Genomic DNA, 63,391 nt, shown 5'->3' on the forward strand with positions numbered 1-63,391 from the left:
GCACCACATGGCAAACATTAGAAAAGGTTTCACTCTGGTGGAAAATAGTCAAAAGTAAACATGTTCAAAGTAAAGACTCCAGATGTAAAGCCTGAGATATAAATATGTTATACTGTAATGGCCATTGGGATTAATAAGTGTGGTTTTGATTTGTCCTTAATAGTAAATGAATATATTTGGGTAATGCAGTTTAATATAGACTTATTATTAGAGCCGATTGAGAATTGAAATTGAAAAGAAAATACAAAAATATCACCGGTGAGTTACAAGTGTCATAACATTTCTTGTTGTGTTTATCCGGCAGCGCATGCAGACACAGCGATGTGTTCATGAAAATCTGATTTATATTAACCTGCAGCTTATTTGTGTGTGTGTGTGTGTGTGTGTGTGTGTGTGTGTGTGTGTGTGTGTGTGTGTGTGTGTGTGTGTGTGTGTGTGTGTGTGTGTGTGTGTGTGTGTGTGTGTGTGTGTGTGTGTGTGTGTGTGTGTGTGTAGTGGTCTGTGCAGGCGTCCTGTGCTGTCAGTGGGTCTGGTCTGGTGGAGGGTCTGGACTGGCTCTCAGACCAGATCCTGAAAAAGTAGACGCTGATGTGAACTCTCAAACAGGAAGTCTGGAATGAACCTGGAACGAGGCAGAAAATCCTGGAGCAAAATAAAAAATCCCTCACATAGCTTTTCAAAATCACCTATCTGAACTTTTTAAAGAGGCTCTATCATGCTATTTGGGGTTTTCCATTTCCTGTAGTGTGTTATAAAGGTTTGTGTGCATGTAAATGGTCTGCAGAGGCTCAAATCCCAAAGTTCCTGGGATTTTACTTCTGTAACATAGTGACATCACTACATAACACTCACGCTTCTATTGGCTAGCGCTCCAACACATTGTAGGTGAAAGGCTAATAGGTGGGACATTTCTAAGTGGTTGACCAATCACAACAGAGCCGGCCAGCTAACCAATCAGAGCAGACTGGGCTCTGGTTTCAGACAGAGGGTGAAAAGAGGTGCTGCAGCACAGGCAGTAGTAATGTAAAGTAATGCTTGTTGAACATTAAAGCATGGAGACATGTCCCAGGAGAGACACTAAATACTGATATGAACCTGAAGATGACAGAATATGGCCCTTTAAAAGCAGTGCACATTTTCAATTTCAATATCTCAATCTGCTTTCACACTACAATGGAGGTTATTATCTGTGCATGTTCAATCAACTCAGATTTATGATTTAAACGTTGTTTTTTCTATCACAAAAGTTAACTCATAGTTTGTGGCAATGAAAATACATTTCGGACGTAAAAACCAATAAAGCAACAAAAAAAAAAGTGCAATTCAATAGTGCATGATACATGATAGTGCAAGTAAAAGACAGCAATTCCAAAAATATATACATACAAATTGAATAAGATTGAACAATGTTAAATGAAATGCTCTTAAGTAGGATACATACTGTGTATACTGTAGTATTATATACAAATGTGGATATGTGAAATTAAGATGTGTGTATTATAAAATATTGTCCTGCATACTTTATCATTTTCCAAGGAAGGCGTTGACGTGTTATATTGTTGCTACTTGGATAATCAGCTCAGGAAGCCCTTTTCTATTTTCCACATGTTATGTTAGTAAATCTTATTGATAATGTATTCTTGTATATTTTTAAATGGTGATGTATTTTTTCTATAATAAAGTTGGTCTTATGACAGATTGTGTGTTTGTTTGATTTTAAATACAGACTGTATAGTAATCCTTTGAAAGGAATAGTTTTAATTTTAAATATTATGTAACTACATTCTCCCAATCCCATGAGATACATTAAGTAATAAATAAAACCCAAAGGTTGGTTTGATGTGAAAAACCTCATCAGATGACACAGGCGGGTGGAGTTAGTGCTTTTATTTGTCACTGAAAAGCCTTTTTTTTTTATTTTATTGTTCATTACACGGAACAATTTTCACTAAAACATATTTACAGTTTAACATCATCGTGTTTTCCCGCGTCAGCAAAGTAAATGCAGCTCCACTTCAGCTCGAGTTCTTCACCAGGTAATAGCAACAAAACACTCTGCCCAAAAGAAAAATAACTCAAATAAAATAAAATAATCATCAGTTTACTTAGGCTCCCCACAGGAGGCGGTGACCTCTAACTTTAACAACCCTGCATTTATTCTTCCTAAATGCTGATACATACAACATATCGCTCAATCATTCTGGATAAAAAGACAGATTCATGAAAAACACCCTGTGAAAAACAGGAAAGGCCCCAAACAAATGACACAAACATTTTGTAAAAGCACAGATAAATAATGTGACGTCAGGAGAAACTGACTCAGCTCAGGAATTAGCAGAAAGTTTGTGTTTAAATGTTAGATTTCCTTCAAAGTTTCTGAATGGGTCAAATGTACCAGCTTATCAGAAGACAAACAAATAAAAACGTGTGCTTTCAGTTCCCAGATCCATCTTTAGGAGAAAGAAAGAAGAGCGAGGCATCTGCGGCTCTCCTGTGATATGGTCATTATTCATCAGCACTACCGTCATGCAACTAGTCATTTGGTTAGAGGCAGATAGGGTACTTCTGGAGTCAAAACCTTCATATAAAGTGTTGAATATCAGATTTCCTTTGCAGTCTCCTGTGCCTCCAGACTCCAGTCCAACATGCTGATGCACATCCCATAAAAACAGCATGAGATAAAAACATGACTAATGATATAGTTAGTTTTCTAGATTAACCACAAACCAAACCTGAAACACTGAAAAGGAGGAATTGTGAAACATAACAGTTAATATTGACACTGAAGCCTGTTAAAAAGTGCTTTTTTTCTTATTTTCTCCTAAATAAAAAAGGGGTTTTGGCCAAAAACGTTCACTATGGATAAAGTCCATACAATTGCAAAAATAACTGCAAGCATGATCTGTGTTTCCATACAGAGACCTGATATGATGATTTCACGATCAATGAACTCAAACATCAGGCACAAACTGGCCTGAAAGTGTTGGTATTTATCCTATAATTAACTTATGAATGCCAGTTTGTGTGTATGTTTGACTTTAAATACAGACTGAACTGTAACAATTGTTAATAATCCTTTCAACGGAATCATTTTAATTATCATTTACCCAGGGACTTCCAACCGGGATGAATACAAAAAAAAAAAAAGGTTATATATATCGACAAAACCACATTGATATGTTAATATGAAATCTTCGAGACGCAACTTTAACCAAGATTTTTGTTTTGTATTCGTGTATTTTCCACCAAATTCAGGCCAATTCTGCAATAAAACCAACACATCGATGCTGAATGGATGATGATGTAGACCTCTGAATGTGTTTCTCTTTAAGAAAGGAGAAAAATAAGCTTGGAAGGATGCTTCAAAACAAACAGGAAGGACAAAATAAGACTTCCTCCCACACTATTTCACCACTGAGGTATTCAATGTCCTCAGAGAAACCTTGGATATCTGGCTTTTCTCTCTCACAGATCCCAAACCCCTTTGTCTTAGCCGTTAGCCCTTTCTTTAAAATAAAATAAAAATCAGAACCTGGCAGGTTAAATCTATATTTGCGTTTTTTTCTGGAAAGTGAAGCCAGTATAAAAAGCTGCGTTATTTTACACACAGAAGAATAAAACACATAAGTCTGTGACGAGACGTTTCCCCTCCACATCTTGTAGTGTGAGGGTGCGTTTAGTTTAGTCCAGCAGAGAGGGAGCGCTTGTTTTGCACTCCCAGGCAGCGTGGGAGGGCGGGTGGTGTTCCCCTCCTCTGATTCCTGAGCTGTTGCTTCGATATTACCACCTGGGAGTCAGCTTAAAACGCTCCGTTAGCTCTCGTTAGGCTTCAGACTCCCCCTTCTTCTTCCCCTCCTCTCCGGCGTCGCTGTCCTCTGATTGGCTGTTGCTGAGCACGAGGAACTGCTCGTCAGCGGCGGGTGGGTTGCCGGGGCGACTCGAGGCGGCGATCAAACGGCTCTGCTCCTCCAGATCCTGCAGGACAACAAACACAGCTCTCAGGTTAGAGATCATGACGATAGTGTTGTGAAAATACAATGCAATCACCGAGCTTACATTATTCATATCTTCATCTTCCATAGAAACAATTATTAGATCTGTCTATGAAACAATCTGCAGATTAAATGATGGTTAGTTCATTTGTGAAATAACCTGCAGAGGCCACATATAAATGAAACATAAATATAGTATACTTTATAATATTGTGTTAAAATGTTAGATTTCTTTTGAACGGATATCAGAGCAGAGGAAAGCATTTCAGAAGACTAAAGCTTTTTTCCTTCAGTTTCCAAAATGGAGAAAAGTCAACAAAACGATAAAAGTGTGATTTGTGTTTGTGTTTATAAAATCATATCCACAAATTAAATATCTAACACTTTTGTGAAATTACATAAAAAAGTTCAAGCTTACATTATAGTAGATTCCCATAGGATTTTCCATACCAAACAATTATCTGATTTATTTAGAAAATAACCAACAGAATAATTTCATGTCAAATGTATAGGGTATATCTATGTCTGCGCAGAAAAGGTGATCTCACGGGTTTTCCTATCCAGAATAACTTTTCAGTTTAGGCTACAGGTCACCTTCTCGATCTGCTTCTGTTTGCTGAGCTCCTCCTGCTGTTTCTCTTTGGCCTTGTCGGTCTCCTTCCTCTTCTCCACGGCCTTACGGTCCTGAACAACAAACACAGCGAATATTATTCCCCTCCACAACACCACCTGAAGACAGCAGCATCACAGTGTAGTGAGATAGATTATCTTCAGTGTATTGAAGTTTGAAAATCAGTCTCACCATCTCAGAGTGGAAGGCTATCTGTTTTGCCAAGCCAACGCTGTCGCAGATCTGAAAGAAGTGAAGAAGAAAGCGCGTCAGACAGACACAGTGTTGGACAATAACAGATGGATAGACGGACAGCGGACGACCTTCTCTCCGTCGTTGTTGGACTCGAAGATGTAGCAGACGGCTCGGCTGTCCCCCGGCTCGCCTGCAGGCAGCAGGACCAGACCAAACAGCCTCTTGTTGTCCTGATGGGATGAACACTGGAGCACCGTGCAGAGAGGGAACTGCAGCAGGAGAGAGGAGGAGGACAAATGAGTACAAATCATTGGAAATAACAATGTTGTAACCTAAACCTATCTGAACAGAGATCCTCTCACCCTGAGTCGAGTGACTTGCGTCTGAGGATCAATGAGTCTGAAACAAAAAACAAACACATGTTACTGCACAGAAAAAGTGTTTCTAAGTAAGAAATGAGACACATTCATATCCTCTCTTCAGGAAGTCATGCTTCCATTATCATTAGCACTTCTAAATGTTGGTATTCAGGAAAATAAAACATTTTGATGGAAACATTAGCAAAAGCATAAACGGTTCACAGAGAGAAAAGTCCACTCAGTGCAGACGCAGTTTATATGTTTTTGTTTTAAACATTAAATAAACAGATCTATTCATTTAGTAATCTTTTAATTAAATTATTTTATTTTTTATTTTGATCGCACATTTTGAGTTCCACCACAATCATTTTCGTAAAATATATATTTGTTAGATGATGAACTGAAATATGTTACAATAAAAATATGGTGGCTATTTCTTTCTTTTTATGAACAACACCGAATGTAGTTCTTGTGTGAATGGGTGTTGCGACATGATTATTCATTCCCAATCTTTTTTTATTTAAAGGTCCCATGTCATGCTTCTCCGGTTATTAACCATCCCCTTGTGTGTTATGAAGGTTTTTCTGCATGTAAACGGTCTGCAGAGTCACAAACCCTCAAAGCACACCCTGTAGTGAGTAAAACTCTGACACAGAAAAGACCTGTCTATGCTGCCCCAGAACGCCTCGTTGGAAATTTCATTTTTTCTTCCTGGTATCAAGTGACGTAACGACGACCACATGGACCAATTGGTCCAAATGGACCAATCCGTGGAGCTCCTCACACACACACACACACACACACACTCACTCAGCCTTATCTTTTCTCAGCCGCAGCTGCGTGGATCTCCACTCACAGTTTGCCACACACTCACGTGTGTGTGCTCAGGCTGAGTTCAGGCTGAGTTCAGGCTGAGTTTCGCCGTGTCTCGCAGACCCCACGCAGCAACCAGGAAACGACACCAGTAATCCAGCTCACACTGTCCGCTCCTCGCAGCAGCGAGCCCCGCAACGTCCCGCCAACACGGCACCCAGACCCCACGCAGCATTCTCATCTGTTTGTCATTACTGGTGTCCTTTTCTGGTTGCTAACGCCATTGTAACACATAAACACACATCAGAGCACAGTGGGCTCATAGGGAGGGGGGGGGCAGGAGCTCCAACAAGCCGTTTAGGACAGAGAGTGAATACAGAGATGCTGTATGAGAAACCAATGTGAGTTTGGAACATTGAACAATGTAAATCTATTCTAGTAGACCTCAACAATGGAATTATGATCAGTAGAAATGGCCATGACATGGGACCTTTAACACCATTTTCGGAGTAAAGGGAAAAAGTAATTCCCTTTTTTGTAAAAATATCAACATTTTGGAGTAGGCATATTGTGGCTGTAATGAACCCTGCAGCCTCTAGAGGGGGCTCCTTAGACTGAAAACACTAGAGCTCAGTCCTACTTGAGGCAGTCGCAGGTGACCAGCAGGTGGGACTCGGTCATCCTGAAGATGTTGTGGATGGCTCTCGCTGCCAGGATCTGCCTCATGGTCTCTGAGATGATGTCCACTGACTCGGGGGTCTTCACCTCCATGGAGCCCAGGAAGCGAACGATGAAGAGCTGGTGGAGGATCGAGTCTGGACAGCAGACAATAAGACTTCCATCACACACCAATCAATTTCACTGAAAAAAACTCAAGGAAGTGAGCTGCTTTTATCCAAAGTTAACCAGACAAACATGTACTTAAATAACCAAGTTGTTCTTATCTGAAGCATTTGTTTTATAAAACTAAAACATTGTGTTACAACAAATACCTTTCACTTTAGACCAAGATTATTACCGAGAATGGCCAATGGTGCCCTTTGAGGCCTACAAGGGAATAAAACCCTCTTCAACCACAAATCTTAGTTAAATTAGATGTTCTTTGTCTCTGGTCCACAAGGGGCAGTAGTGAGCCAATCAAAGTTTGTCTCACAAGTATAGCAGAGAAGACAACACTCTCTAACTTGCTTAAAAATTTACCAATAGATACAAAATAGAGGAAATTTTTTTTTTTATTTGAATAGTATGAAGTATAGACCGATGTTACCTTCACTGTCCTCTGAAGTGCTGTCACCTGACTCTCCAAACGGGTTACTCCTCCTGTGGACAAACACACAAAATCAAACACAACCCTTTTTTTGATCGATCTGGTGCTGAGCAGAATTTACGAGTCGATGTCCCATACCTGCCGGACTGTGCTGCCGTCTTGCTCTGTCCTGAGTTCTCCTCGGTGACGGGGGATATGATGTCAAACTGGATTGGTGTTTCCGGGGCGACCAGGGCGTCCAATGAGAGCACAGAGAGGGCCGGCGACAGCTCGGAGCCGACAGAGCTGATGCTGCTAGCTCGGCCCGCACGCCCTTTACTGGAATAATGACCAAGAGAGATTAATGAAGTTATTGGTGGAGGTCCAGAGGTCCTACCACACTACTTTATGATTTTGGAAGGTTAAATGTTATCACCTTAGGTGATAAACTAACTACAGCAAGGTTGCATGACTTCATATCACCACCGCTTAGCTAAAGGTGGGTCATGCTTGGTGTAATGATGATGAGCAGTCTCATTTAGACAGTTCTTAGCAACCGCCGTTTTTAGGACAAATGTATTTTATGTCATAGAAACATTTGTATTGGTAAAAGTGTATTAACAATAGGGATGGGAATTTGAAAGCAAATGTATATTCGAATATTCGACCCCCCAAAAAACGGTTAACCGAAATGTACATATCCTATAAAAAAGAAATTGGGTCAAAAAAAAAATTCTAAAAATTCTTTTTGAAAAAAAATGTTTCAATAACTTTTGGAAATAAATAAATACATATAAATATAAATAAGTATAGAAACCAAGTCGAATTTGTCAAATGTATTGAACTGGTGATCACAGTTTGACAGCTATAGGCCTACAGCTTTCATGTGCGGAGGCGATTCACAATCAGGCCAGCTGTAGAGAAGACCCTCTCAGCTGGAACGGAGGTTGCGGGTATAGCAAGGTATAGTATGTATATATATAAGTTTAATTTGGCATAGTTTGCACTCTACACTGCACTCACTAACCTGGTCGGAATATTTCCACACATTACTCCTTTTTGACGCCATGTCTGTTGTGTAGGACTCTTCTTAGAGTGTAAATAATTACCGGACTATGACTGGTAAAATATGTTGAATACCGGCAAAACTAAATCTCTCCTGTCAAAATGTCTATGTACTTTGCCGCCACACACGGTTGCCAAGCAGCGCTTATTGTTGTTTAGGCTGGCCACTCATGTGTCGCGAGTGTTGACGGGGCGGGGGAGCACGCTCATGAACTGTTAGCGCCGGAACCTCGCAACGGCTGCGGAGCGCATTTGCGGCGCATTTGGGCATAAGATGAGGTTTGAGTCTGCGTGATCTGCGTGTAGGGAGGGGCAGCAGCCATATCATTAGCTAGAACTAGCTAGATCTGATGGATTTGGACATAAACGCGAGTGAAGTACCGGACGCGAGAGAGAGAGAGATCAGCACCTGCAGCTCTGCCCGCTGTGAGGGACCGGTGAGCGGAGCAAAACACACCTTTAGACGTCACCTAACACATTTAGCTATGGCACTGTCGTATACATTGAATTATTCAATTTGGTAATATGTAATCAACTTAGGCACCCCTCCCAAAAAAAAAAAAATACAAATAATAATAATAAAAATATTCATAACTCATATTCGAATACCTGAATAATTTCGAATATTCGATTAATCGTTCCCATCCCTAATTAACAACAGACATTATTTGAGGCGTTTAACCAAAAACAGATTAAAAAAAATCATTGACTTTGAGACCTGATAAAGGAAAATGCTAACAAAAAACTAACTCCAAGTTTTAGCACTAATTTGTGCTGCACTCTATATCTGGAAGCGAACAGGTTCTGAGGTTGTTGATCAAACATTGTAGTTTTTGTAGGGATATGTGTCGACACTGGGGGCCTTTCTACATCATGTCAGACACACACACACACACACACCTGCTGGGTCTCATGCTCTCGTGCCTCTGCTGGAAGGACGGCGACGGCGTCACAGCTTCAAGAGCTGATTGGTTCACTCTGGCCGCAAGCTCCTGCCAATGGGAAGAAAGAACAGTCAGCATCAAGCATCAGGAACATATATTTTATGTTATTTTCATTTTCTATGTAATTATATTTTAAGTAATTATTTTGTCACAGTCCATACAACTAAATAAAATAATAAAAAGTTGTACATCTAATAAAAATGAACAAATGATCAATCCATCTATAAATGTGAATTTATATTTTGGTACTAGCTGCCAAAGTCTCCACCATGATCTGTGACTAGGTAAATGAGAGTAAATGAGGGACACACAGACCTCTGCGTTCTCACTCAGGTAGATCCTTTTGGAGATGTTGTTGATGGTGGAGATCCACTGCAGGAGGAAGCAGCAGGGAGACGAAGTGAGTACAAAAAACAGTCAACACAGAACAGGTCACATGACAGAAAAACGTTTTACCTCATCGCAGTCCCTCCTGCTCTCCGACTGCAGCGTCACCACCCTGACAGAACGGAGAAATCAGTTGAATACAGTGGCATTTATTCATGCTGGAGAAATGTAAGAAAAGGGAGCCCTCTCACTTCTTGCCATCAAAGGAAGTGACCTGGAAGCAGAAGCGGCGGTCGTCGCAGTCCACCGCCATGACGGAGCAGTTGTCCAGGTCGGTGACGAGCCCCCCCGCCACCTCGCCGCGGCCCTGCTGCATCAGGTTACCGCCCTGCGTGAAGAAGTACTGACGCTCCCAGGACGACGACACCAGCCCCGTCTTACTGAGAGACACACAGAGAAGAGCTGGTTTAAAACACAAACTACAAATTAGTCATTTCTTTTAGCTCCACATTGCCACAAAAGCACACTACGCAAACATGACAGAGGAACGAAACAGGTCAAACACTTTATGAAAACCAGTGAAGTATAAGTGATTCAATAGAACAAAAGGATAGCACAACACAGGGATCGTACAGCTTTTTAAGAGTGTCAAGCACTTTCATGGTAACCAAATTAAATATGTACAGACTCTTGAACCTTTATCATTACATCTAAATATTTACAGTAAATGCAACTGAGAAAATAAATGCTAAAATAATTCCCTCAAAGCCACACCAATAATGTGTATAGACACGTGTTTAAATTAAATGTGTAAAAACCTCATTTCTATTGGGATTCAAAAACCTTATACAACATTATTATTATTATATTCGGCAACAATTTCCCACTTATACAGAACTACTGGACGCACTTGATATCATGTTGTACAACTGACATCATATTATAAATAGTGTACTTCTTTATTTTTATTTTATTTTCTCTTACTTTTGATACAGTTATTAACATTATTATTGTTTATTTATTTTTCTGTCTCACATTTTTTGTCATATTGATTTTATTTACGTTTAAATGTTACTGTTTAAATAATTGATTATTTTTTATTTGTAAATCGTACAATATAACTATTGTAGTAATGGGTCTCTGTTGGAGCCAAAGCTTGGGGCGTAGGGGTGTATGGTGTCTATCCCACTGTATCTATGATTTATTGCATTTTATATGACTTTAAATACCAATAACAAGACCTTGAAAAAAAGATGTCCGGATGTTGTTAACACTGATTGAACTTATTGACAAAAGACAGAAAATAAATTGTAAAAAATTAGCAGTTTTGTGTTTCATGAAATGTTTCCACAAGGACTATTTACATTTTCTGTAAATAAAAACGTATGAAATGAAAATGATTTCAAAGATCAGATTATAATTATTCACAGAGGAGCTTTGATCAGAAAATGTAATAAAAAGAAAATGATATATATATATGCATGTGTCCTACTTGCGGATGTGCAGGTAGCCCTGTTTCCTGGTCAGGTTCCTGCAGACAGGTGAGTGGGCGGGGTCAGGGTCACATGGTACGTACAGAGGGTCACATGATCGCTCCATCTCCAGGATCGTCTCATGCATCTGCCCGACCTCCGTCTCCATCTCCCGACGCACACTGCAAACACACACACACATACAATTAAGTCACATGTTCACACTTATTTTTAACATCTTATCAGTACATTTCATTTAGCCGATGCTTTTATACAAAGCGACTTACAACAAGTGCATCAACCACTAAGCTTCTTATTCAGAACAGCAAGAATCCTGCAAGTTTCTTACTTCTGGACGCTGGTTCCTATTGTTCCCAGGAAGTCTTCCCACTGCTGGGTGAGATTTTCTGAACCCAGCTTAAAGAAACTGATCTGGACCGGGGGAAAAAAACAGTCAAAGATAAATCGGCAGGTTTGTTAACAGCTCTTAAAACATCTGAACAACATCAATTTGACACTTAGCTGGTTCATTTTAACACTTCAGCCTCATTTTGGAACAAAGACCAAAAATGTTGCCTCAGAGCTGCCAACCTTTGTTTGGATATATATCCAAACACACACAGTGTATGTGGAACGCATCATTCATTTGTTGTGTTTTGATCAAGCGATGTATCATGTGATGATCATGAGTTTTGTTTTGCTCAATCAAACATTTTCACTGTGTGTGTTGTAGGACCAAGGAATAGGTTTGGGTCCCTCTGTTAATGCTGGTAATTGTGGGCGTGTGGTGTGTGTGTACGTCACCGGTTCTTAAGGTGGAGTAATTCAAATCACCTGCTTACCGTATTTATTTGCTACAGTATTACGACATTATTAAAGAACATCGGGATGTTTTGTTTATTTTCAATGTGCGACACAGAGTGTGTGTGTGTGTGTGTGTGTGTGTGTGTGTGTGTGTGTGTGTGTGTGTGTGTGTGTGTGTGTGTGTGTGTGTGTGTGTGTGTGTGTGTGTGTGTGTGTGTGTGTGTGTGTGGTGTGTGTGTGTACCTGTGCCTGCATGTATCCCAGCAGCGGCTCCAGCAGCGCTGTCTTCTTCTTGTACTGCAGCGTGTTGAGCGAGCAGAAGTAGTGCATCATGGTCTGGTGCTGTTTCTTGCGGGAGGTGTAGACGTCCTCCACGGCCTCCGCCCGCAGCTGAAACACACAGGACTTTCTTCTAAAACCAGTATCAAGGTTTTTATGAGAGATTGTATCCTATACTTCAGATCAATATAGTCCTATTATGCAATTTCAATATATGCCCTTTTTGTGAGGCAGCTGCTGGTTTAGTTACTTTATAGAAAATAAAATCTACCTGCAGGAACTTAACCCTCGCAGCAAATATAGAAGAGAGTTTTTACATCCTTGCAACTGCATCCCCAGTCAACTCTTGAACAAAAGACACTTGGGCAATGGTTTCTTTAAGATCTGCAAGTTGAGTTTTACAGAAATGAAAATATATGTATATATATATATATATATATATAATATGTAAGAATCTTTTCTTTTTTTTCTATTGCAAAATGTGTCTCTGCAATTGAATGGGTTTTTTACCTAAGTTTAAATTGAGCTTTTTTTATTGAAAGGAAAAGGAAGGAATATCCTCTAGAAATTAAAAACGTATAAACTCAGGACAACGATCTATATAAACTCAAAGAGTCAGTTTTATTTGTATTTACTATCTTTTGAGTGAACTTCTGAGTCAATTATAAAATAAAGTCATATCTATACGAATATTGCTTATTTGAATATTCAATTAGTGACTGATGAACGTGATGTGAGGAGGGTTGCTTACCTTGTCGTTGTCTCTCTTCTTGGACAGACGGCTGAATCTGTTCATGGCTACATCATGATCTGCAGACACAAACAGGAAGGGAAGACCTTTAAGTGGTACACATCTTTATCTTTTCACATTAACCAGTAAGTACATTTAAGATTTAGATCATTTGTCAGTTACAATCAAAAACAAGATGAATGTTCCTTTAAGCGTAGCTAAATGTGGAGAATGTGTGGAGCCAGAAGAGTCATACTGACAGAGAGATCATGTGCCCATCGAGTTCTTTTAGAGTACGTGTTACTTTGTTATTGTGATGGCAGAGATAGCGGCTGTGTCTTCATTCAAATCAAAATAAATTGCCCTCCACATAGACAAATAAAATATGTTCAAGAACAATGTTGTTTTAAGTAAATTGTGAAATTAAGATATGTCTATGTAAGATTTTGTAGGTTTTTCAGATTATATTAAAGGTCCCATGTCATGCTTCTCCGGTTATTACCCGTCCCCTTGTGTGTTATGAAGGTTTTTATGCATGTAAACGGTCTGCAGAGTCACAAACCCTCAAAGTCCACCCTGTAGCGAGTAAAACTCTAACACAGAAAAGACCTCCCCAAAACGCCTCGTTGGAGATTTCTCATTTTCCATTGTTTACTTCCTGGGTACTCTGACGTGGGGATACCCAGAGGCCACACCCTCTGCCAGCCTTTCACGAAACAAAGCGATTCATGCCGGATATGTACAGCGTAGGGCACTGAAGAACGATGCTGTTCCTACTTTGTTTGGACCAGCGGGAGATTCGGGTACACAACCTGTAAGTATTCATTGTTGTTTGTGTATTTATGATGTTTAAAACAAACAAGGTATCTACCACGACTGTTTCAATGGGTAAACGTTTTTCGGGCTGCTAAGTTGGGATCGCGGAGAAATGCTCACCGCAGACCCATGCTCACAGCGTTATAAACCTTTTTCTTACTCAATATTAAGCCACACTTATTGTTTTTACTTCGGCTGTGAGTGTTTGTGTGTGCTCAGGATGAGTTTCGCTTGTTCTCGCTGTATCGCCGACACGGAAGCCTGTCCGCTCCTCGCAGCAGCTCACAGCAGCTGCGAGCAGCAACGAGCCTCTCAACGTCCCGACCAATCAGAGCACACTGGGCTCACAGGGAGGGGGGGGCAGGAGCTCCAACAAGCCGTTTAGGACAGAGAGTGAATACACATACGATACAGAGATGCTGTATGAGAAACCAATGTGAGTTTGGAACATTGCACAGTATAAATCTATTCTAGTAGACCTCAACAATGGAATTATGATCAGTAGAAATGGCCATGACATGGGACCTTTAAACACAAAATAGGCAATTTACAAATTCTTAGCCTCCGTAGTTATCGAGAAATAATAACTACAAATAAATTGCATTAAAATGTCCACTGGTCAGAAAGAAACAGAAAATATTAGCCAGACGTTATTTTTTTAATAATGAACAAAAAATAATAATTGGTTCCTAATCTACCTTATTGACTTACTTACTGATCTGCAAGCAGACATCGTGTATATACATGTTTTAAATATGCGCATCACAGCTTAAAGGTGGGGTAGGTAATTTTGGAGAAACCAGCTCGAGTGCACTAGAATTTGAAAATACACAGCCGGAAAATATCTGCCACTTCCTCACAGAGCCCCTCCTCCAACACACACGAACGCGCACATGACCAATGAGGGCACAAGATAAGTTTGTGCACAGATGGAAGGCTGACAGGCAGGTAGGCCATCCAGTTATTTTAGCCGGGCCGGCTAAAATGATTGGTCGTGCTTTTTACAGTACTACGGCTTCCACAGATGAAATGTTTTTATGGATTTTTTGTCAAAGCACTTAAGATATTCATTGCTATCGGGATGTTAAGAGCATTCCATGGAATATAACAAAAAGTGTATCTCGAGCCGGTTTCTCAAACTTACTTACTCCACCTTTAAAGGACTTACTGATATTTTCTTTTCTGTTTTTAGACCGATATTCATTAAGATAATAATTTGACTGAAAATCAGCAGGAGTGTTGCAAGAGTAGCTAAGAGTTATGTGGGGTTTAGGATGGTTATTTTTTTTTTAATATACTGAATATTAACTGTAGCTTGGTGTAGAAGTATTTCTAACTTACCATCACTGGATATTTGGAAGACTTCCTTCAGAGTGAGGATCTCTGGAGAGACAAAAAGAAAATCATAAGCACCACTGAAGGAAAACTGTATATCTTAGACCTCACGGTGCTTCCAATTGTTTGGGAAAAAGTCATTTTGCAAAAGACTTTTCACTTTTTAAACAAGAGAATGCCAACAGCGCACAAAACCAGGCTTATACAAAAAGTGTGTTCCCAGATTAGTGAGGAAAAACTTTAAAAGGCAAACTAAATCTTTTTCCTCTTACCTGTATCGTCATTTATCTTGATTGGTTTGTTGTGAGTTGCTGAGGGTTAGAGATGTTTGCTTTTTTGCTTATATAATGGCAATAGATGTAACTCTACTGCTAACTCAGCTTGTCTATGTCAAAGTGCAAAAAAGATTGATTGGAAACTAAACAGCTACTATGTCTCTTACCAAAAAGCATGACCTAAAATCTGAAAACAATTCACAGACCCTGTTGTGGGGAGTTGCAAGTAGGTACTTTTTTTCTTTCTACCTAACTACACCCACCCTCCGTGTTACCGCGCAGAAGGAATTGTACATCTACTCATGGACGAGAGGCACTTGCTTACTTATTGACGGGTGAGGTTTGGAGTGTTAAAATGTTTTTTGTTGCTTTTCTGCCAGTCAGTTCTATCAAATATCAAGATAAGGTGGCTATCTCTACACTCAATACCTCCAACACTCGGAACCTAACAACAACAAAAACATCTAGATTGATAAATTGCATTACAGGTCATAGGAAAAAGAAAAAACAATTGTCTTTGGGGCAAAAAGTCCAGTTTCTAATGTGACAAATATGCTAAAAACAGTGGTCTCTCTCTGAGGTACTGCACGCGTTTCCTACCCTTCAGGTCTCTCTCTTTAAACTGAGTGATGGGAAACATCATGGCATCTGCAAGCTGGGTGGACAAGACAGCATGACAGGAACTCAACTACAGAGAGAAAGAGAAAGACAGAATGGAAATTGTCACATCCTGGTCAGTTAAATCTCCCAGTGTGGCAGCTGGTGAGTTTGTATTTTCTCACCTCATCGATGACTTTTGCAAACTGCTGCAGGGTGGAGCTCATCACCTCGTCATCGCCCCCTAGAGGAAAACGCTGCAGACGACAGCAACAACATGGAGGAATGGATTAGATTGATTTCAGTGAGGAGAAATGCGTCCCTGCTGAAGCAAACCAGCATGCAACGCACATCAGAGGAAACTGGAGATTTCTCGTCACAGAACAAGTGATGGTTAAATGTTGGCCTGAAGTTGTCTCTAGGGAAAAGGTTGTCAAAACAATAACAAAGTCTAGTGTCATAGGACAGGTGTCTATTTTTCATAGGGTCTTTGGCTGGTGGCGTGGCCTACCTGTTTGTCGTACTCTTTCAGCAGTCTAGAGGTCAGGTGTGTGGCAGCACTGAGCTCGTTCTGAAAGAGAAAACAGGACAGAGTCATAGCTGGAGACACACTTTCCCATCAGCTGCTCTATCAACGCTCCTGTAGGTTCTGTCTGTACCTGCAAAGCCAGTGGCAGTACACCTGTGAATCAGACCAGTGTGTGTGTGCGTGTGCGTGTGCGTGTATGTACCTGTGCATCATAAATCCTCTGCATGGCCTGGTAGAGCTGACTGCAGTAGTTGGACATCGCTGCAGTGTCCTCCTCAAACACTCCCAGCAGGGACCGCGTCTACATACGAAACACAAAATAAAACTGATGAAAATAAAGTTAATGCTAATCATTTGACCAAGCCATAAGAATTCACCTGTTATGGTCTCAAATGATCCTTTGTGTATCTGCCAAAATAACCAAACCCACACATATCTATGTAAATCAACACCGATGACCTGCATACAGCACAGTAACACTTCCAGGGTGTGTCTCAAATGCAGTTTTAGCTTGCCAGCACACTCATCTGTCATTGTCAATTTATAATAGCAAAGGTGATGTTTGTAATAATTTAAAAAGGTTTCCTATGGTAGAATGTAACCAATTACATTTGCTCAAGTAATATAATTACTGTTACTGTTTACGTACTGTTAGAAATAGTAAGTACGGCAAGAGATTTTTAAACTTAAAGATGGAAAGATTGTGTTTACTTAAGCAAGAGAAGAGAACTACCTTAATAATATAAATATTTATATATATTATTCAGTTATATAGAACCCTTTAAAACAGGGTTACAAAGTGTTCACAAACACAAAAATCATGAAAAAATAAACAAATTCCTTACACGGCGATAACAAGAAACACATCCAACAACCCAAACAAAGTTTTTAATTTAATTTTCAAATGTACTTTGTATCTCTTAATCTGGTTGAGATGTGATGAACAGATGTATACATACAAGTTAATTAAAATTGAGTTAACGTAATTATCAAGAGAGATAGTGGTGAGATGTGATTAAGTGTAATGTTTTAGCATATAATATATTAATCTGTATTTACTGATCAAACCTTTCAGGTGGATCAGAATCTGGACACACCCCCACTAGTGATGTCACAGCAGGTGTTTGCTCTGTATTTTCTGCAGTACACAACAGCATGATTTGGGCTGTTTAACCCAAATTAAAGCAGCTATAGCTTTATGCACCTTGTGACTTTAATAACATAAAGCATCAGGATGACACAGCTGCTTTATATTAGCTAAGCAGTTACTATCAACGCAATGAAGGGAAAAGCGAGCAAAGATGCTAAGGAAGTAGCCGCCTGCTACTTATGAATCCTACGAGTAATCTTAATGTAAAGCGAAATTACGTGTTGACATCTTTACGGAAACCACCACCAGCTGATCGGTGTAGCCGCCCGGGTCTGGTCCCGAAGCACATCTGCAGTGTATCCGCCTGACAGCTCTGTCAGCGGGGCCGTTAGCAGTTAGCTTTCTGCCCGAACTTGGCATCTCTTTGCTGGTTTTGTTGGCAAACACTGAGCTACAAAGACAGTTAGCCTAGCCGTTAGCATGCTAGCTGAAAGCCTCCAGAGAAGAGAGCCGTTACCTGCGGGCTGTCCTCCAACGTCTCCTCTATCGGAAGCTTCTCTATCCCGGGCATGGCTGCGGCTGGCGCGGTAGTAATCGGTGCAGAACACGATACAAAAGACACAAGAAATCAGTTCCGACAACTCCCACTCAAGATTTCTTGGCTGCACGAATTTACAACACCCCAAAACAGCTCAACCCCGTTTCTCAAGCCCCGCCCTCTGGATGGTTTTGATTGGATACGAAAAGATTCCACGATTTTGATTGGTATCTTGTTTAAAGGGGAAAAGGCGTCATTTTGGCTCTGACCAGGATCGCCCTTTTACTATAACCGAGTACAACTAAGAGCCACAATGGCGGCGGTTGCTTATTTTGTCATAATTTTTTCTACACCATTTGGTTATTTAAGCTTTTAAAGTTACTAAAGCCTTTTTTTCCTCAAACCTTTTTTGTGGGATTGTATTACTTGCTATTATACATGTCAAGCAGAGTTATTTACTTTTTATTAACTACACATGTTCACACTTAAAGGTGGGGTAGGTAAGTTTGAGAAACCGGCTCGAGATACACTTTTTGTTATATTCCATGGAATGCTCTTAACATCCCGATAGCAATGAATATCTTAAGTGCTTTGACAAAAAACCGTTTGAGAAACCGGCTCGAGATCGCTAGAATTTGAAAATACACAACCGGAGAAAATCTGCCACTTCCTTATAGAGCCCCTCCTCCAACACACACGAACGTGCACATGACCAATGAGGGCACGAGATACGTTTGTGCACAGATGGAAGGCTGACAGGCAGGTAGGCCATCCAGTTATTTTAGCCGGGCCGGCTAAAATGATTGGTCGTGCTTTTTACAGTACTACGGCTTCCACAGATGACATTTTTTTATGGATTTTTTGTCAAAGCACTTAAGATATTCATTGCTATCGGGATGTTAAGAGCATTCCATGGAATATAACAAAAAGTGTATCTCGAGCCGGTTTCTCAAACTTACCTACCCCACCTTTAAAGGATAATAGGGAAAAAAGCACAAAAAACAACACAATTATGAGGTCATGGAATGATGAGTCAATCAAAACAAATTTGCCTAATTTAACCCTAGCCTATTAGCCTTTTTTTTTATAAAAATGTTTTAAAAAGCTTGAATTAGCTATATACAACACAACCAATTGCTAACATTATTTGATTTGGAAGAAAAATTATGCACTCTGGGCAGGGGCGTAACAAGGTTGTGATTGGCCCCGGTGCAAATATTGTTTTGGGGCCCCCCCCCCCCCTGCCCCAAACAAAAGCGCACGCTGATGCGCTCACACACACACGGACATACACAACCACTCAGAAGCGCCACATGTATAGGCTATCAACAACAGCCTGCCCTGGCCTCAGACCACCACAGCCTGACAACGGCACAGCGAACTAAGAAGAGGATTAAACCTGTTTCCTTGATGTTTGTCTCTGGGGAATGGGCCGGTAGGCCTACATAGACCGGTTGCTATAATATAGCTTTTGATCTTGGCGTCGGGGGGTCTCAATAGCGCCATAGAGTCCCCTATCGGTTGGGGCCCTTGGGGGAACTGTTGGACCACCGCCGGGCACAGCCAAATCCAGCCTCTCCTCCTGGCTGGCTGGAGAAGAAGGTTGCACAGCCACGGCGACGGATACAGCTTCACTTGTGGAGCTAGATGGCAATGATGGTGGTGAGCTATCGTTAGCCTCCGGCTCCGGCTGCCGCTGCACGTCAACATTGCTAACGTTAGCGCTTGATTTCGAGGACGATGTATGACAAAAAAAACGGTCTAATTTTGTCAGTTTAGCTGTTACATCTCCTTGTTCTCTCTTGTCCTTTCTCTTTTGAGCGCCGCTCTTGTGCTTTGGTTTGCTGTACATTATAAATGCAAGCTATTACATTTTTTATAATGCTGCCGAACTTGCTGCTGCTAGCTACAGTACAGTACAGGTTGATTAAACGGTTCTCTCGTCACGCAAGGTATCACATGACATGAAAGGGAGCAAGGTCATTGGACAGACAAATTACAAATTAATTTAGGTTGCTTGGTTACTTTGAAGACTGCGTGAACCGATCAATGCCATTGGGGCCCCAAAAAATATATATTATATATATATATATTTTTTGCATGGGTCCCTTGCCGGCTCGGGGCCCCGGTCGATAGTTACGCCACTGACTCTGGGTCCAATCTGTGAATAAAATGTTGATCAAACTGGTCTGGTTTGATTTTCAGCCTCAATATTACTACACTATCAAATGTATTTTAATATACATGTATTTATATAATTATTGTTGTTATATATTGTAGTACATGATTCTGATTATAAATATAGGTATAATACAAATAATAAATCTAATGTACAAATGAACAACACTGTAATGCAGATAACTTTTTTTTATTTTTGTTAAATGTGATGGCTGAGGTTCAGAAGGATGCTCCTGGAGTTTCCTCCAAGTTGGGGAGCGTCAGAGGACCACGAGGGAACAAGTCCTCCGCCATGCTGTTAAGTCCTTGCAGAACACAGCAGCTCAGGCCGCTGCGGGGCGTCTCCACAAGAGAGACGTAATACCACATACCGGCTTCGTCGTCATAGCGGTTCACATCCAACATAGTGGAGGAGCCACTGTGTCCTCCCACCAAAAAGAGCTGGTCGTCCACCACCTCAATGTCAAAGTAGCTGCGGGGATAAAGCATAGATGGTGTGAAGTTCCAACTGTTGGTTTCAGGGTTGTAGGCCTCAACAGTGTGCAGGGAGAATTCCACGTTCATTGTTCCACCAACCTTGAAGAGAGAGTGTGGAATGGTCAGTGTTTAGATAATTTCATTCAGTAAATGTCTCCAGTACATGATCAAGTCTTTCATTCAAACCCTTACTAAAAGGTAGGGCTGGGAATATGAAAAATGTCAAATATCACAATATGTTTTGAACAAAAATCCATGATATCAATATTGTGATGATAGTGTTTGGTGGAGCTCATAGGACTGACAAGTAATGCAACGTATATCAATATTGTGATATGGGACTTAATGGCATCTTTAATTTTGGATATTATATGGTAAGTGTTTGTCTTTTCCTCAATTAAAGGCTGCCTTTTAGTAAAGTCAGTCAATAAACCAACATAACTGATGATTATTTATAAAAAATGTAATATTCAAAATGTCACATTTTTTGCCTTACATGGCATCAGTTTCTCTGTGACACTCCGTAATAGTACATGCACATTGAGCCTTTGGTGCCACTCATCTCATAAAACTTCACATTCAAAGTGCTACCCTTCAATGGTACATTTACATTAATAAGAAGTGGATTTATGACCACTCGATGTTCTACTGGTCCAACCAATTCAACCACACCAAAAATGTGTATTCAAAAATAATCTTTGGTAAATGTTTGCACATCTCTAACAGTGCCACTCCAACAATCAAAGCATATTACTGCCTCACACTTACTGCATAGATGCGGTTTCTGTAGGCAGCGACCCCCAGGCCACTGCGGCTGGTCCTCATGGCAGAGATCAGGGTCCACTGGTTGAAATCTGGGTTGTAGCATTCAGCTGTGGAGAGGCTTCGATACCCGTTATAACCCCCGCAAACATACACCTGCAGACAGGCTTGAGAATGTTACATTTAATATGTATTCCACTACAATTACAGTCAAAATGAACGTGTAAGTAAAAAACATGTTTCATTGCTATGGTCAGTAAAGACCATTAAGCCACTGCATGCAGAATGTTTACTTCTATTTTGATGGTATATGGTATGGTCTTTGTAGAAAAAACTGTTTGGTTGAGTGTTTGTTTATCAGGGTTTTAAAAAACTACTGTGCCTGATTTTGGTCAAACTTGTTGAAAGGGTGGGGCATGCACTAAGGAAGAACCCACTCAATTTGGGGTTGGAACCAAAACACAAAATAATATTTCTTCACTTTTATAAAGATGTGAGGCCCTTCTGGGAGATCTGCACTCTCCAAGTATCCAGACAGTTTCAACAAACTGACTTTATAAAGCAATATCTATCTGAATTCTGTTTACATAAGTCAACTTGTTAACGGCTGGTCATACTAGACCAAGTAAGGCTACTTTTTTGCAGCAACAACTTTTGAGTGTATTGAACTAAACAAGCATTCAACGACTCCCGCAGTTTCCTACATCAATCTCTACATACTAATCAGGGCACATCTACACATTTCAACCCACGTTTATAACATAAATAATTTGGCTAGCATGGACATTACTTCAGACTTAATAATGAAGTGAAAACAATGTGCAAATTAATTCTGATTATCAGGATTAATTGACAATGTACCTTGCAAGGTCATTGCTAGTTTCTGCTTCACCCACCTTGCCATTTAGAGTGGTGGCACCGGCCCCACTCCTCCTTGAGTGCATCTGTGCCACCATGATCCAGCGGTCATTCTCAGGCCTGTAGCACTCGACAGTGTTAAAGCAAGTCACTCCATTGTAGCCTCCAATGGCGTAAATGCACTCATTATGCACAACAACACAGACGTAGCCGCGGCAGAAGTTCAAGGGGGCCACCTGGTGCCACGTGCGAGTCACAAGGTCAAACTTTTGCACAGTATTCAGGTAAAGCTCAGTGTGGATGCCTCCGATTAAGTACACAACGTTGTTGAGGACTGCAGCACCGTGGTAAGCACGACGGATCTGACCAGCACTGACAGTGACCCAGCAGTCAGCGCGGGCATCGTACGCCTCGAGGTCGGTGGCGTGCACACCGTCTCCTTCGCCTCCGGTGACCAGTAAGATGGTGGAGGGCAGGCGGGGTCGACTCAGCAGGTTTTTGTAGATGGATTTTGAGTATCTACTACTAAAATTCAGAGACACTTTCAGTGCCTCATCGAGGATGGGAAAACATTTGAAGCTCTTCTTCACCACATCGTTTTCCATCACATTTTGGAGGTAATACACGTTCATCAAGCCTAGCCGCACCTGGACACATAAGAGAACAACACTTAGAAACGTATAATGAGTACAAGAACATTTGAGTGTAACCTTTTTTTTACAAAAATAAATGGTTATGGAGTTTTCTTTATTTTATAATTGAATACTTTTTTTTATCTTTTATTATATTATGTATTATATTTTTGAAGCAAACTATTTAGAGAGAATGAACATTCTTTGTATTTCTTATTATAATATTAAGTTTATTAATATTAATATTTGTTTTTATTGTTTTAAATGCATATTCAAATGTATTTAATGCATTATGTTGATCGAATTAGTGTGTGTATAAGCGAGGGTGCAAGAGTGTTTTAAGGGGAAAAACAAACAGAGAAGAATAAAAGAATGAAGTAATAAAAACATTTAAACATTAAATAAATAAATGGATGAATAAATAAATAAACAAATAAATAAATAATAGAGTGCAGGAATAATGGAGCTTCTAATAAATGCCTTGTTTTGTTTTTTTCCTTTACCAAATTGTGGGCTGTTTTTGTAAAAATTAAACCCAATTGGTTTTGAAGAAATTAAACCCTTGCTGTATCAATCTGAATACATCTAGATGATTGTTTAGTTACCTTGGACAGCAGCTCAGAGATGTGACCTTTTCTCTGGTCTGGCTGGTAGTTAATCCAGCTGAGGATCGCCTCAAACACCGTGTACTCCTCGCTCACGTTGAGGTGGTCGCTCTCAATAATGGTGGTCAGCTGCTGAATAGAGAGATTCACAAGCTCCTGGGAGACAGAAACTATCTCCTTAAAGCTGTGCAGGATGTAGAGGAAGACTTTTTTACTCTGCTCCGGCATGTAGTAGACACTCATCAGCTTCCAGATGCCAATGCAGTTCCTCGGGGACAGCTGGTCCTCCAGGAAGAACCAGCAGCTCTGAACCAACCCCGTCACCAAGAGCTGGTCTGCAGCTTCCAAAAGCTCCACCACGTTATCCTCCGTCACAGGAGCAGAGTTGGTGTAGGCATAGTTGATGATGAGGCTCATCATCTCAGACGACACCCCGGGGATGGTGTACTTCTGCTTTTTGATGGATGCCCAGGGTCCGGTAAGGAGAGCGCTGTGGGATCAGGGGATCAGGGGATCAGGGTTTTAGAAAGGAAAATACATAACAGTCTCATAATAAGTAGACCTTTTGGAAAAATCTTTGGAAAGATCTGCTCTTCATAGATAAATGACTTATCTGGAGTTGATTATTGATCATCAACCCATGCGCTTCAACTGCAACTTGGCCAATAAAGTCTTATGAAAGTTGCCATTTCTATATGTAGCACTTTAATAGGGTATGGCCTATCTGAAGCTAATGTAGTCTCAGGATTATTTCTATTCGGAGTGTGTATACTCGTGGTTGAGTGCACTTAGTGTAAGTCCCTTTGGATGACTATCAGCTTAATGAAAATGAATTATTTTTCATGGCTAAATTATGACAAATAATTTTTAAGACAAATCATCAGCTCATGATGATCAGCTGTACGCGCACCGTACGATGAGTGGTAGTGGCAATGCTTGTCAGCAGCAAAATAAATCTGGAGGCACTGCTTACTTTGTCTTTTCTTTCTTACATCTTTTTCTCATCTTGTTTCTATCTTCTGAAAGAGCGAATTGATTTAGCCCCACAGGCATCTAAATCATTCTAAATAAAATATTTTTGTGGAGTAATCACAGTTTCTTTACCATGTGCAATCAGTGTGACAAGTAGACACTGCTTTGTTGAAGCAAAACAAAGCAAAACACATCTGCTCATTAAAAACAGGGACATAAAAGATGAGAGTTCAGGAAAAAATGGACTCTCTGACATTAGTTTCAAATGTATTGTTATCACATACTACACTGAGAAAACTCAAACGTTGACTTGAATTAAATGTATGATGTCAACAGATATCACATAACTGTAGAAGGTTAGTTAAAAGCAATAATATTAAGTTTAAATAAAAAATATTAGGTTCAACTTGACTAAAGTCAATGTTTCAGTTTTTTCAATGTAGTACTGAGACAACAAAATGCAGTTTAGCATCTAAGTGCAAAAAGCAGTAAAAAGTGCAAGGTAATGCATTTTATTTGATTGTTTATTTCTTAACGGAGCACAAATCAATGGCCCACACCTCAGGATTTATAGCTTAGGCTGATTTGCAATGCTGGTCCCATGGGCCTTTAAGCCAGATAAAACTCAACAACAAATACACAAGATAATACATAACAAAAACACAACTATAGGTCGGTACATTATAACACAACATTCAACAAAAATAAAGAGAAAACAATGCAAGATGCAAATTAATACAACAAAACACCAGATCATTCATGACAATATGACAGGTTCCTCTTTAAAAACGGTTTTCAGTTTGAGTTTTACATGGTACTAAATTGAATAATCAGTAATATAGAGAACAAAAATAAAATTATGAACATGATAAGATGCATACAGTGTACAAAGGTGTACTATTTACAGTAGTGGCTGCTTCTTCAACACTTTTATATGTTCACTTTATGGTGCTACTTTTTATTGTACCTAGTGTACTAATTTGATGTTTATACTGCTTGTGTCTTTATTTAATGTTTTAATCAAATCATTTTGTGTTTTGCCTTTTTGTTGCCTTTTGATTTTTAGATGTAATACAAATAGTGTGAGCATTTTGAGGGTTTTATCTTTTCACAGACTTGCTTAAAGTGTATGATTTTACAGCCTTTGCTCTTCTGAGATGAAGTACTCACCGAAAGTACGAGCTGCAGCTACAGAGGATGACCTTATGAGCGTCAATCTTGACTTTACCCACTTGTATTTCCAGGTCACAAAGTTCCCTCTTCACACGCATTTCAGTTAGGACTGCAGATGCCATGCCATGCATCCTTTTCTCCACCTGACTCCTGAGAGGGTTTAATGCGCTGGAAGCTTGTCCTGGTGTACTCATTTTTTTGGAAAACATTTGTGCTCTCTACTCTGTAGGTCCTCAGAAAGCTTGTCTGGATATTTGTATCTTCCTCATAGTAAGTAAAATGTCAAAACTCATACAAAATGTTTCACTATGACAACAAAGAGTTTGAAACTGATGGAACTGTCACTCTGGAAACCCCTCATGTGCATGATTCAAACTAACACATTTAAAAGAGATGCAAAACAGGTGATGAATACAATACATTATATTTCTTTAATAGTTCCACATTAAGGGATATTTGCAGTGTTTCAGCAGCAGAGGCACATTGCAACAACAAGAGGAAGTACACAAGTATTACAGATAAGTTCAAACACAAAACAAAACAAAGTATATTGGACAGAATTCAAATAACATTTAAAATGTATTGCACAGGAAACGATAGATGATTGTTGATATTTTTCTTTGAATGAATGAATGAATTGTCAGTCAACTCATGCTATAGAGAAAAAGGAGGATGGTCCTAATTAGCAAGATATTATACATACATATGCGCGGTACGGTAATAATAAGTATTACAACTAGTATTTGAGACATATTCTAGACTGCATGTTTGTTAAATCAGTTTCTATTGGTGATGGTTTGTTCTAAAAAATGGAAAATGGATGAAGATCATTGTCTCAATTGTGACCCTGTATGATTGTGACCCTGTATGATTGTGACCCTGTATGATTGTGACCCTGTATGATTGTGACCCTGTATGATTGTGACTGTTCTTTAATAAAAAAACTTTGAAAACAAAAGTCAGTTTGTATTGTCAAATGTCCTGAGGGGGATATTCATTTCCTATGTTGCTCTATGTCTGCAGGAAAAGGGAGCACAGTTAGAGAAGAGTTGTTACTAACTTTTACCACAAGAGGGCGAGCAGTGCAGCTAGGAATACACATCAACACTTTAAAGTGCTGAATCCAAATGTGTCGTAAATCTTGCAAACCAATGGCTGATTTCTCACATTGTTACTTTGTCATTACAATGCAACAAAAAAGATGAACACAAATTATTATAGCAATGTATTTGTACTTTTACTTTCGCATAATATCACAGTTGTAGGTCTTCGTGCTATTTGTTGACAAGAATTATGTTGAAGACAAACTTTTATGTAAGTAATGTTTTTTTATGTACTAGCATGTGTATTTCCCTTATCTGTTAGTTTGCTTTTGATATGTGTCTGATAATGGTTAAAGATGTGAACAGTACAATGTTTGCTTATGAAACGGAAGATCTCAAACACAAAGTAGGCCTACCTCATAATTGGTAAAGTGTACTAGGGTAATTGTACTTTGTTACATTTAAACAGCCGGTTAAATCCAACTTTATCAACTCCTCCTATATGCCAACTGCAACTTTAGAGTGATAAGCACATTAATGGATAAATAACTATAATCCAATGACAATATCTACAATGGGCCATTCTGCATATGGAGTACTTTTACTTTTGTTACTTTTAGTATATTTTGATGCATATACTTTTATAGTTAAGAAACATTTATAAATGCAGAACTCTCATAAGAGTATTTTTAAAGTGCAGTTCTTTTTTTAAATGTGTTCTTACTAATATATTCAAACTTCAAATATCCTAAACTTCAATTAGGAAACAGGCTTGAGTAATTGTAAGTTACTTTCACCTGCAGGGTAAAACTAAAGCTGGTTCTCACAAAAGTAGTGAACACACCCACACCCACACACACCCACACACACACACCCACACACACACACACACACACACACACGCACACACACACACACACACACACACACACACACACACACACACACACACACACACACACACACACACACACACACACACACACACACGCACACACGCACGCACGCACACACGCACACACGCACGCTCACCCAAACACACCTCCTTCTCTCTCCTCTCTCTCAGAGTTGTTCAGACTTGAGGGAGGAATGGCGGCCCCTCGGAGTTTCTTCATCACTCTCTCGGGTTTATTTTTGTTTTTAAATGTCTCTTGTGGATCTACGACCTCCGGCGGCAGAAGAGCAAACCAGGAGCGATGCGGCTACAAGGTGAAAACTTAAAAAATATACCTTTACCTGTTTGTTTAACCGCATTTAAGCTAGTTAAAGCTGCTGTTGCTGCGTCGTCTCAAGTGTCCAAAAAAGTTCACTTTTCGCAGATGTTTCCTTGTGTTTTCTGTCACATTTATGTAGAAGTAAAGACAGTTTTGCTATCTTAATAAGCAGATGACATTAACTTAAGCTTTGTTCAAACAGTCTTTTATGCGCAGTGTTTTTGAAGACAGGTTGAGTTATGCTACCTTTACCTGTCGCAGCTCCGGTTCGGACCATTTTTACGGAACGTAACCAAACTCCAACTTTAAAAAGCGCCAATTTTAGGATAATTTGCTATACTGTAAATATGCAGACAAAACAAAAACACTTTGAACTGTTTCTGAATAACACTGGTGTCCTGTTAATTCGGCACAAATATAGTCTACTATAGAGGATTTAGATCCAAAGAAATCAACATTTTATATCTGGTTATCACCATTCAATAACAAAAAGACAGCAATGCGACTATGGTAAACTTTAGACTATGGTTTGTGTTTGAGTACTGGAGAGTGACTCCCAAAGCTCATGTTCATGTACTTTTATTGGATTTGGGAACAGACAATTTGAGTGAATTGTTAAAACTCTAATAACATAAACGTTTTAGCCTACTTTCTATTTACTTACAATAAATAAAGTAGATTGTAAGACCTGTGCTGTCTGCTTTAAACCAAACTCCTTTGAAGAAAATGCTAATTGGAGGAGGTTTCCTTCTTTTAAACAGGGTTCTTACGGTCATTGAAAACCTGGAAAAGTAATTCCAGGCCCTGGAAAAGTTATGGAAAACAATATTTTTCCCAAAGTTTTGGAAAAGTCATGGAAATGTCACTAAAGTTGGATCAAATATAATTTATATTTGATCTAATCGCCGAAATAGTAATACTATAATGATAATAAACACTGTATCGTATAGTAATGAAACGTAAAATGGCATTTAACTGACGAGGTATTTTGCTGGTGAGAGATTTTAGTTGCTTTAGCGTGTAGACGCTAGTAAGCCTATTTGATTTGTTTTAGATAGGCACAACATGTTTCATATGCAGACCTTATTTTCCTGTTCCATGTTAAAATAAACCATTTTCAGTGGTACCGCTGAGAAAGAGTAATTTTTTTTTGGTCATGGAAAATTAGGTAAAGGTCATGGAAAAGTCATTGAAAATCATTGGTGAAAAAGTGTATGAACCCTGTTTAAAGCATTTTTCTATTTTAAGTTTATTGTCGGTAGGATATTATACTATTGGTGTAATTGCATACATTTACTTACATTCTGCATATGTACAATTTACCAAAGAGCACATGTAACTCTAAATCCACCAATCTAAAGGTTTTATTTTGCAGACTTAACAGACCAAGAGAATCAATGTTTAAAGTGCACCTATCATGCTATTTTTAGGCAATAGCATAGGTCTCAGATATATAAAAATATATAAAAAACATGTCTATGAAGTGTTTTGCTCAAAATACCAAACAGATCACCCATTCTAGCCATGCCTCATATCCCTCTATTTCACTTCCTGTTTCAAAAGTGATGATTTGGGGTATAAAGCTTTAAAAAAAATAAGAATTGATAAAAAATAAAAAAGGAGGGGGCTGAGCTCATGCGGGTCCCGGCAGCTACTGTCTAAACTAAATACTGCCGTGATGAAACGCCATATCATGGATTATCAAGGATTATTTCTGAAACAGTATGGAGCTCAAAGGCTTTCTCTCTTTCCGGTTATACCACAAGGTGAGTTCCTTTTGATTTCCTGCTTCTTCACACACATGCTCTCCAGTACAGGTTAGCTCTGAGTGTTAGCCATGCTAATGTAAACACCGACCATATTACGTCCAAAACAGTCGGGCATTGTTTCTGATAGCAACTTTCTGATAGTGCCGTGGGTCCACATTTCCGATATTACGTCATATCGGACGCAAATCTGGATCAGCTCCGTTGTACCCCCGTTTTTAGATATTTGGGTACGGAGGAAAAGAGAGAAGGTTTTATTTTCTGACGCTGCGTGAGTTCCCTGACACACCGGGGACACATATTTATGTATAAAAGACATCAAAAAGTGCATTTAGCATGATAGGTCCCCTTTACAGCAGAAATGACAGTAAAAAGTTTCTACTTGGTGCTGAGTTATAGATATTTCAGAGGGATAAAACACAGGGCTTCCACCCTTCTTTGCATTTGAGTGTTGTGGTTGAGGGGAATACCAGGTAGTAAAACGCTGATTTCCTGCCTTTTGTGTGATCTGTTAAGAACATTTGATGTGGAAAACAGGAATGTGTGAAGTGATGACCCGCCTCCACCCTGCTCCGCTGCAGCTTTGTTTCTCTCCATGAATAATGAACCACTTTTTAGCCTGCACCATCATTACTACAGGGGTCTAATGTGTGCACTGTGTGAAAAAGGTTCAGGGTGTTCAAAAAAGTGCCATTAGTTAAGTTTTAATCAGATTTCAGTAACCAAAAAAACAATTTTCTGGTATCAAAAATGTCTTAAGATACCTCAGAACTTGTCTTTCAATCTTTACTCTCATGCAAACCAATTTTTGTTATACCTTTTTCTTAATAAGAACATCTATTAATATTATCTTACATTAATTATTAAATGTTATTGCTCTCAGGTTATGTCCCCTGTGTCGTTTTGAGACGTTTGACAATATTAAGTATTTTTTCAGTTATAAATTATCTGTAAATTACTTTCAAGCTTTATTGATCAATCAATAATTTACTTTTAAACTTAAAAAGGTAAACTTCCAGATGCTGTTTACTTATACATACAACAGAACAATCAGGAATTCCTTGCTCTGGATGATGTTTGGAAAAGCTAGATGAAATATGGTGCTTAGTTTTTGAATTTTGTTCTTAACATTGTTAAGGTAAAAAAAGTAACCCAACATTTGATATAGTATATCTGTAACACTGCAGATGTTAGCCATCCATTTGAGTAAGAAAGAAGGCATCATATTCCAAGGAAGCAAACCTTTCAGTCTTAACTGACCCAAAACCTTTTTTGAAAATGTGTGTGATTGGGACCCAACATGGTATCATTGTTTAAGTGTAAGATAGTGTATTGCACAATTTAAATTACATTACATTTCCTTTAACTGATGCTTACATCCAGAGTGTTTTACAATAACTTCTTAAAGTTTAGTTCATAATTGTATGTATTTCACATGCATGTTTTCCTTTTCCTGTCCATCATTATTAAAAAAACAAGCCAATTTCTGTTAGAAAATCTGAATAGTTGGCAGTTAAGTTTTCGTGTCTACAGTGAAGCATTGTTAAAAAGACAAAGCTTTTAGAAAGTTATTTGACAATTTGAGATGTTTAAAAAGTGAGTGATGTGATTTCCTTCTTCATGTTTCTTTTGTGGAAAGTATCTGATCTGTGTGTGAGAGAGCTCTACAGGTTTTAATTTTCCTGTGTTGATAGATGACTCCTACCTACCTTTGATGCCTTGTGTGTGCGTGTATTCCTGTGTGTGTGTGTATTATCCTGGTTTCCTCTCTCTGGCTTTGAAGTGTTTTCTACAGGAAGCTTCACACTGTTTACTCTGCTGAAACATTCCTTCCTGCAACCCCCAAACACACACACACTCCTCCCCCCTCTTGCTCCTGCTTCCCTTCTCCTTTCAGAAACACACGCACACATCAAAGGCTGCAGGATGGGGGTGTGAGGACCTGCTATTCTACAGGTGTGAGGTTATTAGAGGTGTGTGTGTGTGTGTGTGTGTGTGTGTGTTGTGTGTGTGTGTGTGTGTGTGTGTGTGTGTGTGTGTGTGTGTGTGTGTGTGTGTGTGTGTGTGTGTGTGTGTGTGTGTGTGTGTGTGTAGTGTGTGTGTGTGTGTGTGTGTGTGTGTGTGTGTTGTGTGTGTGTGTGTGTGTGTGTGTGTGTGTGTGTGTGTGTGTGTGTGTGTGTGCTGTGTGTGTGTGTGTGTGTGTGTGTGTGTGTGTGTGTGGTGTGTGTGTGTGGTGTGTGGTGTGTGGTGTGTGTGTGTGTGTGTGCTGTGTGTGTGTGTGTGTGTGTGTGTGTGTGTGTGTGTGTGTGTGGTCAGCTTGGAAAGGGTCCTGAGTATATTTAGACAGAGTAGATTACATTGTCTTTAATCTCAAAGCAATTCATAATCTTTGTTTCCATACTGTATAATGCAGTACAAAGTGCACCATTTTACTCTTATGTTCATTTAAATCTTTACTTCTTTCTTAATTTGAGGAACTATTACGAAATTCTACACATCCTTAGGATAAATATAGAACTTATGATAAAACGTAACCATTCCCATCGGGAATCCACTAGTCCACTGCGCAGTGGACTAGTGCGCTGGTGTTCGGATCAGGGGAGCACAGGTTCAAACTAGGGATGCTCCGATCGCCAATTTTGGGGCCGGAATCAGTATCGGCCGATACCGATCGCCGATCCGATCGAGTGGGCGGGGCCTATGGGGATCTTCCATTTAAAGTGATGTTTAAAACTCAGTTAATGGGGCTCATTCACTGGCGCTTCCACAAACAACAACCAACATAATTATTACCTTCAAATGTAGTACATTATTCAAGTTTACATTCACTTTGGATAATAACACGGGAGAAATGAGCGGAAGCGCTATCTTTTCCTCTCTCCCCCTCTCTCTCTCTCCTGACAGCCTGTCAGTATCGTCTCATGCAGCTCACTGATCCAGTAATGAGTGACCCGACAGTGAAGAATAAATATATTTATAACTAATTTAGCTTGTTCCAGAGGTAGATAAACTAGCTAAGTGTGTTAGGTCTAACTCTTAGTGTGTGTTTCGCTCCGCTCACCGGTCCGTCACAGCGGGCGGAGCTGCAGGATTTCTGCTTCACACACACGTTGCATACCGGCCGCTATTTTATTGTCATTTTCGGACACCTTGAAAAACTGCCAGACTGGTGAAGCCATTTTGGCGAGCTTGTTTTGCCGCGCACAGAGAAAAGTGTCATGTATTTTACGTCATAATTTTACGTCATGCGTTCGGCTCTCGCGATCTGCCTTTTTAGAGAGCACCGATCGATCGGCAGAGAGTGAGTATCGGCCGATATCGATCGGCGCATCCCTAGTTCAAACCCCACTGCAGTCAACATGTCGTTGTGTCCCTGTGCAAGACACTTCACCCCAAATTGCTCACAGTATTGAGTATGTAAGTCGCTTTGGATAAAAGCGTCTAACAAGTAACATGTCATGTAATGTAATTCCCTCCTCGATTTAAAGGCCGGCTCTGTTGTGATCAGTCAACCTTTACAGATGTCCCGTCCCTTAGCCTATCACGTAAAATGTGTTGAAGCACTAGCCAATACTAGTGCAAGTGTTATATAGTGATGTCACTATGAACCTGGAGTAAACAAAGGAGTCCAATGGAGGTGTTTGAGGCGGTGTTTACACGAGAACGAAATGGGTTGCATCTTCTACTTTCCTCTTGCGTATAGCCCGTTCGTTCACACGAGGCCGTAACGGAACCACGGAAACGGACCCCGCAAACGATAACGGGTCCCAAGGTGGATAGATCTGCAAACGGAACGTTCTGGGGGGCCAAACGGCTCAGTGTGTACGTCCTATACGATCATGTCCTGATAACGATGAAGCCATAGCCCCACCTCTGCTGCTCACTGCTGTAGCATGGTCAGTAGCTACTGCTAGTGCTACTGCTACTGACCATGCTACAGATGTTAGTGCAACATCTACAGCTCCTCTACCACAACCATCAGCAACAAGTGGACATGGAGAACTACATGAACTACATGTTGCTAAATCTACCGCGGGGCATAAACAGAAGGGCAACCATGGCAACCATGCTCGGGGGTCTTCTTCGCTGCTTTTGGTGTATTTTGTGGCAGAAGTACAGCGCCACTTACAGGCCCGGCATATGTACTACAGCCTTTCCAGTGGTCTCGTGTGAACGGACACGTTAAATGAGCCGAATGCGTGTGAACGGAATACTTTTTTGATAACGAATTCGGTCCGTTTGCGCTCCCGTGTAAATGGGGTCTAAGGCAGAGGTGGGGGGAGTGTGTGGGAGAGAAACTCCCTCTGGAGGGAACACATGGATTTTAGCCTTTGCAGAACATTTACATGCACAAAAACATATAACAGATTTCCGGAAAGGAAAAACCCCCAAAAGCTAAAAAGGCCTCTTTAATTTCATATTTATAGGGCTGTATTGATCTTCCTTTTAATCTTAACACAGGTGATGCATCACTGATCTTCGTACTGCACACACTCTTTTCTGTGTGTTTTTCTGGTGTGTGGAAACTCAGTAAAACCCAGAAGCTGATGTAGGAAACAGTCCCTGCATGTTTCATAAATCAGGTTTGGCTGCAGAGAGCAGGAATGAGGGATGATTTAGGACGATGTAAAGTCTCCCTGGTTAAACATCTGCTAAAAACATCACATGTGTCTCAGCGGAGGAAGACACGGTGAAATCATTCTCCCTTCTTTTCAAAGCACATTTCTAAGTCACGTATCCCATCATTCTCTGGGGCTTCGGTGTGTTTTTGGCATCAGAGATCCGTACAAATCTTCACGGCTGGGTGGGCGTTCAATATGAAACACGTGTGCTTTTTTTCTTGTTTTCTAGTGACTAAAGTAGGCAGGAGGAAATATTTCTTCATTGATCAACATGCTTTAATGTAGTTTAAGGCTAAAGAATCAGATCAGAAAATACATTCAGGTATCACCTCCATGACGGATGTTTTATTTTATTGTGTTTGTAGTAAACAACTCTCTCTGCTCTGAGTTTGTATCTTTTCAAAGGAAGTCAGGGTTTGTTCCTGCTCCTGTCTCTGTAACGAGCGAGAGGTTTAAAGACAAACTGACACAGCAGGAGAGGAGCAGCTCCTCCTGGGCGAGGAGGAGGAGTGATGAAGAAGAAGAGGGGTGGGGGTCATTGAGGAGCAGTCATGCAGGAGGAGGAAGCTGCAGGTTTTGTTCCTGTGGTGGGAAATCTCTGGTTGGCTGCCCCCGAACACACACACACACACACACACACACACACACACACACACACACACACACACACACACACACACACAGCTATTTCTCAGTGTTTGCTTTGTTGCACCTCACTTTTTTTCCAGTGTTTTTCTTCCGTTTTTTTGTTCTCGAGCTGCTGAGATCAGATGTGATTTATATATTTGTAAGATCTCACAGGGAATTGATTCAAATGTGGTTCATTTGAAAGAAATGGTGATCTGAAGATTTTAGTGGTCAAGGGTCAACGTCACTGTGACCTTAGGAAACACATTTTTGGTAATAGTTCATGAACTTACATGCTAATTATGCAAATTTCACACAAATGCATAATAGTTCAAATTATGAATTGATGATATTTTGCTAAGAAATGGATGTTAACTGCGAGGCAATTCTATTTATTTATTGTGTAGAAGAAGAAAAAGCAGTCACACTTTGTAATCCCCTATACAAATTCAGGCTAAACAACATGGACATGGGTGCATTTCTTATCATCATATATATATCAGTTAACTGGTGTTTTAACATTTGAATTTTTCGCTTGACATCTTCTTTCACATCATTATATAGTTAAGGACACGTTCTTTCAAATTTCAAGTGAGAAATTGTATTTCTTTATAAGGATGAAAATGTTATTCTTTGTGGGAAATGTATTTCCTGTTTATATATAGGATTGAAAATAATCTGTATGGCTAATTAAAGGTGGGGTACGTAAGTTTGAGAAACCGGCTCGAGATACACTTTTTGTTATATTCCATGGAATGCTCTTAACATCCCGATAGCAATGAATATCTTAAGTGCTTTGACAACAAATCCATAAAAAAATGTCATCTGTGGAAGCCGTAGTACTGTAAAAAGCACGACCAATCATTTTAGCCGGCGCGGCTAAAATAACTGGATGGCCTACCTGCCTGTCAGCCTTCCATCTGTGCACAAACTTATCTCGTGCCCTCATTGGTCATGTGCGCGTTCGTGTGTGTTGGAGGAGGGGCTCTATAAGGAAGTGGCAGATTTTCTCCGGTTGTGTATTTTCAAATTCTAGCGATCTCGAGCCGTTTTCTCCAAAATTACCTACCCCACCTTTAACTGTATAAAATATCGACATAGTCACCTATAGATTTCTGACGGGCTATAGTGAAGCTCAATTATTTAAAAAAAAAACAAAAAAATGTCATCAAACTGCCCACATGCACCAGGTAGGAAATCTTACGCAGGTTTATTGTCCTGGCAAGAACTTACTATGTGCAGTTTATTTTCTCAGGTTTGTTAGTTTTACATCCTCTCTTGCTCTGGTAAAAGAAACCCATGCCTATCTGGTGCCAGATCATTACTAAACTACCAAATACCCTTTGACTGAAGCTGCCTTTAAAACAAAAGCATAAACAACTAATTAACACAAAATAATGACACTGAATAATTATTAGAATACTCTATACTTCACAGCAATAAATAACATTCTTAACTACTAAATAATCCAAAACAATGCATAGCTCCAACATGTATATCACAATATAACTTCAACTGGACCTCATGCATCTGGTGTTGCTGGCTATTAACCCCCCACCAAAATATGCACGCACACACACACACACACACTCTGATATCTCAGTGCAGCCATGCCGTCCCATATGGTAGTGTTTGTGTGTGTGTGAGACAGGAAGACATTAATACAAACAGGGCTGAGTTTTATAGCCCAAAGGCTTTCTCATGGATTAGACCTTCATCGACTTTGCCCACGGGACGCCGTGAGTCTTGAAGATAAATACAGTTTCTGATTCTGATGCCAGGATCTGTCTTACTTTTGGTACTCTCAGAAACAAGTACTGGCCAATGTTGCAGTCGACTTTGTACAAAAGTATCTGTTCTCATGACATCCTTAGGAGCTGATAAAGGATACTGGCAGCTAAAGTGAACAGAATTGTGAATCTTTTTGTGATCAGATACAATTTCAGTCTTTACCAACAATTTAAAAAGCTCAGTACCCAGCTCTAATGCTGGTTCCCCAAACAGCACCGTTGGAGCTGTTTGTTGATTTAAAGGTCAGCCTGTGAGGTTGTCCTGTGGTCTCCGTCCCACATCTGGAACTGGTCTGCTCGCACAAAACAAAACGAGAGAGATGGAGAAGTCTGCTACGTGAACCTTGAAAGCTGTAATTGAAGGAGTTCCTGTTTAATCAGATCCCTCCATCTCTTCTTTCTCACTTCCTTCCTTCTCTGCTGGGCTTCTGATTACCTCTCCCATAATGCTTCACTCCCCCCCCCACCCCCTCTGAATCCTCCTTTTGCTGTATCTCCTTCCTTTTCCCCTGTTTCCTTGTGCTGCCTCGCTCTTTCCTTACCTCCAGCAATTTGATCCATTGATGTTCAACTAGCTTAGCCTGCAATTAGCTTTCTGATTACTGCAGGAAGTGTGTGTGTGTGTGTGTGTGTGTGTGTGTGTGTGTGTGTGTTTGGGGATTCCCAAGGGAAAGTCTGCTTTCTTTAGGGTTCAAGTTTCCCTGTGTTTTTTAGATCTGTAGTTCTCTTCTGTTCTTTGTAGTCATTTTCAAAAGTGAAAAACGCTCAGCTGCAAGTTCTTTTTTGTTACTTGAAATGAATTGTTATTTTCTCTTCTTTCTTTTTCTTTTAGGACTTCTTTTTTTCTTTGTCTACTGATGAGTCTGAGGGTATTCAGGCCTCAGGGCGTTGGTGTGTGTGCGTGTGTGTAATAATGATTATTACTAGTCAGAAACACCTGGCAACAGGAAGGGAGAAAATTGTCAGTTGTAAAGATGAAGGAGTCTGTGTCACGATACTAACATTACGACTTCAAGACGTTTCCTCACAAAATATTCTCAAAACTGCTTCACACGTAAAAATAAAGAAATGTAATAATAGATTCAGAAAGAAAATTCAAGGCAGGATGATGATAATGTGAAAAGATGACCTAAAAGAAAAAGCTGATTATTGTACCATAGTGTGTTCATGTGTTTTCTTCAGTGTTGGAAGAAGGACTCCAATCATTTTCTTAATTAAAACTTTAAATTCTTTGTTCCAAAAGTACTCTTTTACAAGTAACCTTCCTGATTTAAAAGTAATACTTGAGTTAATGTACTTTTCAACACTGGTTTTAATATCCCACCAGGACTTTGTTCACAAGGATCTTCAAGTCACTGGTTATTCCTCTCCCTCAGAATCCTTCAATATGACGGTATATACAGCGCAACGCAGAATGCAGAGTGATGTGTTTTAAATGCAGAGCTAGACAAAGAAGAACTACGGTTACATGAGTACCAGATATTTGTAAAGTAGTTTATTTTGACAGTGTTTGTTGATGTGTATACTGTATGGTTATTTTAAACCATACAGTACAATTACCTATCGTGATATTCATACATATGGTTACTATCCAAAGTGCGACAGTAGCTCCGTCTGGAGGGACTTTGCTTGGGACCAGAACAGACAAGAATGGATTATGGACTGGTACTTTGAGAGGTGCCTTTTGAACAAGGTTACAGACTTGAATGCAAAGACTTGATGTCACTGTATGTGCAAGTGTGTGCCAATTGAGATTTTGCATTTTCCAAATGACAGATATTGGGATAGAACATTCTGACCATATAGCCCACCATAGTATCCTAATCTTTCTGAAACCCTTCAGGTCATTCTCGTCTCAGAGTCTTTACCATGACATGCTGCAGGAAAAAGTGGCACCAGAACTTTTTTGGTGGGGGGTTGTCCGGGAAGTGTTTCAGTGCAGCCAATCACGGAGTGCACTTTTTTTTTGTGCGGTCAGAAAGCTTTCCTTGATTTTAATCAGCCCCCATTTCATGCTGCCAGCGGGATGTCTGCGCACACAGCAGCATGTAAACCCATTGAGGTCAAAGGTCAGCAGGGGAGGCTGTGTGTGTGTGTGTGTGTGTGTGTGTGTGTTGGAAAAGGGACACCATTAAAGTGTTGATGATTTCAAGTGGAATTTATATGTAAAAGGAAAATTATCTGACCAAATATTAGACTAAATTGATAAGTTTGTCTACTACCATAAAAAAAATCACTTTGTATTTAAAAAGCCTCTGTTCTTGTCAAACTGCATAATGTGCCTTCTGGAGCTGAGTCCATTTCTGTCAATGGAAAATTGTGTGTATTTCTATCTTAATAAAGGCCACTTTAAAAACATATTTGTTCCGATCCCCGCTTCTTCAAAAGGCTGTAGATGGTTACAATGTGGTTCCATGTCAGTGCTCGTTTGAAGGTCCTGGGAATACATTCTGCCAATGCAGGGTCTTCACAAGTATATAATTACAAACGTGTGTGTGGATGGGTTGTTGGGGCATAGTGACTGCTAATTAGCATGGCACACTTTCTGTCACACACACACACACACACACACACACACACACACACGCAGTGGGGAGTCTGTCTGATTGGTTTCAGGTGTGTGTCTATGTTTGTTGTGTGACCACAGACTGACACCTCTGTAACAAGGTGGAGAAAGAGTGTGTGTGTGTGTGTGTGTGTGTGTCAGGGCAACATGAAAACAAGGTCAAAGCTGTAAAACTTCAGAAACATACCTCATGAGACTCCACGTCTTTGTTGTGTGGAACCAGAAAAAAGCAGTCAATGTTCACACCTCCATGTATCTCACTCCTCACCGTGTCTCACTCTATCTGCTCTCCTTTGTGTTTCATAAAGCTTATATGGGAAATACTTAATCCAGGGAATGTTTATGAAAGATTTCAAACAAGCAGCCACTTGTTGTTGTTCCTCTGGTCAGTTAGATTATTAAATCAGTTATACTTTATTGAGTCCAAGTTGGGTTTTTTCTTTTTTGGACGAGGATCCTGCACTTGACCCGCCTTGTTCTTGGTCTGGGACTTGGCCTGGCAACCTTCAGGTTACCAGGCCAAGTCACCATGGACTGAGCTACTATTGGCCCAAAGAGAGGGGAACCTAAAGTGTTAGCAACATGCCAAGAGGGCCGCAACTAAAGATTGTTTTCCTTACCAGAACTACCATTTGATACTGCAGAATTCTAAGTACCGGTACTAGTTTAAGTATATGTAGTTACCGATCCCCACAATGACTATAATATATGCTCTCTTAAAATGACTACTTTTACCCTAAGTATAATATTGAATGGAGGACTCTTACTTCTGACAGTATTTAGCATTGAATCCATGTAGTACTGTTACTTTTTCTTAATGAAAAGAGCTTAGTAATTCTTCTTAATATTAGAATATCAGCTTGTATATATAAATATCTTTCCTCCCTAATATTGGTATTGAAAAATCCAATATATATCCAATTCATCTTTACTTTTTATTTATTGATTTGTCCATACATGTCCTTTTTCTCATAAAACAAAACGTATATTACAGGCAGTAAAACAATACAAAACAATCTGCCTTATTGTGTGCCTTCAATCCGAAAGCAGCTATTTTCTTTGTTTGATGTGAATGGGGGAAAGAAATGATGAAAATGATGGAGTAGCCTAAAAGAAAAAGATTTAAAGTAGTCATTAACTGCAGGGAATGTTATTTGGGAATGTATTTTGAATGTCTGTCTTTCTCTCTGAACATTCCTTTAACAATGTGCGTTATTGAAAAAGTGTCTTCAATTGTATAAATGTCTCTCTTTCAGGTGCAGTCTGATGCTGACGGCGGCCCCAGGTTGGCCGTCACCCTCAGAGCTGACAGTGAGTTCCTCTTTAATTCTCTTCATCTGCACAATTACTACCAACGTAGCAACCTTATCTTTTGCTATCAAAAAATGACAAATAAAAACTGAGTTATCTTAATGCAGGAAGAGGGGATTGTCATGTCGGTCTAAAAAAAACAAACAGGAAATCTTAGCACTTCTGGTTTGCTCATCTGGATGTGTTTTTGGTTAGATGTGTGAACTGAGGTCTGTGGTTAACACAAGCCAAAGAGATCTTCACTTCTATGACATCAAATACTTCAATAAATACCCCACTCAAGAATGTCAGTATGTGTCTTCAAAACAGCGGTTGCTCTAAGTCACTGAATAAACTATGAAACACCATCAAGGCGAACATTAGCCGCGTTTAGTTTAACGGTGGTGACGTGAAGTCATGTGACTGCTGTAGTTTGTTTAGCCTCATGTTAGTTTTTTACTTTTGGTGATTGCATTTATACTTCAATGTGATGTTGATATGTGGAGATTATACTGCTGAACAATATGTGTAAGTATCATAAACATGTTGGCCACAGGTCTTACTTTTTGCAATGTTACAACATGGAATGAAAAGAACCTTTGGCTTTTTGTCGGGGAGCCCCTGCTGACTTCCAGCTCGGCCTACATGCGATTAACATTGAGATCTCCTAGAACATCATCCAAATCCATGTGTAGTTTCTTCTCATCACACATTAGAGCAGAGCCTTTTTTCATTTCCCATCATTAGTTAGCATGAAAACCTGAAGCCCCCTCACCCTCCGCGCTTCCACCTCCCCTTCCTCTTTTGTTCTTTTCTCTCTAAAAGTCAAGTTCCTGAGCCGTAGCCGATCCCTGCCTCCTGCCTTTGTCTGTGACCGTGGGCGAGAAGCACTTTCAGATTACTGTGTGTGTGTGGAAAGTGTCTGGAAAGTTTGTGTGTTCTTGCAACAAACCCTTAATCAAACTGCAAGTAAACCATCAAAAGAAAAAGAAAAGAATGAATGAAAACAGAGCAATATCATAAAACAAAGTTTAGTAAGTAACATGGAAACAAGTCTAATAATCAGGCTAGCTGTTTCCCTCTGTTCCCAGTCTTTATGCTAAGCTTAGCTAATTACTTTACTGTGCAGAAATGACAGCGATTGAGCGGTATCGATCTTTTATTATCAAACTGTTAGCAAATAAGATTATTCCCCGAAGTGCTCCTTTTTAAATACAACGTGACTATTCAGTCCTTTCTGCTGTTCCCACGTCTACTAATCTCAAGAAAAGCCATTCATTTCCATTCAATCTAATTGAAAGACATATTAGGTCATCAGTAATGTGAAGGTCAGGGGTCAGAAGGTCATGTGACTTTTAAGATGACCAGGCATCCGGTCCTTAAAACCAGATTAGGTGTGTGTGTGTGTGTGTGTGTGTGTGTGTGTGTGTGTGTGTTGTGTGTGTGTGTGTGTGTGTGTGTGTGTGTGTGTGTGTGTGTGTGTGTGTGTGTGTGTGTGTGTGTGTGTGTGTGGTGTGTGTGTGTGTGGTGTGTGTGGTGTGTGTGTGTGTGTGTGTGTGTGGTGTGTGTGTGTGTGTGTGTGTGGTGTGTGTGTGTGTGTGTGTGTGTGTGTGTGTGTGTGTGGTGTGTGTGTGTGTGTGTGTGTGTGTGTGTGTGTGTGTGTGTGTGTGGGTGTGTGGTGTGTGTGTGTGTGTGTGTGTGTGTGTGTGTGTGTGTGTGTGTGTGTGTGTGTGTGTGTGTGTGCTGTGTGTGGTGTGTGTGTGTGTGTGTGTGTGTGTGTGTGTGTGCTGTGTGTGTGTGTGTGGTGTGTGGGTGTGAAACAGCTAAATGACATGATTTCTGTTAAAGATTGTATTTCTTCCTTAAGCTAAGTGCACAACCTGAATAAACATTAAGGTGTTAAATTAAGTCAGGTTTTACTATCAATTACATTAAAATCTCAAACTGGCTCTTTTCCATTACATTAACAGCAGCTGAGTCTCAAGGTGATTGTAGTATTTAGAGTCAGTTACCATACCACACCAAAATCACATTACTCAGAAACTCACTTTTAAGGAGACAAGGAAAAGTAGATGAAGAAGAGCCACTATTCTAAATTCCTCTTCCTCCTTAAACTGTAAGTTATCATCTGTGTCTTCACCTCCTTTCAAAAGAAGCCTCTTCGCAGATGAACAGCTTCTCCCCATCGTCCCATACAGATTGAATATACTGCTTTATGGTATGGTCACGATACTACTGACATTCTTGAGCATGATGGTGAAGACGAAGGCTTTTCTCCTCATCCATCACTCCTCCTGTGGCCCTCTATCCTCCTCTTCCTCTCCTCCTTTGTATTATAAATACATTCTGAATGCAAAGAGACGGAAAAGAGGAAGATAAATAAGCTTTATGACGAAGGAGGAAGAGGAGCGACCAGCTGTGACCTTCTCCTTTAGCCCTGAACATGACCCTGCTTTGTAGAGGAGGAGAGGAAGAGGGGCAGTGATTCGTATCGCATCCTAACCTCCTCCCTGTCATCTCCATCCTTTTATAAAGCTCCTCTTCCTCCTCCTCTTCCTCACCTCAATCCTCTCCGTCAATAGGTGGCTGGCAGGAGGAAAGAGGAGCAGTCAGTCGTGTCTGAGCTCACGCCTCTTTTCTTTCTTCATTCTAAATCCAGCCATTCTCCTCCGATCCCTCTCCGTTCATGGCTGGCTGCTCTTCCTCCTCCTCTTCCTCTGCCTCTTCGTCATTCATGAGATAAAACAAGAGACATGTTGGGAACAGGAGGAAGCGTACACACACATACACATTTAGTAAGAACATTGATCTGACATTCCCTGCAAAAACCCTGGTAATCTCTACACTTCAATCCTCAATTAAAACAGCTCTTCCGTGCTGCATTCAGGGACCAACAGAAGGTTTACCGCTCTGTGCGTCATCGTTTGTTTAGATAGTTTCACCTGAGAGGAGATACAGCAGGTTATGTACTTTTCTGGGTTCATTCACACTTCTAATTCACTACACAAATAAAATGTTTCTAAATTGGGATTCTGATTCCTCAAGTAAAATAATAAAAGCAGAGGACGATGCTGATCTGTGCAACCGTTTAAGTATGTAATTTTTCTGTCTCTCTCCCTTCAGATTGTTCAATAAACTACCCGTTGGGAAAACATGTTATCCACGAGGTCGCCAACGTTTCCTTCAGCCATCTGGCCTGCGAGGATCAGGCTGCTGTCATTGTCCACTGGTCTGCAAGTCCACTAGGTACCTGTCTGTCTATCTGTCTGTCTGTCTGTCTGCCTGTCTGCCTGTCTGTCTGTCTGTCTGTCTGCCTGTCTGCCTGTCTGCCTGTCTGTCTGTCTGCCTGTCTGTCTGTCTGTCTGTCTGTTCTATGTGTTTACATGCTTCTCCAACTTTCCTTCTTCTCCAAAAACATAATGACATCACTATTTTACATTCGTGCTTCTATTGGCTAGCACTCCAACACATTGCATGTGATAGGCTAAGAGGCGGGACATCTCAAAGCGGTTAACCAATCACAACAGAGCAGGCCAGCTAACCAATCAGAGCAGACTGAGCTCTGGTTTCTGACAGAAGGTGAAAAGAGGTGCTGCAGTATGGGACAAATAAAGACTGTTTGAACATTAAAGCATGGAGACATGTCACAGTTGAGAAACTAAATACAAATATGAACTTGAAAATGAGCTTACTATTTCCTTTAATAAAATGTTTATTAAACAATTTCAAAACGCCAACTGACAACCACTCTCTATAAAGACAGAAAGCGACACTGATGAAGTAAGGGTTAACTCTTTTACAAAGACTCCAAAGTACAGATCAAACGTATTGTGTGGAGACACACCAACACGCAAGGAACAAGCTGACAAATGGCCCGCATGCTGCAGCTCTCCACAGCCCTTTATCCCCAGGCCCTTATGAGGGAGCACCCACGGGAGGCGGTACCTAGAGGGAGACAATTAGAGAGAGAGAGACCACAGCACGTAACACTCACAACTTGAATTAAAAACACTTCTGGAGAAGCAGAGTAAAGTGTGTATAAGAGTATGTAGGTTTTATATCAACTGATAACAACGACTTTAATAAAAACTATTTCAAGTTATACCAAGAAAAACAATAAAGCTGATAATTTGCTTGATACAACTTTGACTTGCTATATCGGATTACTGTTCATCAGTAGCAATATTAAGAAAAGTTTTCAAAATTGTTTTTGGGAAGTTGTGATATTTTTGTAAAACTTAGAAGAAAATCATCTGGATTTTCACATGAATCCTTTTTTCCCTAAACCCCTCGAGGAAGAGCAGGAAAGAAAAACCTTCAAAGTGCTTGTGTGTGTGTGTGTGTGTGTGTGTGTGTGTGTGTGTGTGTGTGTGTGTGTGTGTGTGTGTGTGTGTGTGTGTGTGTGTGTGTGTGTGTGTGTGTGTGTGTGTCCCTCCCTTTGATCAGGCTCGGGGACTAAGAAAGAGGATCACATCTCACACTACAATACCTTGATTTGACCGTGAAGGAATGTGTGTTCAATTGTGTGTGTGTGTGCGTCCGACTGTAAGGTGACCCTTTCTCTGTGACAATGCGGCCCCTTGTTTTCTCCCAGAGAGACAGAAATGTTCCATGTCACAGTCGCATGTGAGCAGCAGCCAGAATCAGTCATCTGAGGAGGAAAAAATCTGTCAAATGTTCTTACAAAAACCTGTTCAACTTCTTTCTTCTTGCAAAGCGCAAAGTTAAAAAACAAAGTTTGGATTTTATGCAAAGTGCCTGTATGTTTCCTTGGTTTATCACACCCTGCTGAAGGCAGAATAAATATGTATACACATGAAGTGAAACTGGACGTGATAGTCAAATGTTATCTTTTATCGTATTTTTTAAATACATATTCAGATTTTTCTAAAACAATTTGACTGAAATGAAGTATCTTGAACATGCATATACCTGTATATACACTGAAAACAACTAGTTGTATGACAATTTGTCCGTCACAGTATACGACAACACATTTTTTTTACTTGCTAACAAGCATATGATCCTTATTATATTGCAATTATTTCTCTCCTATTTTTGGAGATTTGTTCCACTTGTTAGACAAGACATTAACATCAAATACATTCTTAAAGAGACCCTTTTATGCTTTTTGGGGGTTTTCCTTTCCTGTAGTGTGTTATATAAGTTGTGTTCATGCAAAGGGTCTGCTGAGGCTTAAACCCTGTGCTCCCTCCAGAGGGAGTTTCTCAAACCCAGTACAGCTTAAAAAGACCGATCAAACAAAACTAAAAGTGTGTTAAGCAAGAATAACGCGTTTCATTTTGGGTTTCAATTTTTTTTATTATGAAGGAATAAATCATTGAAAGCAAACATCCATCAAATAATGGCATTGAAATGTCTTGTTCTACCTCTGTAGATAGTATGGTCATTAAAGAATATCTTTAGTATGAAGCTGAAACATATGTAGACACAACCTGAAATGATACTGAAGGGAAGCAATACATAACAAAAAGTAGCACACGCCTGCCGTCACACTGCGGCTCATGTTAATATGCAAATGTCTCGACGTCTGTCCTGGCCTCCGCAGCAGAGAGACGGAGGTGTTCAGGAATCCGCCTCGAGGCAGAAAACCTGTTTTACTTCTTCTTCTCCTCGCTGTTTCTTTCTCTCCCCTCCACACAGAGCTAATAGGAAAAACATGTGTATGTAAAGGTGTAATTACAAGACAGACGTGTTTTCAAAGAGAGGAGTTCAGAGGAGAGAAAAGATAGGGGAGAAGACAAGGGGAGATACAAGGAACAAATAGGAAGGAAACAACTAGAGAAGAAGGAGAGAGGAAAGATAACAAAGAGAGGAGATTATTGTGGAAAATAAGAGAAGAAATGTGAGAAAGAAGGAAAGGTAACGGGGATATGAGGACAAGAAGGAAAAAAGGGAACAGGAAAGGAAATCTAGATAGGAGGAGATGAAAGGAAAGAAAACAAGGGGAGAAGAAGGGCATGAAATGTAGAGAGGAAACGGGGGGGGGCATCCAAGAAAGAAAAGATGTGAGGGTAGGGGAAAGGAGAAAAGGGAAGGGAAGGGAATAATTAGAGGAAGAAGAGAAACATGGCAAGGAGAGAAGAAGAGAGGAGTAGGGGAAAGGAAACAAGGGGGAGATGAAAGGAAGGGACATGTAGGGAGGAGAGGAAGAAAGCGAAGGAAACCAGCATCAGACAGGTGGAGATGAGAGGAGGAGAGGAGGAGAAATGAAACATGGGGAGGAGATGAGGACAGGGGAGGAAGCAAATAGGGAGAGCAAAGGGAAGGAAACAAAAAGATAGACAGACAGCAGAATGAGGAAATGAGAGGAGAGGAGGAAAGAGACCAGGATGGATATGTATCCTTGAACTTGCTGTTGTGTCTCCTCAGGGATTGAGCACATTAAAGGCTTCAGAGTTTACCTGGAGGACAAGAACCCCGAGGGGAAGCAGTGTCAGCACCTCCTGCTCAAAGACCCCCGACAGCTCAACTGCTCCTACAAGAACACGGTACCACAAAACATCATCTGCAACACTGTTTCAAAAAGCTTTATTCAACAGTACATGTTGAGCAATATTCTACTTTTAAGCATCAATAGCAATATGATTATTAATACACTACTATATATTGAAATATTCACATTTTGTAATTATTTATCGTGGATTTATTGTTGTTGTTTTTATGCAGAGGCTGAGCAGTCAGACGTTCAGCGGGTTGACCTTTGACACTGACTACATGGTTCGCGTTGTTCCTTTCCCAACGCTGATGAACGAGAGCTTCTTCCCTCCATCCTTCCTCAGGACCAACTGTGAGTTCTTCTTTCAGGGTTACCGATACATGAATACACACACATGACACAAATAGCAAATGATACAGAGTTCAGGAAAGCAGAAAAATGCTCTTGGCATATTTGAAGCCTCCACCTATGTAATGGTAAGATCTGTTACAGATAACACAACTTTAATATACCGATGGAAAACCATTGGATCATACGGAGGAGGATTAAGGCTAAGCTTTATTTTCATAAACACATGAAATATAAATAAAGAAAAAATATATAGAAACACCATAAAAACTGTTGCACAAACGATAAGATAACAAAATATATATCTCCAAAAAAGGGCATACAATACAAATTTCACAAACGACTGAAAATTAAAATTGGCAATGTATTTGAATTTAAAAGTGGTAGTATTGTGCAGAAATTAGAAAATGAGTGTTCAAGACAGAACATGTGGACAGCTTAAGAGTTGTTAGAGGGTTGATTTGTTTTACGCCTTATGCTAATGTGAAGCTAATGTATGGCAGACCTTCGATTGTAGTTTGTAAAGAAATGTTTGTGTGTCCGCTGACTGCGTCTGTACTTCAGTATGATCAAAGCTTCAGCGTAAACACATCCTGGACTTTTCTCTGCATTGGGAACAGAGATGAAACTGCTATCCATCTGAGGAAGACTGACACAAATGTTTGCCCAAGTTGTCAAGACTGTTCCTTTAACATATGTGATATAGAGATAAGAACAAAACCAGACAACTGTGTAACCATTTCTGCATGTGTGTGTTTATCTTACAGCGTGTGAAGTCCTCCTGGGATCAGACAACCTGGTTTGCAAACCATGTAAGTTCCTCAGTGTCGTCGTCATAACTAAAGCCACATGTGCACCGAGAGGAAAGAGATAGAGTTAGTGGAGGGTTTGATCTTTGTTTTGTTTTAAAGAGAAGATACAAAACATTTCTCAAAACTCATTTTATGCCTAAAAGAGCCAACACATTTTTTCTCTGTGCTTGGAGCAATTACAAGCTTTTAATCCAATGAACACCATAAGGGAACTGCTATTTTCAAATCTAAGTTGTATATATTCATTTCTGGTGCAGGTGTTTCACATTTTAAGCTTACCAGAAAAGAGAGGGAACATGTTCTGTCATCTCTGCCACATCTCTGAAGAAGAAATCACTTAATCAAAACTCACAATTAGTTACTAAAACCATAGAGGTGTTAAGTACTGTTGGAAATGTTCATTATACTGAATTCACCCGGTCAACAGTTTGTATGGAGAACGTTGCATAAACAGTTAAATAAAACAGTTAGGTAAAAGGTAGACATCTTACTAAATTATGATCAAATGACCTATAAACAAACTCAAAATAAATGATTAAATACAGAACCTGGTTATGTAAGCTGAAACTGTGCTATTTGGCACGTTTAATAAATACATTAGGACTGCCAAAAGAGCAAACAGTACATTTCCAATAGAGCTGTAACTAACAATATTTGTATTATCGATTCATCGGCAGAGTCTTTTTTCAATTAATTGTTTAGTCTATATCAGGGCTTCTCAAACTCCGGACCGAACACTGTGTCCCATTATAAAAAAAACTTTACTGGCATTTATCCGGACCAGTGACCTTGTATAAAATTCACAAGTGGACCTTTAATACAAAAGTTTGAGTACCCCTGGTCTATATAATGCCAGTTTATAAAAGTCCATGGTGAGATTTTTTTCATCATCTTGTTTTATCAGTCTAAAACCAAAAGATTATTATAATAAAAAACAGAAAAATCAGGAAATGTCCATTTTTGCATGCATTATAAATGTCAAGTTTAGTCAATTATCATAAACGTTTTTGAGTCTTCATGGATGTCCACAATAAAGAAGGTTACGTTTGTTTTCTGTCTGAGCAGACTGGAAGCCAAAGACCCTGAACGTGTCTCAGCTGGGGTCAAACCTCCACGTGGGGTTCGACCAGGCGCCGAGCTCCTTCGGCTTCCACTTCTACTTCCTGTACTACAAACTGCGGCAGGAGGGACCCTTCAGACAGCAGCGCTGCAAACCGGTACGTACAGAGTGTTGTTATCAGAGAGCTCTCTTTTAAGCCACCAGACTCCATCCACAACAACAGTCATTTTACCTGGCAGAACCCGGGAGGGTGCTGGTCTACTGCTGCCCCCCTCTGGTTAATGTGTTTCGGTGATTTTCTGTTGGTTTGGAACCCCCAAAGTCACATGATACCACAAACAAAATAACCAATCGATGCAGCAGTAGACTGGCACCTTCTATGTTCCTAAGGTACATTTACTGTTTTTGTTAATGGAGTCCGGTGGCTTTGAACAGTTCATCGATAACAGCTTCAGTTCTTCGTCAAAAAAGTGGGGGAAATATTCTTAATACAGCATACAATAGAGATGTCTTACCTATGATAAGACTGTGGTTCTGCCTGCAGGAAAAGCTACGTTTTTATTGAAATGTTTTAATTTTTCTCTAAGGATGTGAACCAGTACAGAACTACATGCATCCTCAAAGACGTCACTCCAGGAACCTACACTATAGAGGTACATCAAAAGCTTAATGTACACACCGATAACTGGTTAAACTGGATTCTCCTTTTTACGCTTACACGTGGACTACAATGTAAAACACCAGATTCATCAGACAAACACAAATCTACATTTTTAAATGTACATCAATTTGTCCAAACATGTTGTGAACAATTTGTTCTCTCTTTTGTTTCCTTCATTCTCTTCCTTCTTTGACCTTTTCCTCTTTTCTGTGTCAGCTAAGAGACGACAGTAATACCACCAGGAGGCAGACTCAGTACCACGTCAGCCAGGGTGAGACACACACACACACACACACACACACACACACACGCGCACGCGCACGCGCACAAAAACTCTGCAACTGCTGCAGAACAATTTTCCTCCTGTATATAGTAAATCAAGTTTGAACCAATATTAGAGGGGACATATCAGGTACATTTTCAGGCTATTACTTGTATTTTGTGGACATAATGGAACATGTTCAAAACACACACTTAACTTTTTCACATTACAAATCACCTTCATTGCTGTTATGACTCTTCTCTGCTTTAGCTACTGTATCATGATGTTTTCACTTTCACATTCATGCTGTAAATGTAACATGGTCTAGACTCTAGACTTTAAATGACCAGGTTCTTGTCTCATCCTGTGTGCGTTTGTTTTGTCACCAGTCCATTCCCCTTGGGCGGGGCCTATCCGTGCCATGGCCATCACCGTGCCTCTGGTCATCATGTCTGCCTTTGCCACTCTCTTCACTGTCATGTGTCGCAAGAAACAGCAAGGTGAGAGCACCAGTTATTGGTTATACTGCTTATTTTAGGTCACTATCTATAAATCTCCTTCAAACTGTGTGTTTACTTTACAGCCTCTTTTAGGCTGAAGCCCCACGAGGACGAAACGGGTTGTATCCGCATAGTTTCTCTTGCGTATAGCCCTTTCATTCACACGAGGCCGTAACAAAACGATAGAAACGGACCCCGCAAACGATAACGGGTCCCAAGGTGGATAGATCTGCAAACGGAGCGCTCTGGGGGGTCAAACGGCTCCGTGTAATCGCCTCTATACGATCATTTTCTGATAATGAGGAAATAGCCCCGTCTCCCTCTCCCCACGTCTCCCTCTCCCCACGTCTCCCTCTCCCCACGTCTCCCTCTCCCCACGTCTCCTGCTCAGATATCAGCTACTGGGCTTTAAACTTTAACGGACATGTTGACCGGCGAAAAAAAATCTTAATGGAAACACTGCCGCACGGTTCCCTCGTCCCTTGGAAGAGGCAGAGAGGTGGGTGTTTTTCATCTGCTGGTGGGCTACCGGAGAGAATTACAGCAGGAGCACACGCCGTCCACCGCGGAGAATAAACAGAAGGGCAACCATGGCAACCATGCTCCGGGGTCTTCTTCGCTGCTTTTGGTGGAGGAAGTTACAGCGCCAAGTACAGGATCGGCACTGCAGCTTTTCCAGCGGTTGGAGCTAAACGGAGCTGTCTCGTGTGAACAGACACTTTCCGGTGTCTATTGCGTGTGGACGGAAGCCTTTTTTGCGATTGCTTTTGCGTATGCGTTTTACCGTATGCATCCTCGTGGGGCCGCAGCCTTAGTCTCAGTAACTCTCTGCAGGGTTCAATAAGACCTCAACATCTACTTGTTGATGAAGTGGTTGTTTAATAATGAGCAGTGGTGGTACTTTTCTCAAGTACACATTTGTGGTACTGTCTTTTTACTTGAGAATTTCCATTTAAAGCATATTCTTCTTATACTCCTCTAAATTTGAGGGAAATATTGTCGTTTTCTTTTCTACATTTCTCAGCTTAAGTTAAGATTTTCTGATTCCTGAAGAATTAAGTGTTTCTTTATAAGTTAATAAATGTTCCTATATCCTAAAAATTCATTAAATACCCACTTTATTTGAGCATCCAACTATTTTTCTACCTTTTTACCATTTGAGGTTTGAATGGCGCTTTTTTCCCCCATACTTAGTTACAGACATTTTGCTATTAGTACTTTTACTTAAGTAAACCTAAATACTCCAAGGTTCAAGGTTCAAGGTTCTTTATTAGTCATACAACCATAGCTACAGAGTAGTTATGTCAATGAAATTCTTAAAAACCTCCAACACTGGTTTTGAACTGAAACTGGTGCATAAAAGGATGCTTCATTATTTGAGAATGAGCTCTATGTAACATTATTGTCATGCATTAACCCTTATTGTTTATTTGTCTCCTCTCTTCTTAGAAAACATCTACAGCCAGCTGGACGAGGAGAGCAGCGAGTCGTCCAATCAGAGCGCAGCATTGAACCCGGAGAAGCCGTGGCCCCGCCCCAAAGTCTTCATCTGTTACTCGAACAGAGACTGCCCCAAACACATCGCCGTCATCCAGAGCTTCGCCTACTTCCTGCAGGACTTCTGCAGCTGTGAGGTGAGACTGCGACTAAACCGAAGAGAGGAGAAAACATTTGCTATAATAAAATATGAAAATAATAAACATTAAAATCTTCTGACCAAATGGATTTTATTATTCTGATTAAACCCAGGTGTGCCTAACAATGCACCTTAGCTGTAAATTATGGCATCTTGTGGCTAATAGCTTAAGTATAATATATAACACGCTTTTTCAAATTGAAGATGTTATTATTAAACATATTTTAAATACCATCGGCTTAATGTCACCTATTCTCAAACATATAAAGCTAATCTGCATTTAAACATAACATTTCCGGGGAAAATACTGACTTGACGTAAGTAACTATCTGGGGAAGTTGTGAGGTGCTATGTTTTTAGTTTTTTGTATCCTTTTCACCTGCAATGCCTTGGTAACTGCATGCAAATGTGCGCATTTTAATCAGGCCTAGTTAACGCCTAATTTGCATATCAATGTGGTGATTGTGATGACGTTATTAGATACACATTTTACTGTATTCACCTTTAGTGTCTCCCCTTAAGTACAGTACATTAGCCTGTATGCCCATGATAAATTGCCTTAGCTAAACCTTGAGCTAGCTTATCCATTAGCTAGTAGCCTACCTTAGTTAACTATATTTGTTTTTGTCTTTTGGCTAATTAGCTGTAAACTCGAGGCACTGGCAGCCTAGTCATTTGTTCATCACCACTCACCTTCAGACAAGCCAAGAAAAGCCGGCATAACGTGGGACTGTAAGGTGGGAGGTGCTGCTACCTGTCGGTCTGAAGTGACTGCCGATGGGAGGGAGGGAGGGTAGAGCGAGCATCGGAACTTCACAGTCTAATCTCCCGACCTGATATTTTTCTTTTGTATTCAATCAATATATTTTTGGAAAGGTAACCTGTGCGCAAACTGCAGTAGATATACTGGCCCACTTTGATGGCTGTGTGCACGTGCCTGCTTATGCTTGTACATACTCGTAAAAGCCATGTTTCAAGTCTTAAAAGAGTAAATATGTTGTAAAATGAATAAGGTGTGTAATGGTTCATACTTGGTTATTAGCCTTTGTATGTGTTTGCAATATAATTAGTTTTTTTGTGATATGGCCGGCACTCATACATGTTATAATGACCTGCTCACCTGTGTGCGGGGTTGAAGAGAGGGTGATTGGGTCGCTGTATTTTTTTTACCGCAAGTATTTTGGATGTCAGTTTTAGCTTGTTTCTGCAGTTGCTGCAGCACTTGTAATTTAACATATTGTGAATGAACTGAAACTAACATGAAATCAATCAAATTTCCTTTTTGAAGCTTGGGTATGTTATGGTTGTTTCTGGTGTTTAGGTGGTGTTGGACCTGTGGGAACACCTGGAGATGTGCAAAGAAGGTCAGATGTCGTGGCTCAGCAGACAGCTGGACGAATCCGACTTCATCATCACCATCTGCTCCAAAGGCCTACGGTACTTTTTTTTCCTTTTTTACTGTCTGCTGTGTTATTATTTTTAACAGCACTTTTGATGATTTCATCTGGAGTGCAGTTCCTCTAGTGTCCACTAGCGGCTGCTAAAACGATTTAAGATTGAGATACAGCTTTATTGATTCCCAATCGGGAACATGTGGTTGCTGCAGCTAAACAAGGACAGAAATAATTACAGATAAATAGAAAAATAAATGTATAATGGACGGTATATGACCCAAAATAACGATAAGAAGAAAAATGGTATGCTCTGTTCATCAACAAAATGTTTTTTTGTCACTCATAATAGAAAATAAATACAGTTTAAGAGGATTATTTTTTTAAGAGAAACATTGATTAATTGTTAAGGTCGTTTTTTTTTTTTTTAATTGTCAATAAAAATGTGGTTATCAGCCTCTGAAACATGGAGATTTCCTGCTTTTCTCTGTAAAATATTAAAGAGTTATTATAACTATCGATATGCACAGACAACACCTTGGTTGTGAAGGACAATTTTTACTTGTTTTATAAATCAAACGATTAATCAATCTAATCTAGATTTGCAGAATCAATAAAGATATTAATAGTAAATTGCTGCTTTATTTCCTTCCTGCAGCTACTACGTGGAGAAGAAGAGCCGCAGAGGGAAGACGCCAGTCAGTCGCCGCAGTAACAGCAGCAGCAGCTCCCCAATTGGTGGATCAGGAAGTGACCTGTTCATTGTGGGCGTGGCCATGATCGCTGAGAAGCTGCGATTGGCGAATCAAAGTGAAGGGGGCGGATCTCAGGAGCTGCAGCGCTACATGACGGTTTACTTCGACTACTCCACGGAAAACGACATCCCCACCATGCTGAGCCTGGCCCCAAGGTACACACAACTCTGTGGCAAAATAACAGAAACAGCAGATCCTACTATGTACACATGGCCAATTTTTACAGCTTTCAATTTATCTGGAAAATAATAATAATAAATATTATTAATATCGCGATGATCGTTAGTTGCAGCCATAGAGAAAACGCATTTCTAAACACATTAATTAAGGGAATAGAAACAAAGAAAGTTGCGGTAAAACATACAGAGGTTCTTCTAAAGTAAATTAGAAAGAGATATGGGTATTAAGTCGGACAAAAGATGATCTTTATTTTGTTTAAAAATAAATGTGTTTTGATGCTGGTTTCTTATACAGTATGCCATAATCCCAGCCACACTGAACCCCAAGAGTGGGGGGGGGGGGGGAAAGAAACGTCAAATGAACAACTGCACATGATCAAAATGTATTTAATTATTTATTTAAACATATTTATTACATTTTGGAATTTATTTACTGAGCAATGTGTGGTATATTTGGCATGACAATAAAAAAATAATATAATTTCATATAATATTCAATTATATAGTGAAGAATAATAACAAAAAGAAGCAAAACAAAAAGAAACAAATTAAACTGATCTGTTGAAAGATTGTTCAACAATTTCGGTCAGTGACAGAGATTAAGTTATATTTCCTGTAGTGTAGATATTATTACGAGCAATCCAGGAATGGTTGGCATACTTTTCTTCAAAATAATTAACCGAGCTGTTATATATCTGAGCTCCAAATAACAGTTAGTCATTTTATTTCCTGTGTTCAGGTTTAAGTTGATGGACCAGCTGCCTCAGCTCTTCAGCCGGCTCCACTCCAGTCAGTCCAGTCTGTCTGATCGAGAGTCTCAGCCTCACAACGTGTCCCGGAGGAACTACTTCAGGAGCCGGTCCGGACGCTCGCTCTATGTCTCCATCTGCAACATGCACCAGCACATCAGCCAGAACCCAGACTGGTTTGAGAAGCAGCTGGCTCCTTCAGGAGGTTCCTCAGCCTCCTCCTCCAAACACCCTCCAGTGGTTGACCCTAACCCTCCTCCAAAGCCTCCCTGCGCCTCCTCTTCCTCTCAGTCCGTGGGGAGGTGTGACTCTGGCCTGGTGCTGAACGAGGTTGTTGTTAATACACCGTCCCTGGAGGGTGGAGAGGGGGCCCCGGGGAGGAACATGCTCCTGCTGGCCCCTGGCTCCAGTCCCAGCCTACACCCGGGCCCCAGCCCTAGTCCCAGTCCTGGACTCTGTCCCAGTCCTAGACTGCCACACTGCTCCCTGTCCATGCTGGGAAGCACTTCAAGGTAAATTACGATGTAACACCACAGTAGTTTTTTTCGTCTGACTTTGCTAAATACACAGGAACTTTACTTGGGTCTAATGAGCTGCAATGTTTATTCAAGAAACATCTTAAACCTACACTGTACATCTACGACCACTAGACAACGTCACTGTTGAGTGACGTGGGAATGTAAGTGCGGGAATCTGGTTGTGGATGGTATTTGACCAACGAGAATTGTGCATAATATGAGACCCCTCCTCAGTCTGACGGATTTTTCTTTTCTGTTCCTTCAGGTCCACTTCTGGCATATCTGGCCTGTCCCCTGAAGAGTCCTCCTCCTCCTGCTCCGCTCCCTCCATCCTGCAGGACGTGGTGTGTCCTGTCCACACTGAGGCAGAAGAAGGCCGCCACTCACTTCCAGAGGTCCCGCCCCCTCGTGATTCGGGCATCTATGATTCGTCCGTCCCTTCTTCAGAACTCTCCATTCCCCTGATGGACGGCCTGTCACATGACCAGGCTGACTCCTCCTCTCTGGCAGACAGCGAATCGTCTTCTTCGGGGCTGGGTAAGGCCGTCTGGCAAATACTGCAACTTTGAAAAATGTTGTAAAGATTTTATTCCACATTGTAGAGTTAAACATATGTGACCTGCTCCATCGAAATCAGTCGCATTGACCCGAAGACACATTTTGAGTTGTATACACTGTTGGAAAGAGGAGATTCCTAGCTTTCTAATGATATCAGGATTGTTGTTATACTCCAAATATTAAGCAAAATATGTCACATTATATAATGACTGTCACCGAGTCATCATTTTGAGAAAAAGGCCTTCAAAGTTTCCTCTTCTCTGGAATCCATCGATCTGACTGATTATTAGCAAATGATCCAAATACTACGGAGGGAAGATATTTTTGTGTGTGTGTGTGTGTGTGTGTGTGTGTGTGTGTGTGTGTGTGTGTGTGTGTGTGTGTGTGTGTGTGTGTGTGTGTGTGTGTGTGTGTGTGTGTGTGTGTGTGTGTGTGTGTGTGTGTGTGTGGTGTGTGTGTGTGTGTGTGTGTGTGTGTGTGTGTGTGTGTGTGTGTGTGTGTGTGTGTGTGTGTGTGTGTGTGTGTGTGTGTGTGTGTGTGTGTGTGTGTGTGTGTGTGTGTGTGTGTGTGTGTGTGTGTGTGTGTGTGTGTGTGTGTGTGTGTGTGTGTGTGTGTGTGTGTGTGTGTGTGTGTGTGTGTGTGTGTGTGTGTGTGTGTGTGTGTGTGTGTGTGTGTGTGTGTGTGTGTGTGTGTGTGTGTGTGTGTCCCGGGGAAAACACTCGAGAAACACCGGCTGTTGTTATGCCTGCTGTGACGTAAAGTTACTCCGTTCTCCGCTTGTAATTATGCCGTTACAAGCTTCAAAGTTGTATTTATCATCTAAATTTGCTGAAACAAGTTTAATATTCTGAAAGCCAAGACTTTGTTTATTTGAAATCAGATGAAAACAAACTGTAACGGACCCTGCCGTGTTATCTATGATTACTATACGCCTTACATTCATAATTTCAGCCGGAGGGAGGGGAAGCAGCGCTGCGGAACAGCAGGGTGCGAGTGAGAGCTGTCATCTTCCCTTTACAAGCTTCAAAAATGTATTTATCGTGTGATTTTGGAAATAAAAGTTTCATATTCTGAAAGCCAAGACTTTGTTCATTTAAAATCAAACAAAACACCCGAAAACTATTTTTTTACACAAATCCACGTTTATTTTGAAATGAGCCGTTGCGACTTCCGACTGATTTCGATAGAGCGTGTCACATATGTGTTGTTTATAAGTTCATATAGAACAAAACCTTTGTACCATTATTGTCTGCAGAAAGTCTTTTTTCTGCTGAAGTATGCTAAATCTTATGTAACTTACATAGTTCAGGGTCGCTTACATAAGGATACCATGCGACTAATGTATGATCATTATGTAAGTGCCACGTTGTCACGTGAATGTTGTAACTTTGAAGAAGATAGTATAACATCTGTATCAATATTATCTTTTAAATCACCAGTGTTATATTCTTATGTTCCTTTAAGAGGCCCTGTTGTGCTTTTTGAAGTTTTCCCTTTCCTGTAGTGTGTTATATAGGTTTTTGTGTATGTATATGGTCTGCAAAGGCTAACATCTCTGTCCCACACACTCCCCCCTGCCTGAAACGCCTCCATTGGACTCCTTTGTGACATAATAACATCACTATGTAACACTTGTGCTTCTATTGGCTAGCGCTCAAACATATTGCACGTGATAGGCTAAGGGGCAGGACACAAAATACTAATATGAACCTGAAAATAAACATAATAGGGCCCATTTAAGTATTTAACAGCATCCAAAGTGACAAATTCTGCTCTCATTTCCCCCTGGGACTCATGACACTCATTCCTGGCCCTGTGTTTCTCAGGTGACGAGGAGCCGCCTGCTGTGACGTCGCTCCGCTGCAGCGCCGCTACAGTTTGTAAAGCGGAGCTGCACCACCATCACCACCTGGAGCACGCCGACGGACTCGCACCTGTGGCCACATTGTAGGGGACCAGCCCAGTGATGTCATAACAGAGCCAAAAATGAATTGGCCTCGGACCTGAATCCTATCTTAAAAGTCATGGAAATGATACTGGAATTAACTCAATGGCACTGCAGTGGTTCACCTGTGGAAGATCCTGCTCCGTAGTAACTATGGTAGCCACTGCATGCAGAACCTTTGTTCCTGGAAGTTATTGCGTTTTAGAACTCTTGGCCTTGGTATCTATTGTAAGTGCTAGGTGTTTAGAACAATGATAACAACGCCAACCACTAAGTTATGTGACTTACCTCCCTGGTAACTATGGTAACCACTAAAACTTGTTTACTATTGCGTCATTTTCACTGCATGATATGCCAAGATGTCTCACCTCACCTCTTTTTTTTATCGTTTTCAAATTTCAGACATTATTTTACTTGGTAATTTATATGATACCAACTTGGTACTGGTTCTAAGTGAGCTGTGCCGATGCTAGAACGTTGACTTAAAGAGGCCCTATTATGCTATGCGTGGTTTTCCCTTTCCTGTAGTGTGTTATATAGGTTTCTGTGCATGTAAATGGTCTGCAAAGGCTAAAATCCCCAAGTTCCCTTCAGAGGGAGTTTCTCTCCTTCAGAGTCATTCTAACCATAATTTAAATAAGAAATATCAGCCTGCAAAACTATTACAGTACAGCACAGAATACAATTGACATACGTTACTTGTTTTTTTTTGCCATTATCCAGCAAACATTGCATAGAAAATTATGTCACAGATTTCACGCAGTGTGGGGAACAGCTGAGAATCCTGCTTGTACTGAGGGGGGGTGCTACCAGCACTGGAAACAAAATGCAAAAAAAAGACTTGGTACCAAATGTGAGACATGTCGAACCATGCAGTACAAATGAGGCAGGTAACTGTGGTAAGAATGGTAAAACCAGCTACAGCGTGTACTACACTAGTGTCTCGGATACTACGGTACTTCGTTGGCACTGCCTGAATGATTTTTGAAGGACTGGATCTACAGGTGCTGGCTAAGTTGACCAGATCAAACCAAAGACTGCCTCAGCACTGTGATTGATTGACAGCTGGCCCAAGTATGAATTGATGTTCAGGCAATTTTTGATGCGGGAACGTGGAAAAACACAATGCCACAAACATGTTCTGAAGCTCCCCGGGAGAAACATCCAACAGGATCCAAGAATCTTCTGATCTTCTGTGATTACCCACAAAGATTTCTTTAAGAAAATCTGCAACTCTGAGGATATTATACCATATATATGCTCATCCCTTAAAGCAGCAAATACGAACATAACAACTGCCTAATAACAAATCATTCAACTGTAAAAAATAACTATTAAAGAAACTGTCAGAAATGTACTAAATCCTGCTTATGTGATATCATATTTTGGACAAGTTTTATGGAATATGTATTGAAGTGAAATTCTTAGTTTTTCTCTGCTTTCCAATTAACAAGTTCAGAACATACAATTCAGACTCATTCAGCTGGTGGTATAACGTATTGATCACTGTGGGGACATTGTTAAGCTTGTGGTTACATATTTTAAAGTATTCAATATTAATGTTACATTTATAGTCATGTATTTCTTGTTAAATTCTTATCTAGCATTGTTGCAGGAAGCAGCGATGAGGAGGGCATTATGAAAAGTTACACTTTTTTTGTAAAAATCCTTATTACTAAAACCACTTTGAAGATGCATATACTGTATGGAAGCCCATTCATGCCAGAAGAAAGATAAATTCATTAAATGTTGTCAAATAAAATTACGAAATGTCACATTTTCTGGTTACTATGTAATAAATATGCGATACAGTTCAAGTTATGGAAGAAGATAGTAATAATCTGCCTTCATAACTTTGCATTTGGCTTAATCACTGTTACATATCTCATAATTGTGACTAAGTCCTTGCAAATGAGCTTCCATACACTTTTTTCCAAGTTATTTTGTACGTTTCTTGTGGTTTGAACCACCATGTGTTTAAAGTTTTATAAAGTATTTTTATTTTCCTACTCAAATGTTTTATGTGACGACTTCTGCATGGTTGAGTATGTTGGAAGAGAAGATTCAGCATTTCCTACTTGTAAATAGTATTCTTATTTTTATTTTAACCCTGGAAATGTCTGTTCTGCTTCAATTTGATAGAGTTAGTCTGTTGTTTTACTATTCTCTCTACGTTTGATAGTAATGTACTGTTTTAAAGTACCCTAATGTAGGAAATAGATAAATTCATCAAATAAAATGTTTGTCTTTTCATCTTTTTGTCATTCTTTGAGTGTTAAAGGGTTTGTTATTATATTTATAAAACATTTGTTTGTAGTTCCTCAAACAAGATCACAAGAGGCGAAAATTAATCCCTGCATATTTTTTTTGATTTAATGCTAGTCACAAAGCTGTCACAAAAAAAGCTGATCTGGTAAAGGAAAGGATAAATACTTTAGGACAATACAAATTCATAAGGACATGCTAGACACGGTATTTATATTGCTTTCAGCTCGTGATCATTTCTCACATGCTTCAAGCTGACTAACACATTTTAGTTTCTTACAGTAAAACACACTCTTACTTCACTGATATGAAACCATCAGACAGCTCCATAGTGTGTGATCTGTGAAGCGTCAATGCTTAAAACAACAGAAGCCTCCAAAACACACAGACAGCACAGGTCTACCTTCAAAATAAAAGCACTGTTTGGAGACGGGCTGTAAATATTAATTCATTATCTATTTATCTAATAATTTTCCTTTTTCAAATGTTGTCCTATCTTAAACTCGGTACTCAACCTTAATTATTTTTGCTGCAAAGACAATTGTGTCCGTAGCACTGATATATTTTCAATTTTAGACTGTCTTCTGTTTATTTAGTCTTGGATGGCTGCTTGGACAGCATTTAACCCCTTTGGTACCTTAAGTAATGTGTAATAAATGTAAAACGTATTATCTTAGCACAGGACTATAGTGGAACAAACATAACTGCATCAAAATTCTTAAAGAATCAAAACTAAGTACTCATTTAGTGGGAATGCTGATACAGCATTCCAACTATATGTTATTCAGTGGGAATGCTGATACAGCATTCCAACTATATGTTATTTAGTGGGAATGCTGATACAGCATTCCAACTATATGTTATTTAGTGGGAATGCTGATACAGCATTTCAACTATCTGTTCTTCAAAATCTTTATTCCGCCCGTTATTTTGCCGGTCTTCTTCTCTCACATTCCACATCGCAGAAACTCCGTTCAAACATCAAAACGTTCAGCTTGGTCGGGAATCGATTGCTATTACTTTTCTCATTCATAACTTTCATAATTCCCGAGATATATCCCATAATTCATCACATTTTTAACCATTGAAGTCAATGGAGAAAATCTTCAGACTTCAACAATCTTCATGCGACTTCAACTGCTAACTGTTCCTTCATACTTTCACTCAGAAACCTCATTCCAACTTTAAAATGTTACACATCTTTCTGCCATTATTCATATTAAACAACTTTTAAATCAGATTCATACTTTTAGAGATATTAAACATTGTTCAGACCTTGGTAAAGAGGCCTTCTTCAGATTTTAACATTAACTAGAGTGCGTGATTTCACAGCTAGAGTGTAGGAAATCTTGAAATTTGCCTTCATATTTTTTTTTAAACTGCCATAATTCCCAAACCCTACATTCCTGAGACATAATTTTTCATGACAAATGTAGGAAAACATCTCGTAGCTTGAAAAATGACAAATAATTAAGCAAAAAATAATTAAACAAAATGCCTCTTGAGGGCATGAAGTGACAAAAACTTTCAACATGTCTCCATTAAAGCCCATTGTAATTTCAGGCTGATATTTCCTCACAGCAGCAGCCGCACACCTTTAGTTAATCTGCCAAAAAGGCCACATTATTGACCCGAAAGTACACAAAAAGCACACTTCAGATACTCAAGGTCCTTGAGATGCTTCACGCTTTGAAATTTCACCGATATCTGTTACGGTTCTTCAACAAAACGTTCACATGTAAGAGGTTTATCTCTCATTCAGAACAATGGAAACCTTTGATCTCTGGACACGTCGTTAGCTCAAATATAAACACCTGTGTCATGGAACACGATGATGTCATAACTCCAACTGACATGCTTAGAGCAGCAGACTTCAGATAATGGTTAATGGTCCTGCCCTCAACAGCTCTACGTCAATTATGGGGTGTCATCATATGCCGTTTCCATGGAAACGCATCCCTCGCCATAAAAGACGATGTCGCTATACATTAACTCCTATGAAAATGTTCAAAAAGTGCTTAAAACTTCACATGTGTGCTAACAGTCCAGCCGTGAAGACATCTACGGGACAGTTTTGAGATTTCTTCAAATGCCGTTGCCATGGCAACACAATGCTCGCCATGAAACACGGTTTTCTCATAACTTCAGTGAAAATGCTCCAAATGGCCCAAAACTTCACAGGTTTGGTAACGATGCAGCCATCAACGCATCTAAGCGTATTATGGGATGTCATCAAATGCCGTTGGCATGGCGACAGATCATTCACCATCAAGTTAGTTCAAAAGTTTGCAGTTCAAATATTCTGCTGCTTTTCCAAGCCTTTTTACTTTCTTTTCTTCTCTCATCACACATTAGGCGCATTCACACCGGAGTACTTTTCACCGTACTTTTCGCGTTTAGTTCCGTTAGTAACCCTTATGTCGCGTTCACACCAAAAAGAGCACTTAATCCCGGGAACTTTTACCCCCATTTTTAGTGCCTGCTGAGAGATGGTACTTTCCTGGGGGAAAAAAGTGCCCCAGTTCTGATTGGCTGGGTGAATTGCAAACCACGCCCCGTAAAACTCTCAAATGTTTTGTAGAGCCGCCATTTTATTATCCTCGCATTAGCATTATTTGCATTAGCATTCACCCAGCGCACAAATGCAGAGAGACTAACTTATGGCAACACAAAATAAAACATGGGAGCGGAGGAGGTGTCG

At 40.1% G+C, this 63,391-nt stretch overlaps 4 protein-coding genes across 4 annotated transcripts in view; 2 read left to right on the forward strand and 2 right to left on the reverse strand.

Annotated features, from left to right (window-relative positions):
- The window catches only part of LOC117497904 (ADP-ribosylation factor 1-like), a 3,652-nt gene extending 2,874 nt beyond the window's left edge, over nucleotides 1–778 (forward strand). The window contains exon 6 of the mRNA XM_034149937.1: nucleotides 496–778. Within this exon, the coding sequence (XP_034005828.1) occupies nucleotides 496–582 (87 nt within the window). The 3' untranslated portion in view covers nucleotides 583–778. The remainder of the gene's footprint in view (nucleotides 1–495) is intronic.
- A 1,094-nt stretch (nucleotides 779–1,872) lies between these two features.
- Nucleotides 1,873–18,164, reverse strand: appl1 (adaptor protein, phosphotyrosine interaction, PH domain and leucine zipper containing 1). The gene is made up of 22 exons (XM_034149939.1): nucleotides 17,996–18,164; nucleotides 16,591–16,689; nucleotides 16,371–16,430; nucleotides 16,045–16,116; nucleotides 15,863–15,950; nucleotides 14,994–15,035; nucleotides 12,858–12,916; nucleotides 12,071–12,217; nucleotides 11,373–11,455; nucleotides 11,044–11,205; nucleotides 9,803–9,991; nucleotides 9,681–9,723; nucleotides 9,540–9,596; nucleotides 9,181–9,272; nucleotides 7,375–7,554; nucleotides 7,237–7,289; nucleotides 6,610–6,784; nucleotides 5,160–5,196; nucleotides 4,926–5,066; nucleotides 4,795–4,845; nucleotides 4,587–4,676; nucleotides 1,873–3,975 (listed from the first exon to the last, which is right to left on the reverse strand). The coding sequence occupies exons 1-22, from the start codon at nucleotides 18,047–18,049 to the stop codon at nucleotides 3,823–3,825; spliced, it is 2,127 nt and encodes a 708-aa protein (XP_034005830.1). The 5' UTR covers nucleotides 18,050–18,164; the 3' UTR covers nucleotides 1,873–3,822.
- Nucleotides 18,165–20,413: 2,249 nt separating this feature from the next.
- On the reverse strand, nucleotides 20,414–25,864 carry LOC117497872 (kelch-like protein 10). The gene is made up of 5 exons (XM_034149902.1): nucleotides 25,671–25,864; nucleotides 23,529–24,018; nucleotides 22,330–22,938; nucleotides 21,440–21,589; nucleotides 20,414–20,770 (listed from the first exon to the last, which is right to left on the reverse strand). Exons 1-5 carry the CDS (start codon nucleotides 25,802–25,804, stop codon nucleotides 20,414–20,416), a joined length of 1,740 nt encoding a protein of 579 aa, XP_034005793.1. The 5' UTR covers nucleotides 25,805–25,864.
- A 1,941-nt stretch (nucleotides 25,865–27,805) lies between these two features.
- Nucleotides 27,806–60,678, forward strand: il17rd (interleukin 17 receptor D). Its single transcript, XM_034149877.1, has 16 exons — nucleotides 27,806–27,925; nucleotides 40,558–40,612; nucleotides 43,715–43,837; nucleotides 46,985–47,103; nucleotides 47,282–47,402; nucleotides 48,167–48,211; nucleotides 49,277–49,428; nucleotides 49,859–49,924; nucleotides 50,149–50,203; nucleotides 50,584–50,694; nucleotides 52,144–52,328; nucleotides 53,652–53,767; nucleotides 54,380–54,631; nucleotides 55,395–55,916; nucleotides 56,188–56,459; nucleotides 58,307–60,678. Exons 1-16 carry the CDS (start codon nucleotides 27,806–27,808, stop codon nucleotides 58,429–58,431), a joined length of 2,439 nt encoding a protein of 812 aa, XP_034005768.1. The 3' UTR covers nucleotides 58,432–60,678.
- The last annotated feature ends 2,713 nt before the right edge of the window (nucleotides 60,679–63,391 follow it).

Source organism: Trematomus bernacchii, unplaced genomic scaffold (assembly GCF_902827165.1).
Source record: "Trematomus bernacchii unplaced genomic scaffold, fTreBer1.1, whole genome shotgun sequence".
Classification (NCBI taxonomy): Eukaryota; Metazoa; Chordata; class Actinopteri; order Perciformes; family Nototheniidae; genus Trematomus; species Trematomus bernacchii.

Excerpts from the sequence above, each read along its gene's own strand:
- appl1 (XM_034149939.1), bottom strand. The coding sequence starts at position 18,049 with ATGCCCGGGATAGAGAAGCTTCCGATAGAGGAGACGTTGGAGGACAGC. Across the intron at positions 9,273-9,539 it reads ACCTGAGTGAGAACGCAGAG|GAGCTTGCGGCCAGAGTGAA; the intron begins GTCTGTGTGTCC and ends TCCCATTGGCAG. Across the intron at positions 7,290-7,374 it reads ACGGCAGCACAGTCCGGCAG|GAGGAGTAACCCGTTTGGAG; the intron begins GTATGGGACATC and ends GTTTGTCCACAG.
- il17rd (XM_034149877.1), top strand. The coding sequence starts at position 27,806 with ATGGCGGCCCCTCGGAGTTTCTTCATCACTCTCTCGGGTTTATTTTTG. Across the intron at positions 50,695-52,143 it reads GTGTCGCAAGAAACAGCAAG|AAAACATCTACAGCCAGCTG; the intron begins GTGAGAGCACCA and ends CTCTCTTCTTAG. Across the intron at positions 55,917-56,187 it reads ATGCTGGGAAGCACTTCAAG|GTCCACTTCTGGCATATCTG; the intron begins GTAAATTACGAT and ends CTGTTCCTTCAG.
- LOC117497872 (XM_034149902.1), bottom strand. The coding sequence starts at position 25,804 with ATGCATGGCATGGCATCTGCAGTCCTAACTGAAATGCGTGTGAAGAGG. Across the intron at positions 24,019-25,670 it reads AGCTGCAGCTCGTACTTTCG|CGCTCTCCTTACCGGACCCT; the intron begins GTGAGTACTTCA and ends CTGATCCCACAG. Across the intron at positions 21,590-22,329 it reads CCACCACTCTAAATGGCAAG|GTGTATGTTTGCGGGGGTTA; the intron begins GTGGGTGAAGCA and ends GCCTGTCTGCAG.